General features: G+C 37.4%; 1 protein-coding gene and 6 pseudogenes across 1 annotated transcript; all 7 read right to left on the bottom strand.

The window, feature by feature from the left end:
* Nucleotides 1-1,269: 1,269 nt before the first annotated feature.
* On the bottom strand, nucleotides 1,270-2,171 carry LOC129628809 (olfactory receptor 140-like; annotated as a pseudogene).
* Nucleotides 2,172-11,072: 8,901 nt separating this feature from the next.
* Nucleotides 11,073-11,979, bottom strand: LOC129628682 (olfactory receptor 4C5-like; annotated as a pseudogene).
* A 3,866-nt stretch (nucleotides 11,980-15,845) lies between these two features.
* LOC129628022 (olfactory receptor 4A47-like) lies at nucleotides 15,846-16,763 on the bottom strand. Its single transcript, XM_055547429.1, has one exon. The coding sequence runs from the start codon at nucleotides 16,761-16,763 to the stop codon at nucleotides 15,846-15,848; it is 918 nt and encodes a 305-aa protein (XP_055403404.1).
* A 19,694-nt stretch (nucleotides 16,764-36,457) lies between these two features.
* LOC129628681 (olfactory receptor 4C13-like) lies at nucleotides 36,458-37,144 on the bottom strand (annotated as a pseudogene).
* Nucleotides 37,145-39,310: 2,166 nt separating this feature from the next.
* LOC129628829 (olfactory receptor 4C3-like) lies at nucleotides 39,311-40,237 on the bottom strand (annotated as a pseudogene).
* Nucleotides 40,238-46,542: 6,305 nt separating this feature from the next.
* Nucleotides 46,543-47,529, bottom strand: LOC129628680 (olfactory receptor 140-like; annotated as a pseudogene).
* Nucleotides 47,530-62,704: 15,175 nt separating this feature from the next.
* Nucleotides 62,705-63,622, bottom strand: LOC129628704 (olfactory receptor 4C13-like; annotated as a pseudogene).
* Nucleotides 63,623-72,089: the final 8,467 nt, after the last annotated feature.

Genomic DNA, 72,089 nt, shown 5'->3' with positions numbered 1-72,089 from the left:
TCTTTTGTAAAAGAGAAGTGGCATAAGTTGAACTTTCAAAATGAGGAAAAAAATTGCAATGCTAAAGTACATGCCTACATGTGAGATAAAGCTAGAACATATTGACATTATAGTCTTGAAAGACAAACTAAACCTTTAAGACTGCAGATAATTTTATCTGTAGTCTTACAGATACCACAGGCACTACGTCTCATTTGAAAGAAAATATGACTTATTTTTAAAGACATAGATTGAATGTTTATAGCTGAACTTTTGAAAAGAAGCTGTGTTCCAATACAATAGCTTCTCACACATTTTACAGTTGAAGAGTATTGCGAGTCAAGTAGATTAGTAAACCTCTCTTGGCTTCAATTTCCTTCTCTGTAAAGTGGGGATATTGATAATGGAACCACTAGTTTATTATATGTATATATAAACTGAGGTGAATGCACCTGGTAGTTAAAGTGTTCATTTAATGTAAATATTAATATATGTAGGAGGCCTACAGAGCAACAGCTTTGGAACCTAACTATGCTTTTATGTTGAGATTTGTAAAAGATGCTTAACCTTTTTTAAATGGTTCTTCAACTTTTAGTATAGAAAGACAAAATGTTCACTTTATATTCAAGAAACACTATGATCCATGAAGTTAAGAAAATAAGAGCATATTAAGAGTAATTTCAAAATCTCTGGTTTATTTTTCATTCCAAAGAAGAACTAGAGATAGATTATGAATTATATGTTTTTCCTTTTGTGGGTTTCTCTCTTTTTGCTTTTGGTAAATTCAAAGCATATTAAGAAAAAAATAATAAGCTGTGATTCCCACACTCAAATGTCCCTTCCCCATGTATCTATTGAAGAATTTCTATCCCCTATTTGCTTTAACACAGACTAAGCAAAAAGGGGGAAAAATTTTTTTTGAGATCAAGATTCTATAAAAAAAAAAAAAACAATTTCATCCAATTAACATATATGAAGAATTTACTAAAGCAGCAGTACGACTCTAGAGGAAAAATCTTATTCTACAGTCACCAAAGTAGGGGTATATGCTTGTTCTTTCCATTGTCTAGTCTGAATCTATGAACACGAACATTGAAGCCTTGGTAAAGTGCAGCAAAATTTATGAATGTGCCTAAAATATACCTTGTCATTAAATCATCAATAAGTATTAGATTCTAGATATTTATTTTCTGCCAGTGATCTGCAAATTCTTAGTATTCTTTCACAATTTACAACAGGTACAATCCTCCCTAGGTACACAAATGATCACTAAATTGGCTCTTGAATACTCTAAGTTATTATCTTCTTCAACAAAGTCCTCATGGCATTTTAACCTCTGCATTTCTCACTGTATAAATAATAGGATTTAGCATGGGAGTGAAGATTGCAAAGAACACAGCCACTCACTTGTCTTTAGGGTAAGTGGCTACAGGGAGCAACTGAATGAATATACAAGGGACAAAAAAGCACACCACTAGTGTAAAGTGGGGGCCACATGTAGAGAGGGCTTTGCACCTGCAGTCAGAGCCATGGGATTTCAGAGACCTTAATATGACTATGTAAGAGACCAATAACATGGAGAAAATAAGCACGCACATGCCCCCACTGTTAGTTGCCACCACCATTCCGGGTCGGTAGGTGTCGCTGCAGGCAAGTTCCATTAAGGAGAAGAAATCACACATGACCACAGAAGGTCAAGTCGACCATAAAGAGAATCTGCTCAGTGGCAAGATCCCCCTGATCCAGGCCACCACCATCAGGAGCTGGCAGAGCCCTTTTCGCATGATGACCGTGAAGTACAGAGGTTTGCAAATAGCCGCATAGTGGTCATAGGCCATGGCGATGAGAAGGATGATCTCTGATGCTCCCCGAAAGTGCTCCACAAAGAGCTGAGTCAGGCAGCCACCCCGGGAGATGGTTCTCCTCTGGTGAAACAGGTCAATGATCAATTTGGGCATGCTCACACAGGTGAAGAAGGCATCTAAAAAGGGCAAGTGAGTGAGAAAGAAGTACATGGGAGCAGAAAGCGTGGGGCTGAGGGAGATGGTGATGACAATGAGCAAGTTGCCCTGCACAGTGAATAGGAGAATGAACAGAAAGATAATGAAGAGTATTTTCTGTACGTGTGGATTCTGCGTGAGTCCCAGGAGAACAAATTCAGTCACATTATTGGGCAGTGTAAGGACGTCCATTTAGGAAATAACCATCTTTCCTGAGCCCCGAATTACCTACAACAGAAAAAAAGAAAATGAGTGATACTTTTAACCATGAAAGGATTGTGGTCTGAATTTCTGAAAATAAAAATAGTGCAGTCATTTTAACAGTGGAGCATGCCTTTAGCACTTTTGTTCTAGTACTTCTTTCAAGTCTTCCTACTTCTTACAAGATGGCTTTTTAGCTTCAGACACCTGTCCCCTGTCAACTGTAAAACATCTATCAGGCAAGACCTGATGTGCAGTTTACTGAGAACACACTGGGCTCTCTACATGAGACCTGGATTCTCATTCTGGTTGCAGAAATACTTTGTGAATTGCCATTTTCCATGGGTAAGAGTATGACTCTTCCCCAGAATGTAAGGGCTTGCCTGGTGACTCAACTGTAAAAAATCCACCTGAAATTCAGGAGACCAGGGTTCAATCCCAGGGCCAGGAAGATTGCCTGGAGAAAAAAATGGCATCCCCCTTCAGTAATTTTGCCTGGGAAATCCCATGGACAGAGGAGCCTGGCCAGCTACAGTTCATGGGCTCCCAGAAGAGTCAGACACAATTTGGCAACTAAACAACAACAATCAGACTATAAACCTAAGAGGAATTAGTGCTCTTTTTCTCTTGCTCTGTTTGTCATTTTTCTCTACTTGATGAGAAACATAAATAAACATTTGAAAGGCATTGCTTTCTAGTTTAATAACTTTTGACACCCTTTATGGGGTAAGTATGAAAATAATTCATTGCCTCTGGGAAATAATATATTATTGGATCATTTTACTTTCAAGAAAATGATGGCCTTTTTATTGATGTTTTTATTCTCTAAAATTCTGTTCCACATATAATTTAACATAATCATATTCAGTCATATTCAGGCTAGCTTCTCTAGACTTGGATTGAAAAAAAAATTGCATGAAGTTGTTCAGTACACAATAATTTTTTAAGCAAAGGAAATCCTTATTTTCAGAGTTCTAAAAATAAAATTTAATGTAGAGAACAGAACAAAATAGACTTCTAAGTAAAACAGATAATGTACTACACATATAAACATGTACACACAGACTCTACTTTCCAGGTGGCTCAGTGGTAAAGAATCTGCCTGCCAAAGCAGGAGATGTGGGTTCAATCCCTGGATCAGGAAGATCCCCTAGAGAAGGGAAAGGCAACCCACTCCATTATGCTTGCCTGGGAAATTCCATGGACAGAACTCCCCACAGTCCATGGAATCACAAAGAGTCAGACACACCTTAGTGACTAAACAACGGTAATACACAGACTAACAGAAACATATATAAAACCTTTTACCTGTGACAAGTACTTATTACAAGATCACTCATTCAATAAGGATCTATTGGAAGATCAGTGTGCATGTTAATACATATTGTTCACACAGTCATCAAGAGCGTCCCTGTTAAATACACTTAATGGTTGAAATTTCGTTACCAAAGAGCAGCAAGGCATCCTTCCATGATAAGCATGAGTCTCCCACTATTTCTGTTTCTGCTACATGCATTCTCATGCCTTCTTCTCCCGTCTTCCCGTAGTACCCAGCATTATCACTTCTGGTTACAGGACACTTCATTACTACAAGTGTAAGAGACCTGGGGGGACAACTTCTCAACAAAAAGAGATGAGGAAATATAAACATAATGAAATATATTCTACAAAAAATAAGTCATTCTTTTCCAAGATAAATGGGTATAGAGGTTTACTGTGTAATCACCTGAATTAAATTTTGTACATGTGTGGAAACAAGGTGCAGCAGTTCCACTACATTTCCTTATTCTGAGGTGGGATCCACCAGCAGATTAGAAAGTAGTGAAATGATGTAAAGCAAGATTTAGATGCAATTACTGAAAGCTTTTTGAAAATAACTAGGAAGAAGCAGAAATAACTTTTTCATATTTCTTTATCTCCACAATACTCTTTCTACTAATAAATCCTATGGAAAATATTTTTAGAGAAGAAATATAAATATTTACAAGTATGCTCAACACAGTTATTATGATCTGTGGAAAATTTAGAAATGATATGGATTGTTCAACACTGGAGAAATAGATCATTACAATATAGTGCATCTCTTTAATCAATGTGTAGTTTTAACAGGTGCTTTTAAAAATTGTGAAATATACTAACATTCTGTAAAGTCAAGAAAATTATAGATGCTCTTTTAAATTGTATAATTATTCCAACTAATTTAATTCTAACTAATTGCAATATGATTCTAACTAATTTAAAATCATATCAATACAAAGAGGCCCTGAGATATTTTACTTCTAAGTTGGTGGCATTGTACTTGAGTCTGTCATTCTCGATGTTTTGTATGATGAAAAAGGAATTTCAGTGTCAAGTGAGGATGAGGGATAGTTATATGATTTGTAGGTTATATTTAATTCTCAGAGTCCATGATTATACAATTTCCTGGAAAAAAAAAAAAAAAGGCTCACCTGTGAACGTGTCTGATATAGGTTCCAGCAACAGTTACTTCACCAAGAAAGAAGTAAAATTGTAAACTAGCAAAATACCAACTAGATCAGCTACAATAAGCATATTTTCTAATTTATAAATGGTATCTTTGGATAAGCTTTCAAAGCACTTCTATATATGCTGTTTGGGGGCAAATTCTGTAAAGTTTCTTAGCTGTGGCTAACAGGACCTCAGAGGTATTACATCATCATTAGCAGCTCTGCCAATGATTAAGTATTTCAAGTAAGTTAATACAACAGTGGAGGAAAAGTTCTATAGTACTCATTTTTAATTTTGAACTTTTCCTTGAGTCTACATAAGGTCAAATACTATAAGAGAAAAAAAAAAGAATATTTATGAAATTATGTTTCTGATAACAAATGAGCTTAATATGGAGATTGAATATTCAGTATTGTAAAGTAAAATATTTAGGCAGTCAACTATCTGAATTTTAAATGTTTACTATAATATTTTAAATTGATCTACCATCCATGCCAGTCATAATTTTTAAATATTGCCTTCAGATTTACTTTGAGTGATTGGTTCTAAGCCCTATTATAATATTGACACTTCATATCAGGTAAATTTTACAGTACTTTTCCAAAGTAGTTGTTTCTTGTGCCAATTCTGGATTTAGATCGACATGATAATGATGAAAATAATTTACTCTTCAATTGTATTCAGAGATGGTAAATGTATTTTTTTATTTAAATTTAATTGTACAACATCCATATGGAATAGAAAAATAGGCAATAATATTGACAATTATAACAAGGAAATAGAAGATGTGGGATAAGAAAGCCATTTGCCAAGGGGAAATAAGATGCCAATTCACTAGATCCTGGACCAGGATCCTTACTTTTAAATTAATATTTTACAAGTAAAGTGACATTACATGTCACCAACTGTAAAGCTCAGTATAATTATCTACTGAAAGAAATCAGTACTAACATTTGAAATAATTTTGTAAATAAATGTAATATAATTTGACTTAGGAATATTTCTGCATAGAAGCAGCCTCACTCAACACATTCAAATATGCTTTCATTAATAAAAAAATAAATTGGACATAACTGTCAACTGGATTCAGAGAATCTGGTCATTATGAGCAACATGTGTCACACAGGAAAATAATTTAGGAAAACTGAAAACTTGTGACTAAACCTAGTTTGACTACACACACACATATTATTGTGTTGTGATATTTGTGATGGCATATGCCAAAGGCAATCTAAATGAAGATTTGAAAAAAATAAATAAAGAACTAAAAGGGATATGGATTTTTTCTGAAGTGTCGTCATGCAAATGTCTTCAACTTGTCTTTCAACTCTGGAATTAAAGCAATAGTCATATGATAATTAGCATGTACTGACAAAGTCATTATTCTCAACCTCATAAAGATTGATGTGCATTCAAAATGTCCCATTGAGTGGTCATTCAACCTCTTCTTAAATATCTACAGTGTGGTTAAAGAGACAACTTTAGAACCTGTATACCTGTCTAGTCCAGCACCCCAGGGCCTAGTCAAGCATGAAAAAGAAAAAAAGAGTAGAGTTAGCTCTAAAACTGTGAAGCCTGTCCATTAAAATAGTTTTTCAAAGAAGACTTCCTGGAGTTATACCAGGAAAGTCATTTCTAGAATACAAATTCAAGAACAGAGTGGTTAAAAATCCTGGAGAGACAGAAATACAGATTCTTAAACTTGAAGGATAAACCATAAGGAAAGCAGAAGGAATAACACATACATTTTATCATCGTTGATAAGAAACTAGGTAAGGTATGTTAAGATGTTTGATATTTTCAGAGACTAATTTTACAAAACCAGGTACCTAAATTATTCTTTTGGGCAGCTTCACTCATTTAAATACACAGAAAAACATGTTCTAAAAATAAAACTTTCAAGAGCACAAATCACATTCAGTTCAGTTCAGTCATTCAGTTGTGTCCGACTCTTTCTGACCCCATGAACTGCAGCACGCCAGGCTTCCCTGTCCATCACCAACTCCCAGAGTTTATTCAAACTCATGTCCATTGAGTCAGTGATGTCATCCAACCATCTCATCCTCTGTCGTCCCCTTCTCATCCTGACCTCTATCTTTCCCAGAATCAGGGTATTTTCCAATGAGTCAGCTCTTCTCATCAGGTGGCCAAAGTATTGGAGTTTCAGCTTTAACATCAGTCCTTCCAATGAATATTCAGTACGAATTTCCTTTAGGATGGACTAAGTGGATCTCCTTGCAGTCCAAGAGACTCTCAAGAGTCTTCTCCAACACCACAGTTCAAAAGCATCAATTCTTTGGTGCTCAGCTTTCTTTATAGCCCAACTTTCATATCCATACATGACCACTGGAAAAACCATAGCCTTGACTAGATGGACCTTTGTTGGCAAAGTAATGTCTCTGCTTTTCAATATGCTGTCTAGTTTGGTCATAACTTTCCTTCCAAGGAGTAAGCTCCTTTTAATTTTATAGCTGCAATCACCATCTGCAGTGATTTTGGAGCCCAGAAAAATAAAGTCAGCCACTGTTTCCCCATCTATTTGCCATGAAGTGATGGGACTGGATGCCATGACTTAGTTTTCTGAATGTTGAGCTTTAAGCCAACTTTTTCACTCTCCTCTTTCACTTTCATTAAGAGGCTCTTTAGTTCTTCTTCACTTTCTGCCAAAAGGGTGCTGTCATCTGCATATCTGAGGTTATCGATATTTCTCCTGGCAATCTTGATTCCAGCTTGTGCTTCCTCCAGCTCAGCATTACTCATGATGTACTCTGCATATAAGTTAAATAAGCAGGGTGACAATATACAGTCTTGACGTACTCCTTTTCCTATTTGGAACCAGTCTGCTGTTCCATGTCCAGTTCTAACTGTTGCTTCCTGACCTGCATACAGGTTTCTCAAGAGGCAGGTCAGGTGGTCTGGTATTCCCATCTCTTTCGGAATTTTCCACAGTTTATTGTGATCCACACAGTCAAAGGCTTTGGCATAGTCAATAAAGCAGAAATAGATGTTTTTTCTGGAACTCTCTTGCTTTTTCAATGATCCAGCAGATGTTGGCAATCACATTAGTCTACTCCAACAGACTTTCATCCTGCAAGGACATCTCCTAAGTTGTTTACCAGGAATAGAAAATTTTCTGGAGTTGGACTGTGGTCTCAAAACTCTTCCAGATATACTTCTTATTGAAGTAGAAACAAATATAACAATTTTTGTGCCAATAATCATATTATCATGGGTAGAATCACAGAATGCTGAAACACACAATGTATCTCAGAAAACTATTTGCAGAAAGAGGAAAAACTTTTTAAAGAAGATGATGGTGTGTGTGTGTGTGTGTGTGTGTGTGTGTGTGTGTGTGTGTATGTGTTAATCACTCAGTCATGCCTGACTCTTTGAGACTTCATGGAGTGTAGCTCACCAGGCTCCTCTGTCCGTGGAAATCTGAAGGCAAGAATACTGTAGTGGGTAGCCATTACCTTCTCCAGGAGATTTTCCCATCCCGGAGATTGAACCCAGGTATCCTGCATTGCAGGTGGATTCTTTCCCATATAAACTCCCAGGGAAGCCCTGGTAAAATAAAATTCCTGTATTCTAATCTTGAAGTAGTGTGTCTATTCTCCATTACATCTTCAGAACCATAATATGCATGCTATATAATTTTGCATTATGAAGTCTAAAGATTTCTTCAATAGAGCATATGCTACTCATGTCAGTTCAGTTCATTTCAGTTGCTCAGTCATGTCTGACTCTTTGAGACCCCATGGACTTCAGCACGCCAGGCCTCCCAGTCCATCGCCAACTCCCAGAGCTTATTCAAACTCACGTCCATTTAGTTGGTGATGCAATCAAAGCATCTCAACCTTTGTTGTCCCCTTCTTTTCTAGCCTTCAACCTTTCCCAGCATCATGGTCTTTCCAAATGCATCAGTTCTTCTCGTCAAGTGGCCAAAGGATTGGAGTTTCAGCTTCAACATCAGTCCTTTCAATGAATATTCAGGACTGATTTCCCTTAGGATGGACTGGTTGGATCTCCTTGCAGTCCAATGGACTCTCAAGAGTCTTCTACAAACACCACCAAGTCAAAAGCATCAATTTTTCAGTACTCAGCTTTCTTTATAGTCCAACTCTCACATCCATACATGACTATAGGAAAAACCATAGCCTGACTGGATAGACCTTTGTTGGCAAAGTAATGTCTCTGCTTTTCAATATGCTGTCTAGGTTAATCAGCTTTTCTTCCAAGGAGCAAGTGTCTTTTAATTTCATGGCTGCAGGCACCATCTGCAGTGATTTTGGAGCCAAAAAAAGTAAAGTCTGTCAATGTTTCCACTGTTTCCCCATCTATTTGCCATGAAGTGATGGGACCAGATGCCATGATCTTAGTTTTCTGAATGTTGAGCTTTAAGCCAACTTTTTCACTCTCCTCCTTCAATTTCATGAATATGGTCTTTAGTTATTCACTGTCTGCCATAACAGTTGTGTCATCTACATATCTGAGCTTATTGATATTTCTCCTGGAAGTCTTGATTCCAGGTTGTGGTTCATCCATCCCAGTGTTTCTCATGATGTTCTCTGTATATAAGTTAAATAAGCAGGGTGACTATATACAGCCTTGATGTACTCCTTCCCTTATTTGGAACTGGTCTGTTTTTCCATGTCCAGTTCTAAGTATTGCTTCCTGACCTGCATATAGATTTCTCAAGAGGAATGTCAGGTAGTCTGGTATTCCCATCTCTTTCAGAATTTTCCGGAGTTTGTTGTGGTCCACACAGTCAAAGGCTTTGGCATAGTCAATAAAGCAGATGTTTTTCTGGAACTCCCTTGCTTTTTTGATGATCCAGCAGATGTTGGCAATTTGATCTCTGGTTCCTCTGCCTTTTCTAATTCCAGCTTGAACATCTAGAAGATCTTTTTTTTTTTTGTATAGTTCTTCTGTGTATTCTTGCCACCTGTTCTTAATATCTTCTGCTTCTTTTAGGTCCATACCATTTCTGTCCTTTATTGTGACCATCTCTGCTATTCATGTAGTGGGAGGCTGAATCTTTCTATCAAAAGAAGATACTATAAACACATCAATGACATATACACAGACTTGTATTTTAGTAGCCAACCTCATTTTGGAAAAGAGATAAAATTCATTAAGAATAAGTTTTGTTTACCTGAGTAATACTTTTTTGGGCAATTGAAAAGTAAAGATCCCCGTGTTCTTTTTATATATCTCTTATAAGTAATCTCATAAGGCAGTTTTCAAATAAGACTTCCAATTCAAGGAAATAAGTATTAAAACAACTTTCTAATAAGTGAAGTGTTTTCTATATATATTTTACTATGTGTTTTTGAAAAACACTTTCATTTGCTGGCTACAAATAATTGTTAACAAAACAGTGTAACTTTCTATGGCATATAAGCAAAGAGATTTTCAGTAAACCAAACACCAGCCTTGAAGGGATTCTGTATAATGAAAACATTAGAGGATATGGAATAAGAGTATTCAGGCTCAAAGTTGACACATATTTTATGATCTAGCTATTTTCTGAGCCTCTACTGTTGTCTATAAAGTAAGATCACTAATTTTTTTTAATTTTATTTTATTTTTAAACTTTACATAATTGTATTAGTTTTGCCAAATATCAAAATGAATCCACCACAGGTATACATGTGTTTCCCATCCTGAACCCTCCTCCCTCCTCCCTCCCCATTCCATCCCTCTGGGTCGTCCTAGTGCACCAGCCCCAAGCATCCAGTATTGTGCACCGAACCTGGACTAGCAATTTTATAATTTTTTTTTTCATTTGGAAATACTTTTTTAAATATAATACAATTCATTTTCATAATCACTGACAATTTTACCCAACAGGGCAAGAAATAAAATATAATTTAAATATTAGAATATCAAGTGTATGTCAAGAGAGTGTTGACAAGTATCTTCCTTCTATTTTATATTTCACATCATCATATATACCAGTAAGCCATACAGCTTTCTGAGTACCAACTACTTAAATCACAGGCACCTTATACAACTCTATAATGAGAAAGGAAAAATAGCATATCTATTACTATAAAAGAAGAGAGAGTCTGATGAAATACTGTTTTTGATGATGTCTTTTGAAGTGTTTGAAAGACTATCACATTTAAATTTAGGAGAATGCAGATCTAAATACTACCTTTGCCTATGTTGCAGTAGTCCTGTTAGTGTCAGATGAGGGATTTGGGAAAGTCTTCATAGTAATAAAAGATGAAAATATAAAGATCATGAAAATATAAAAATTACCTTTGCCTTCTCCAGGGGATCTTCCCAACCCAGGAACTGAACCCATGTCTCCCTCATTGCAGCAGGATTCTTTACCAACTGAGCTATCAATATCAGTAAAATATAAAAAAAATGAACATATAAAGATCATGATAGAAATAAAATCTTCATATTGGCTCACCTCTTATCTGAAGTTGTGTTCCTGTTTAATAATATTTTAATGACATTTTTGCCCTCTATATTCCTTGCTGTATAGATGACAGTATTACTGCTATAATTTTACCCATGGGAAGAGTAGTTACTGGTTGCAGATACATAAATATAGAAGTAACAGAAAACAAGACAACAATTCTTATGTGGAAGCCACAGGTAGACAGGGCTTTGTCCTCCCCATGAGTCCTTGACATGCACAGGAAAATCACACAGAACATCAATGACATTACAAAAGCATTGACAAGGAGTGCCAACATCAGCAGCAACCAAGAAACCATCAAGGAAAGTGTCAGTGCAGACATATTATACTGGGGGAAAATGTCACACATGAAATGGCCCACGATGTTGGGGCCACAGAATGGGACCCAGAAAATGACTAGGTTTTGCACAATCAATTGTTGAAAACCCATTGCCCAACATACCTCCACCAGGAGGAAGCATATATGATGGTTCATGATGGTGACATAATGCAGAGAGACTTAAGACATACACACTGCAGGTGGCCACCTATTATTCATAGACTAGAACCACAAAAGGACAATCTCTGAAGCTCCCAAGAAATGTTCAATGAAGAGCTGTGCAGTGAAGCCCCTGAAGGAGATAGCTTTTGAATCAGAAAGCAAATCAACTATCATTTTCAGTATTATGAAAGAGGGATAGCAGGCATCTATCAAGGACAGGAAGGTCAGGAAGAAATTCAACACAGAGTTCAAAGTCTAGCTGCAGATTATAGTTACCACAATAAGCAGGTTGCACACAACAGTGACAATGTAGGTGAAAAATAACATAAAAGTAGAATTCTCTGTATCTGAGGATTCTGGGTAAGTCGCATTAGAATGACTTCAGTCTCACTCATCTTGTTTTATTGCATTTCAGTGCTGTTGATGAATTCAGAAGTGGATAACTGATCTATAAAGACAAAACTTTTAATAGCAAAGAGATGAGAAATTTATATTTTGGGTTTTCAGGTAAGTCCAATACATTTTAATAATAAATAGTACTTTTTTCCTTGGTGTGTAAGCACGCTGCCTTTTCTATTTTATAGGAAGAGTAAACTTTCAAAGCCATTTAATTCAGCTTACTACAATGATGCTTAGGTTCTTCTTCCACACCTTCTGACAAGTGGTCCCTGGTTCTTTGTTGGAGGATACCCAGGCCTATGTACTCACCATGTAATAAACCTGAGAGCTTCTCAAGCAAGAAAAAAATGTTAAAAACACGTCCTTAAAACTTAAAATGAATTGTACAACTGGATGTGATCTGCATACTGTTTATACACAGTCTAATTTACTCCTTTCTTCCTTGTAAAAGTACTTAAATAAGTCTGAGATTATAGGCCTGTATTTGCCATCACCTCATCAATTATCACTTAAGTCAGAGTCGGACTCACACTGTTGTTCAATAAAATTAGCTAAATAAATTAAGTTGGAAGACTCTCCCTGTGTTTTCCTTTTTTGAGCCAACTCCAAAAATAGTGCTTACTCTCTTTCTTAAAAAGACAAAACAAACAAACAAATAAAAACAATTAAATAAACTGTTGGAAAAATGGATAGATATATTCCTTTCTTCCACTAGAACTTCTCACTTTCTCTACCCTGAGCAGCTCTTTTCCTTGGTCTGCTTCAACCATCTCCCTTACCTCCTAGCCAAGATGTAGCACTAGCTGAGTATTAGTAGGCAGGTGAGAAGAAAATAAGAAATGTCATGGGGTTTACTGTCCTTGTTCCTGTTATGGGTTGTCAGTGGCTGGGTGCCTTTAGCTGAGGCTGCTCCTTTTGGATGGACCGTCTGGGTTCCTGAGATCTCTCTCTCTCTCTCTCCTAGATCTCACAGACTTTATTGTTTTAATGGTTTCCTACTGTAGCTGGGTCCTCAATGGTACTATATTATCCCTCATTAGTTTCCCCCAATTCTATCCATAAATTAATAGGTTATCATGTTAAACTATTTTAATTTCCCATTTTAAATATCTTTTTTTTCTTGTCAGTTTTCCAATGGACGTAGGAAGTTTGTTTGCAAATGGTGACTGTAGTCATGAAATTAAAAGATGCTTGCTCCTTGGAAGAAAATCTTTCACAAACTGAGGCAGCATATTAAAAAGCTGTGACATTACTTTGCCAACAAAGGTCTGTATAGTTAAAACTACGGTTTTTCCATTAGTCATGCATGGACATGAGAGTTGGACCATAAATAAGGCTGAGCACCAAAGAATTGATGCTTTTGAACAGTGGTGTTGGATAAAACTCTTGAGGATCACTTGGACTGCAAACAGATCAAACCAGTCAATCCTAAAGGAAATTGATCCTTAATATTCATTGGAAGGACTGATGCTGAAGCTGAAGCTCCAATACTTTGGCCATCTGATGTGAAGAGCTGACTCATTTGAAAAGACCCTGATGCTGGGAAAGATTGAAGGCAGGAGGAGAAGGGGACAATAGAGGAGCAGATGGTTGGATGGCATCACCAACTTGACGGATGTGAATTTGAGCAGGCTCTAGGAGATGGTCAAGAACAGGGAAAGCTGGAATTCTGCAGTTCTTGGGGGTCTCAAAGAGTTGGACACAGCTGAGTGACTGAACAACAACAAGCTGGAATTTCATCACCTCCACTAGATTTGTTGGCAAGAATCGGGATCCTGAAATCAGTTCCTGAATTTATCTAAAGGTCTGTTCCACCAGTTCCCCTGGAGCACTGGGTGCCTCACTGAATTCCCCTTAATCCCCCTTAGGGTGTGTTGAAGGTCAGCAGCTATAGCAGCATAGGATTCAATGTCCACAGAGGCAGGCAGATGGCAAATGCTCTTTTTGTTGTTCAGTCGCTGGCAAGTACACTTGGTGAATTCAGTTGCAGTGCCAATTTATAGTTGACAGTGCTGTATAATCCCTTATTGGTTTCCCTCAACATCATCTGTATCTTGATAAACTATCATTTTAAACCCTTTTGATATCTGTATGGCAAAACCAATACAATATTGTAAAGTTAAAAAATTAAAATAAATAAATAAATTAAAAAATATGCTATGTCTTTTGTGTTTTCCAATGGAAGAAGGAAGTTTGTGTTTTGTTTCTTTGCAAAAATAAATAAAATATGTGAGAAAATATATCCCCTTTAACAAATTTATTTTATTTTTAAAGCATCTGTACATCTTTTGATAAATAACTGCTAAATAAACTTAACTTTGGTCAGGAAAACTTATTCTGAAACACTGATGCATAACATAAAGATTATTGGGTGTCTTCATGGAAATCTATGTGTTACCTCTAGTGCTGTCATGGAGTTATATGATTCTATGGAATTCATACCTTGTACTGCCTTTACCTAATTTATAAATCACTAAGTTATAGAAGAATGATAAACATTCAAATAATTCTATTCATAAAACTGCAAATTTGGGGGTGATATTTGTTTGATTTTTCTTACCACTCAAGTTAAAAACAGTTTTGCATTTATTTTAAATTCATGACACTTCCCTAAATGAACAATGTAAGAGAGGATTTTCCTTTTGACTGATTGTATGACTCTAGGCAAACCTGATAAACTTAAAAAGATAATATGATATCCCATTTGGGGAAAAGGTAAGACTTGGTTATTTTTCTGCACATGCATCTTGTTCAATCAATTTTTTTTAAAAAATTAACATCCTAAAGATGATTAATATTACACACTGAAATATTCTTCATCAATCACCTTGTACTAAGAAATAGAAACAAAATAATACGTATAAAGTATCTTTCAGATTCAAAAGTAAGTCATATAAATCAAATATTAATATGTGCTGTCTTTGTGTGAAGAGGACTAAACTGAGATGTATATAATACTTCTTACTCTATTTTTTTTTCTGAAATCTGTAATACACCTCATTAATTCTGAAAAAGATCACATTATGTAAGAGAAAATTATGAGGAAAAAACTTACACTAAATAAATAAATCGCAGTATTAACTATGACTTAACTCATCGTGTCAGTCACATTATGTAAGAGAAAAGTATGAAGAAAAAACTTACACTAAATAAATAAATCGCAGTATTAACTATGACTTAACTCATCGTGTCAGGGGAGTGTATAATTTCATTAGTTCTGCCTCACCGCGGCAAAGATTGGAAACTGCGGACCAGTGTTACAGCTTGGTTACAGCTCAGAGTTTTATTCAGCAACTAAAGGAGAGTACACCCTGGAGGTATGAGGGCAGGCGATCCCAAAGGAAAGGACTCGATCTGTCTTGGCTTCCTCTTTTTATATGTTTTGTCTTCTGCCCCCTGAGCTTGCCCTATGCAAATTGCGCTAGCCAAGAAGGGAGTGGGTTTGCTTCAGCTGAAGTTTTCACTCCAGTCGTGCAGATTTTCTTTTGATCCATTTTTGTGGGCTTCTCCCTTTCTTTGTCTTTTAGCCACTGCCATTTTGGACTCCTTTTTCTTATTCTAACTACCTAACAACCATATAGAACATAAATCTATAGTTTTAATAAAGTCATTTTACACCCAAAGCTATACATATTTTCCAAGGAAATTGTGTAAATCTTAAAAACCTATTTCAAGCAAAATATAAACTTTGAAATAGGAAGTCATTAAAATGTTAAAATTACATTTTGATCATGGGAAATATTCAGATAATAAATCTTTTCATCATCACTAAGTTAATTATCCTGGGGAGATATTTACTGCAGTTAAATAACCACAAAAGGCTTTCCTGGGAAGAGCAATTCTTCACTAAAAATTGGTCATCCATTTCCCTGTTGCCTCATGTTCTTTTTCTGATCCATAGCTTTCCCATGGCATGTTGCATCTCACTGTTTCTCAGAGTATAGATTAGACGGTTCAACATAGGGGTGATAATGGTGTAAAACACAGCCAAGTACTTATCAATGGGTAAGATGGAAGGAGGTCTCACACACAGAAATATACAGGGCACAAAGAAGAGGAGCACCACAGTGATGTGGGAGCCACAGATGGACAAGGCTTTGCGCCTCCCTTCCTGACTAATATTCTTCAGGGAATGCAGAATGGCCCCATAGGACATGAGTAAGAGCATGAAGAGGACCACACAGATTATGCCATCATTGGCAGCCGCTATGATGGCAATAATGTGGGTGTCCGTGCAGGCCAGTTTTAACAAGGGGTACATGTCACATATGAAGTGGTCAATAACATTGGGGCCACAGAAGGGAAGGTAGTAAACAAAGAGAATATTAACTATAGCATGTAACAGTCCACCAACCCAAGCCAACAGCAACAGCAGGACACACACTCGCTTATTCATGATTGTCACATAATGCAAGGGTTTGCAGATGGCCACATAGTGGTCATAGGCCATGATGACCAGGAGTAAAATCTCAGCACCACCAAATAAGTGCTCTGTAAAGAGCTGAATCATGCAAGATTGGAATGATATGGTTTTCTTCTCATAAAGTAAATCTATAAATGTGTTTGGGTTAACTGTAGTAGCATAAACAGCATCCATAAATGATAAGTAGCCAAGAAAGAAGTACATAGGGACATCCAGGGTTGGACTGAACACCACAGTCAGGACAATGAGTAGGTTGCCCACCATGGTCACAATGTAGATGAGCAAGAACAAGACAAGTAATATTTTCTGACCCTGGTTTCTCTGAGTGAGCCCCAAGAGGACAAACTCAGTCACATTGTTCCTTGTTTCCATAGTGTTCTGTGTGTTTTATTTCAGAGCTTAGGACATACTTATCTATAAAAATAATTGTTACTTATGACTTCCTGAAGTCTTGTGATAATTTGTTTATTCATTCAAAAATATGTCTTGTGATTTATTATTTTCTGGTACTTTCAGATATTATTATAATACAATGTTGTGAGAGTTCTCTGGTGGTCCATTGGTTAGGACTTGGTGCTTTCACTACAGTGGCCTGGGGTTCAATCCCTGGTTGGAGAACTAAGATCCTACAAGTCACATGGGGCAGCCAAAAAAGAAAAGAAAATATAAGGCTGATTAAAACATATTGCCTGATCACAACAATCTTATAGACCAAGGCAAGTGATAAAAGACCGTATATGAGAAAATGACATGGTACTAAATACATGAGGTAGCACAACTAGCTTACTAACTGGAAGCTAATTAAATTGTACATAAAGCTAGTACCTTACACAAAAATCAACATTTATTAAAGGCTTAAAAGAAAGTAAAGCAAGATTTACTTCATATTTAATTTCCAGTTAATGAAGGAGGTGAGTTTTTACATTCTAGGGTTGGATAGTTCTTCTTATCCAATCATTTAAATGCCACATAGATATATTTGATGATTTGAAAAATGTTTATAAAGATTTGGGAAACAATACCACAAGGCCAATTGACAAAATTAATTTGAAAAAAAAAAAAACAAAAAAAAAACAACCAACTTGACTCCAGAGGATATACACCAAGCAAATATCTAAGATAAGCAAAGATCTCTAAGACATTAACTAGTAAATGATTCAAATTTAAAATAAATACAAATATAAACAATCTATTAAAGGAAGACTATCCCTAAATGGCCAATAAACATGATAGGATGCTGAAGCTCACATATGAACAGAAAAGTAGGACTCAAAGTAATAGCTTGCTTACTACAGCATTCTTTGGGTTCTTGAAAGCCATTCAGTGAAGGTCTAAAAGTGTTACTTTACCTTTTAATATTTTAGCACATTAACAGGCTATGTTTAGAGAGCATATAATTTGAAAGTATCATCAGATTTACAAATATCTGCCCATGAAAATTCCCCAAATCCTTGTACTTGAAATTAATTTATAAGAATATCTTTGAGAAGGTAAAGTTCTTGGATCATTAAATAAGAAAATATCCAAAAAGGGTGGAATAGAATAGAAAGAATCTTCAATATTTTAGTAATCACAAAGAATTCCTAACACAGCTATTTATGAAAATCACAAAGAAGAGCTCTTAAAAGATGAATTCTTACCCCATTAACATACTCTTGCAAAATAGAAGGTCTAAAACAGAATTTTCTGTCTAAATATACTTCCTGATTACCTGCATAAGGAGAGCCTTTAAGTGCATGTTCTGGTCTTTGATGTCATCTCCCTTGGCCCTCATGCGCTGAATGCCATCTCTGGGAACACAAAGAGTAAGATACATACAACATCACTGTATCTTGAACTGGTTCCTTGTGACTAACTCTTTCCATAATTATAGGAAGTTAATTCATCTCAGTCTTTCAGAAACATTGCATTTCATTTTGTTGGGGTTTTCAAAATTAACTAATATTAATGCCCTGTTATGTAAAGGACTCTGAATATTGGTATTGAACAGAAACACAAATTTTTCATTGTTGCAAGATTTGTTCTGATGACAAATGTTAAATCAACATTTTGATTTACCATTTGATTCCCTCTCAGGGAGAGAGAAAACTAAAAATTTTCTACAAACTATTTACAATAAAAATTTTGTCATTGGTGTTTATACCAAGGAAAATGAAATAGTGAAATGATCTTTGCAATGTTTTGATTCTTAGTGTCTTACTGACCTGTCTTCATAGAGAATTATTAAATTTAGATTTATCAAAAGATAGAGAATAATTTCATATACATACTTTTATTATGATTTAAGACCATCATTACAATTCAAAAAGAATCCTGTCATGTGATTTCTGCTGCAGACAAATACAGTCTGAGGTTAAGGTAAAAATCTGCCAAAACTTTGTCTACATTTAATGGCAGCACATATTATTGAGTCATTCAGTTGGTACATCTCCAAGGGAGATTCTTATCTAATTAAATTCTCTGGAACCCTAATCATTGTTTTGAAGTAGACTGTCTCCAGAGATGCCACCAGGATTATCATCATGCAAAACAGAATTTACAGAACCTTATTTTCTGGGGAAAGTCATAGAAAACAACTTGTGGTCATATCACCAAAAGGGAAAAGTCCATTTTGCACACAAATAGAGTATGTAAATCCTTCTTGTTTAAATCATGACCTTCAAAATAGACATATCTGTTTAAGTTTTGTTTTTGAAGATGATATCTGAACTGATTTCCGGGAATAATGAACGCTAATTTTAGAAAAGGCCTTTTAAGGTCTAGTTCAAGCGCAGATAAAGTGGTCCCATTTGGTGTTGTTTTTCAGTCACTAAGTTATGTCTGACTCTTTGTGACCCCATGAACTGCAGCACACCAGGCTTCCCTGTCCTTCACTATCTCCCAGAATTTGCTTAAACTCATGTCCCTTGAGTTGGTGATGCCATCCAACCATCTCATTCAGTTGCCCCCTTCTCCTCTCATCTTCAATTTTTTCCAGCATCAGGGGCTTTCCCAGTGAGTTGACTCTTTGCCTCAGGTGGCCAAAGAACTGGAGCTTCTGCTTTCAGTATCAGTTCTTCCAGTTAATATTCAGGGTTGATTTCCATTAGGATTGACTGGCTTGATTTCCTTGTTGTCTAAGGGACTCTCAAGGGTCTTCTCGAGCACCACAGTTCAAAAGCATCAATTCTTCAGTGCTCAACCTTCTGTATGCCTCAATTCTCACATCTATACATGACTACTGGAAGAACTATAGTCCTGACTATACGGAATTTTGTCAGCAAAGTGGTGCCTCTGTTTTTTAATACTCTGTCTAGGTTTGTCATAATTTTTCCTCCAAGGAATGGCTGCAGTCACCATTCACAGTGATTTTGGAGCCCAGGCAAATAAAATCTGTCACTGTTTCCATTGTTTTCCTGCTGGGAGCCAGTGTGAGGAACCCCGCCTGTGGCAAAGGTCATGAGGAAGGAGGCTCGGCATACGCAAAGGCAGGATTGAGCCCCAGGAGTCGCCCTGGAAATTCTCAAGCATCTACCCCCAAAACCAGAGTCTGCCTACTTTCTGCTTTGTGCTCTCACCTACACCTCTGACTTTACCGGGGGCTGTCCCCCACTACCTCTCTCTGAAAAAAGAGTTAACTTACAGCTCCAGTTAATAAAGTTCCTGGATGTGACAAGAGTGTTTCAACCTACAAACTTCTTTGGAAGTCCTCTAGCCTGCCTGAATAGGTTTTTCCGGCCACATGTGATTGTTCAGAGCCTCCCAACTGTGAGAGGCATGAGATGTTCTAAACTGTCTAAATACAGATTCCTTTGAGCAGTTAAAAGATTGATTAGAAATTGTATTGATGGTTTTTCACTTATTGAGCCAATGTTTGCTGCTAAGTTTGTATATCCCTTACCTACTGTGTCCCTGGCAGTGTATTGCTTGATATAATTGGTGTATAGAAATGTAAGTGGTAGCTTTAATGTTTGTAACCTTGCACCCTTGAGTTAATTCTTTTCTTGTTATAGCCCACCCCACCTTTGCCCTATAGGAATGCAACTTTAATGCTTTTGGAGGGTGGCGCCTGACTTTAGAAGAATCACCTTTAGAGAAAAATAAGTTTTCTGAAGAAAGGATCTTAAAATGTTAACAGACCTCCTGGCCAGAACATGATGTAAATCACCTAAACTTTTGCATATGATAAGTTTGAAAGGCTGGCTTCGATTAGGATCAAGGACTGCTGTCCTTGCATGACTCTACCCCTTCCCCCATTATCCTCTATGCACAACTTAAGGTATAAAACTACTTTGGAAAATAAAGTGCGCCCTTTTGTTCACCGAAACATGGTCTCCCCATGTCGTTCTTTCTCTCACCTTCTGGCTGAATTTCTATCTGGGGCACGGAGGCTCGTCAAGCCTACTAATTTTGCCTGGGCTTCTAAGATCTGACTGGGGAGGCCTTCGTGTCTCCTCTCCTTCGGGAGAATGGGAGGATGCCTGCGGCCTACATAGATGATACAAATTCCTTATTTTGGAATTTTATTAGCTTTCCACATAAACTGAGTTATTCAGCCTCTTTTCTCTACTGAATTTCCTCACTGAGCTATCCTTATTTAACCACTCTTTATATCCTTAATTAACGTTTAATTAAGCAATTGTTTCCTGATCCTCGCCAACGCTGTCCCTGCTTCGAATTCCCTGGATCCACTGGGGCTGGACCCTGGCATTTCCCAATCTATTTGCCATGAAGTTATGGGACTGGATGCCATGATCTTCATTTTTTGAATGTTGAGTTTTAAGCCAGCTTTTTCACTTTCATCAAGAAGCTCTTTAGTTCCTCTTAATTTTCTGCCATTAAAGTGGTATATCTGCAAATCTGAGGTTGTTGGTATTTCTGGAATCTTGATTCCAGCCCGGAGTCATCCAGTCAGGAATTTTGCATGTTGTACTTTGCATATAAGTTAAATAAACAGGGTGACAATATACAGCCTTGATCTACTCCTTTCCCAAGTTTGAACCAATCTGTTGTTCCATGTCCAGTTCTAACTGTTGCTTCTTGACCTGCACACAGGATTTTCACAAAGCAAGTATGGTGGTCTCTTTAAGAATTTTTCAGTTTCTTGTGATCCATAGAGTCAAAGGCTTTAACTTAGTCAATGAAGCAGAAGTAGATGTCCTATCTTGTGTCCCATAATTTCAGGTAGACAAACTAATAGAATCTGTATTAGTATCAATGTATGGGGAAAAAAAGAAAATGAAGCATATATTGGACAATTCCTTTTACGTCAAAGTGCTCAAGGGGCATTCACCAAAATAGAAAATATCTTAGGCCACTACACAAGTTGTAATACACTTTTAAGGAATTAAATAACACATAATTCACATATATATCATTTAAGCCAGAAATTGATAAAAACTATGTGAACCATGAACTTCCTAATGTTCAAGCTGGTTTTAGAAAAGGCAGAGGAACCAGAGATCAAATTGCCAACATCCACTGGATCATCAAAAAAGCAAGAGAGTTCCAGAAAAACATCTATTTGTGCTTTATTGACTATGCCAAAGCCTTTGACTGTGTGGACTACAATAAACTGTGGAAAATTCTGAAAGAGATAGGACTACCAGATCACCTGATCTGCCTCTTGAGAAATTTGTATGCAGGTCAGGAAGCAACAGTTAGAACTGGACATGGAACAACAGACTGGTTCCAAATAGGAAAAGGAGTTCGTCAAGGCTGTATGTTGTCACCCTGCTTATTTAACTTATATGCAGAGCACATCATGAGAAACGCTGGACTGGAAGAAACACAAGCTGGAAACAAGATTGCCGGGAGAAATATCAATAACCTCAGATATGCAGATGACACCATCCTTATGGCAGAAAGTGAAGAGGAACTCAAAAGCCTCTTAATGAAAGTGAAAGAGGAGAGTGAAAAAGTTGGCTTAAAGCTCAACATTCAGAAAACGAAGATCATGGCATCCGGCCCCACCACTTTATGGGAAATAGATGGGGACAGAGTGGAAACAGTGTCAGACTTTATTTTTGGGGGCTCCAAAATCACTACAGATGGTGACTGCAGCCATGAAATTAAAAGACGCTTACTCCTTGGAAGGAAAGTTATGACCAACCTAGATAGCATATTCAAAACCAGAGACAGTACTTTGCCAACAAAGGTTCGTCTCATCAAGGCTATGGTTTTTCCTGTGGTCATGTATGGATGTGAGATTTGGACTGTGAAGAAAGCTGAGCACCGAATAATTAATGCTTTTGAACTGTGGTGTTGGAGAAGACTCTTGAGAGTCCCTTGGACTGTAAGGAGATCCAACCAGTCCATTCTGAAGGAGGTCAGCCCTGGGATTTCTTTGGAAGGAATGATGCTAAAGCTGAAACTCCAGTACTTTGGCCACCTCATGCGAAGTGTTGACTCATTGGAAAAGACTCTGATGCTGGGAGGGGTTGGGGGCAGGAGGAGAAGGTGATGACAGAGGATGAGATGGTGGATGTCATTGCTGACTCGATGGACGTGAGTCTGAGTGAACTCCGGGAGTTGGTAATGGACAGGGAGGCCTGGCGTGCTGCGATTCATGGGGTCACTAAGAGTCAAACACGACTGAGCAACTGATCTGATCTGATAGCTTTTTCAAATTATTTACAGGTTTTTCAAAGCAAGCTAAAGATACTTAAACAAGTTAAAATTGCTTTCAACATTTTCAGAGATATATTGGGGTTCATTTTTTTTTCTATTTAGATACGAGATGTTCAGAATGCATCATCCCATGGAAACACAAAAACTGCAACTGTTTAAAGATTCATTCTTGATGAAAACAACCTAAAGAATGATTCTCTATTACTAAAATTTAAAGCAGGAACTAGGACAAGACAGGACAGAAATGGTAGGCACAAGCTATAGTCAAGTCTCATACTTCAGGTAGGCAACACACAAACCAGAGTTAATCCAGTTGCAGAGGTTCTCCCAAAGGAACAAAGGGGTCTGAGCCCCACATAGTACTTCTCAATTCAGAGATCCTATACAGGGAAAATAACCCCCTTAATATACATGACTTTGAAATCAGTGAAGGTTCTTTTGAGAGAGCTGAGGGCTATAAAAAATAGACTCCAGCCTTAAGGGTCACACACAAAAATCACACAGAGTCCAAGAGAAAATAGAAACCTGAAAGGAGCCTGTGTTAGACCAAGATGTGGATATTGGGCAGTGAGCATCCCTAAGAGGTAGGAGAAATTGAGTCATATAGGGACATAGATGTTGCTTGCTAATATTGTTTCCATTTCAAACATACCTTTTAAAAGTATCTACTATTAAAAAAAAAAAGAAAGAAAGGGGTATATGTTCTTATTTAAAGTCAGACCAAACTGAAACTCTAGCTGTGCTTCAAATAATACAAATCTACATCCATATTTTCTCTCCTGTGTCATATTCTTATAAAATGATAATCATATTATTCATAACCAATTTTTTTTTTCATTTATTTCGATACTTGCTTCAGTTCAATTCAGTTCAGTCGCTCAGTCATGTCCAACTCTTTGCAACCCCATGAATCGCAGCACGCCAGGCCTCCCTGTCCATCACCAACTCCCAGAGTTCACTCAGACTTTCATCCATCGAGTCAGTGATGCCATCCAGCCATCTCATCCTCTGTCATCCCCTTCTCCTCCTGCCCCCAATCCCTCTCAGCATCAGAGTCTTTCCCAATGAGTCAACTCTTCGCCTGAGGTGGCCAAAGACTGGAGTTTCAGCTTCGTCATCATTCCCTCCAAAGAAATCCCAGGGCTGACCTCCTTCAGAATGGACTGGTTGGATCTCCTTACAGTCCAAGGGACTCTCAAGAGTCTTCTCCAACACCACCGTTCAAAAGCATCAATTCTTCGGTGCTCAGCCTTCTTCACAGCCCAACTCTCACATCCATACATGACCACTGGAAAAACCATAGCCTTGACTAGACGGACCTTTGTTGGCAAAGTACTGTCTCTGGTTTTCAATATGCTATCTAGGTTGGTCATAACTTTTCTTCCAAGGAGTAAGCGTCTTGTAATTTCATGGCTGCAATCACCTCTGCGGTGATTTTGGAGCCCCCAAAAATAAAGTCTGACACTGTTTCCACTGTTTCCCCATCTATTTCCCATGAAGTGATGGGACCAGATGCCATGATCTTTACTTGCTTACTATCTGTCTATAACCCCGTAGAATCTTATTTCCATACAAACAACAACTACAACAACAACAAAAACAAAAAAGACCTTGTTTCTCATGTTTAACTTTGCATGCATAGCTTCCATAACTCTCTGGCCTACTGTAGACAGAGAATACTATTTGGTCGATAAATTAAAAAGTCAAAATTTCCTGAAGTGAATTGATCATGGGGATTTTTTTTTTTTTTTTTTTTTTGGCCAGGAACAAATGTTAACACTATGTGATAACAATGAGGGAAAGGAAAAAAAAAAAAAAAAAAAAAAAAACCCTACGGAAACGGCACCTATTTAGTTTTTCAAGGTGTTCCCTTGTGTGTAAACATGGTATCAAACTCCTCAATGATTGAGTTGCTTGTTTATCCTCTAAATATCTTTCACCCAAGTGGCACTTCTTTTGAAATGCAACCATTTGAATTCCATTTCTTGAGCCTATTACATCCCACTTTTCATGATGTCCATGAAGGGTAAAATATCTTCAGAAAACAGATCATCAGATGACTTTCTCTGACACAAGAGCAATCAAAAGGCTGTAAGTAATCTAGGAAATGGAAATATACAGAGAGCTGAAGAGAAGAAAGTGCCCTGACCCCAATTAAAAAAAAAAAAAAAGTTCACAATGTGAACAGAATTTAAAAGAATTCCTATTCTTGCTTAACTTTAATGAGTCACATTTTCGTCTTGTGTAAAATGGAGTAAAATTCTCACTACTAATACTTGTTCCTACAATAAGAGAGTTAAAGTATGCAAATAACCTGTCAAAATGAAACTTCCTTGATGGCACAGCGACTAAGAGTCTGTCTGGCAATGCAGGGGACAGAATTTTGATCCCTGGCTCAGGAAGATCCCACATTCCACGGGGCAAATAAGCCCATGTGCCACAACTACTGAAGCCCATCGACCCTAGCACCCACACACCGAAACTACTGAACCTGTATGCTGCAACTATGGGCTTCAGCGCTTGCACCAAAGCCTATTCTCTGCAACAAGAGAAGTCACCACAATGAGAAGCTCATGCACCAAGGCTAGAGAGTAGTCCCCTCTCACCACAGCTAGAGAAAAACCTGCACACAGGAACAAAGGCCCATCTCAGTCAAAAGTAAATGAATTAATTAATAAAAATAAGAATATGTCAAAATGTTTGTCTCATAGTTGGGCTTCAGCAATAGTTATCTCACTTCCCTCACTTAATGCCTAATATTTTCAATGAATAAAAATTGTAGATTAGGCTAAAGTATCCTTATACTTTGGATAAGGTTGGTAGGTGCCCAATATTCTACTGGAGTAGAACAGAAAAATAGCTACAGAAAGAATGAAGAGGCTAAACCAAAGCAGAAATGATGCCCAGTTGAGGTTGTGAATGGTGGTGAAAGGAAAGTCTGATACTGTAAAAAACAATATTGCATAGGAACTGGAATGTTAGGTCCATGAAACAAGGCAAATTGGAAGTGGTCAAGCAGGAGATAGCAAGAGTGACATCAACATTTTAGGAATCAGTGGACTAAAATGGACAGGAAAGTGAGAATTTAATTCAGATGACTATTGTATCTACTACTGTGGGCAAGAATCCCTTAAAAGGAATGGAGTAGCTCTCATAGTCAACAATAGAGTCCAAAATACAGCACATAGTTGCAATCTCAAAATGAAGGCATAATCTCAGTTTGTTTCCAAGACAAAACATTCAATATCACTGTAATCCAAGTTTATGCCCTGACCTTTAATGCTGAAGAAGCTGAAGTCGAATGATTCTGTGAAGACCTACAAGACCTAATAGAACTAACACACACACACACACACACACACACACACACACACACACACACACAAGTCCTTTTCATTCTTAGGGGATTGGAATACAAAAGTCAGAAGCTAAGAGATGCCTGGAGTAACAGGCAAGTTTGGCCTTGGAATGCAAAATGAAGTAGAACAAAGATTAACAAGAATTTTTTTTTTCCCAAGCAAATACACTGGTCTTAGCAAACACACTCTTCCAACAACACAAAAGACTACTCTACACACAGACATCACCAGTGGTCAGTACCGAAATCATACTGATTATATTCTTTGCAGCTGAAGATGGAGAAACTCTATAGAGTCAGCAAAAATAAGATCAGGAGTTGACTGTGGCTCAGATCATCAGCTCCTTATTGCAAAATTTAGGCTCAAATAGAATAAAGTAGGGAAACCACTAGACCATTCAAGTATGGTCTAAATAAAATCCCTATGATTATACAGAGGAGGTGATGAATAGATTCAAGGGACTAGATCTAGTAGACAGGGTGCTTGAAGAACTATGGATGGAGGTTTGTAACACTGTACAGGAGGTGATGACCAAAACTATCCCCAAGAAAAAGAAATGCTAGAAGACAAAGTGCATGTCTGAGGAGGCTTTACAAAAAGTTGAGAAAAGAGTAGAAGTGAAAATAAAAAAATAAAGGGAAGGTTATACCCAACTGAATGCAGAGTTCCAGAGAATAGTAAGGAGACATAAGAAAGTCTTCTTAAGTGACCAATGAAAAGAAATAGCAGAAAACAATGGAATAGGAAAGACTAGAAATCTCTTTAAGAAAATCAGAGTTACCAAGGGAATATTTCATACAAAGATAGGGACAATAAAGGATAAAAAAGGCAGGATGCTCAGAGCTGGTGCACTGGCATGACCCAGAGGGATGGTATGGGGAGGGAGGTGGGAGGAGGGTTTGGGATGGGGAACACATGTACACCCATGGCGGATTAATGTCAATGTATGGCAAAACCAATACAATATTGTAAAGTAATTAGCCTCCAATTAAAATAAATTAATTTATATTTTTAAAAAAGTGAAAAAAAAAAAAGAAATAGATCTAAAGTGGATTTTAAAAAGCCCAAAAGACTACATATTTTCTAGAAAGAAACATTTTATAAAGAAAATCCAGTCATCCTGACAATTAGACTATTAATTTTTGATAGCATATAATAATTTGAAAAATACTTAAAGATATAATTTTATTTAATGTAGAATAAACAAACCAACTAAAATTAAAACATTAGTGTGATTAACCACACACACACACACACACACACACACACACACACACAAAGGCAAGGACCTAACAGAAGCGGAAGAGTTTAAGAAAAGGTAGCAAGAATGCACAGAAGAACTGCACAAAAAAAACTCTTACTAACCCAGTTAACCAGGCTTATGGGGTCACTCACCTAGAACCAGACACCCTGAAGTGTGAAGTCAAATGGGCCTTAGGAAATATTACTAAAAACAAAGAGAGTAGAGGTGATTGAATTCCAGTTGTGTTAATTCAAAGCTTAAAAGATGATTCTGTGAAAGTGATTTGCTGGCACTCCTTATGCCAGCAAATTTGGAAAACTCAGCAGTGCCATAGAACTGCAAAGGTCAGTTTTCATTCTGATTACAAAGAAAAGCAATGCCAAAGAGTGTTCAAATTACCATACATATGCAATCATTTCACATGCCAGTAAGATTATGCCCAAAATCCATCAAGCTAGGCCTCAGCAGTTCATGAACTGAGAACTCTCAGGTATAAAAACTAGATTTAGAAAAGGCAGAGGAACCAGAGATCAAACTGCCAACATACACGGGATCATAGAAAAGTCAAGGGAAGTTTAAAAAAAATCTATTTCTGCTTCATTGACTATGATAAAGCCTTTGTGTGGATCACAACAAACTGTGGAATATTCTTAAACAGATGAAAGATCTCTGTAAGAATATATACCAGATCATCTACCTGCCTCCTAAGAATCTTGTATGCAGGACAAGAAGCAACAGTTAAACCACACATGGAACAAAGGACTGGTTCAAAATTGGGAAAATAGTACATCAGGCTGTGTATTGTCATCCTGTTATTTAACTTATGTGCAGAGTACATCAGGCAAAATTCTGGGCTGGGTGAATCACAAAATGGAATGAGGATTGCCAGAATATCAACAATCTCAGACATGCAAATGATACCACTTTAATGGCAGAAAGTGAAGAGGATGTAAAGAACCAAGACATACAGATGCCTAACAAACACATGAAGAGATGCTCAACATCACTCATTATCAGAGAAATGCAAATCAAAACCACGATGAGGTACCATTTCACACGTGTCAGAATGGCTGCGATCCAAAAGTCTACTAGCAATAAATGCTGGAGAGGGTGTGAAGAAAAGGGAACCCTCCACTGTTGGTGGGAATGCAAACTAGTACAGCCACTATGGAGAACAGTGTGGAGATTCCTTAAAAAACTGGAAACAGAACTGCCTTATGACCCAGCAATCCAACTGCTGGGCATACACACCGAGGAAACCAGAACTGAAAGAGACACGTGTACCCAATACCATGTTCATGGATTGGAAGAATCAATGTAGTGAAAATGAGTATACTACCCAAAGCAATCTATAGATTCAATGCAATCCCTATCAAACTACCAACAGCATTCTTCACAGAGCTAGAACAAATAATTTCACAATTTGTATGGAAAAACAAAAAACCTCGAATAGCCAAAGCGATCTTGAGAAAGAAGAATGGAACTGGAGGAATCAACCTACCTGACTTCAGGCTCTACTACAAAGCCACAGTTATCAAGACAGTATGGTACTGGCACAAAGACAGAAATATAGATCAATGGAACAAAATAGAAAGTCCAGAGATAAATCCACGCACATATGGACACCTTATCTTCGACAAAGGAGGCAAGAATATACAATGGATTAAAGACAATCTCTTTAACAAGTGGTGCTGGGAACTCTGGTCAACCACTTGTAAAAGAATGAAACTAGAACACTTTCTAACACCATACACAAAAATAAACTCAAAATGGATTAAAGATCTAAACGTAAGACCAGAAACTATAAAACTCCTAGAGGAGAACATAGGCAAAACACTCTCTGACATACATCACAGCAGGATCCTCTATGACCCACCTCCCAGAATATTGGAAATAAAAGCAAAAATAAACAAATGGGACCTAATTAACCTTAAAAGCTTCTGCACATCAAAGGAAACTATTAGCAAGGTGAAAAGACAGCCTTCAGAATGGGAGAAGATAATAGCAAATGAAGCAACTGACAAACAACTAATCTCGAGAATATACAAGCAACTCCTACAGCTCAACTCCAGAAAAATAAATGACCCAATCAAAAAATGGGCCAAAGAACTAAATAGACATTTCTCCAAAGAAGACATACAGATGGCTAACAAACACATGAAAAGATGCTCAACATCACTCATTATCAGAGAAATGCAAATCAAAACCACTATGAGGTACCATTTCACACCAGTCAGAATGGCAGCAATCCAAAAGTCTACAAGTAATAAATGCTGGAGAGGGTGTGGAGAAAAGGGAACCCTCTTACACTGTTGGTGGGAATGCAAACTAGTGCAGCCACTATGGAGAACAGTGTGGAGATTCCTTAAAAAACTGGAAATAGACTTGCCTTATGATCCAGCAATCCCACTGCTGGGCATACACACTGAGAAAACCAGAAGGGAAAGAGACACGAGTACCCCAATGTTCATCGCAGCACTGTTTATAATAGCCAGGACATGGAAGCAACCTAGATGTCCATCAGCAGATGAATGGATAAGAAAGCTGTGGTACATATACACAATGGAGTATTATTCAGCCATTAAAAAGAATACATTTGAATCAGTTCTAATGAGGTGGATGAAACTGGAGCCTATTATACAGAGTGAAGTAAGCCAGAAAGAAAAACACCAATACAGTATACTAACGCATATATATGGAATTTAGAAAGATGGTAACAATAACCCTGTGTACGAGACAGCAAAAGAGACACTGATGTATAGAACAGTCTTATGGACTCTGTGGGAGAGGGAGAGGGTGGGAAGATTTGGGAGAATGGCATTGAAACATGTAAATATCATGTATGAAATGAGTTGCCAGTCCAGGTTCGATGCACGATACTGGATGCTTGGGGCTGGTGCACTGGGACGACCCAGAGGGATGGAATGGGGAGGGAGGAGGGAGGAGGGTTCAGGATGGGGAACACATGTAAACCTGTGGCGGATTCATTTTGATATTTGGCAAATCTAATACAGTTATGTAAAGTTTAAAAATAAAATAAAATTAAAAAAAAAAAAAAAGAAAAAAAAATAGCCAGGACATGGAAGCAACCTAGATGTCCATCAGCAGATGAATGGATAAGAAAGCCATGGTACATATACACAGTGGAGTATTACTCAGCCATAAAAAGAATACATTTGAATCAGTTCTAGTGAGGTGGATGAAACTGGAGCCTATTATACAGAGTGAAGAAAGCCAGAAAGAAAAACACCAATACAGTATACTAATGCATATGTATGGAATTTAGAAAGATGGCAACAATAACCCTGTATGTGTGACAGCAAAAGAGACCCAGATGTATAGAACAGTCTTTTGGACTCTGTGGGAGAGGGAGAAGGTGGGGTGACTTGGGAGAATGGCATTGAAACATGTATAATATCATATATGAAACGTGTCGCCAGTCCAGGTTCGATGCATGATACTGGATTCTTGGGGCTGGTGCACTGGGACGACCCAGAGGAATGGTACAGGGAGGGAGGAGGGAGGAGGGTTCAGGATGGAACCTGTGTTACACGTGTTCAGGGGAACATGTGTATACCTGTGGCAGATTCATGTTGATATATGGAAAAACCAATACAATATTGTAAAGTTTAAAAATTTAAAAAAAGATAAAAAAATAAATAAAAAGAACCTCTTGATGAAGGTGAAAGAGGAGAGTGAAAAAGCTGGCTTGAAACTGAACATTCAAAAAATGAAGATCATGGCATTCATTCCTATCACTTCATGGCAACTAGATGGGGGAAATATGCAAACTTTCAGATTTCATTTTCTTGGGCTCCAAAATTGATACAGATGGTGACTGCAGCCCCCAAAATAAAAGACCCTTGCTCCTTGGAAGAATAGCTATGTCAAAACTAGACAGTGTTTTAAAAGGCAGAGACATCGCTTTGCCAACAAAATTCCATATAGTCAAATCTATGATTTTTTCCAGTAGTCTTGTCTGAGTGTGAGAGCTGGACCATAAAGAAGGCTGAGTGCCAAAGTACTGATGCATTCAAACTGTGGTGCTGGAGAAGACTCTTGCGAGTCCCTTGCACTGCAAGGAGATCAAACCAGTCAGTCCTAAAGGAAATCAACCCTGAATAGTCACTGAAAGGACTGATGCTGAAGCTGAAGCTCCATTGAGTCCAGGTCTCCCCATTGAAGAATTCTTTACCAGCTGAGACACAAGGGAAGCCCAAGAATACTGGCATGTGTAGCCTTTCCCTTTTCCAGCAGATCTTCCCAAATTCAGGAATTGAACTGGGGTCTCCTGCATTGCAGGAAGGTTCTTTACCAATTGAGCTGTCAGGGAAACCCATACTTTGGCCACCTGATGCAAGGAGCTAACTCACTAGAAAAGCCCCTGATCCTGGGAAACACTGAGGGCAGGAGGAGAAGGGGGCAACAGAGGATGAGATTGTTGGATGGCATCACTAACTCAGTGGACATGAATTTGAGCAAACTAAGGGAGATAGTAATGGACAGAGAAGCCTGGTGTGCTTCATTTCACAGGGTCACAAAGAGTCGGACATGATTTAAGGAACAACAGCAACAATGCTTATACAACAGATCCACATATTGTATCTCACTGATTCTCATGAAAACATGATTTAATACTATATTTTTTGTTTGTTTAGTTGTTTGTTTTTAATGAATATGAAGTAGTCACATGGCAGTTGGTCCTCAGAAGAGATTCTTGATGAATGCAAAGGAACATCTAAACAAGCTTTAAATTTACTCATGATCAAGCAAAATATCATATAGTTTACCCTTTTAACTTCAGTTCTGACACCTTCCAAGTTTTATGTTGACAATTTATAATTTGTGCCTCAATAATCTTCTAAGCCATCCACTGAGCCCCTGGTATAGCTCCTAAGACACAATCATTGCCTAGACTCCCTCTTCAAATTCTAAGTTTAGTCTTAGATTAGACACTATTCACTTAAGACTTTTCCCATCCTTAAAACTGCATTCCAACTCAGCTGATGCTGTTAAAGTGCTGCACTCAATATGCCAGCAAATTTGGAAAACTCAGCAGTAGTCACAGGACTGGAAAAAGTCAGTTTTCATTCCAATCCCAAAGAAGGGAACTGCCAAAGAATGTTAAAACCCTGTACAATTGTGTTCATTTCACATGTTAGTAAAGTTCATATTAAGAGCTGGTTGTCCAGTAGTGTCTGATTCTTTGCAACCCCATGGACTAGAGCCTACCATGCTCCTCTGTTCATGAAATTCTACAGGCAAGAATATTGGCATGGGTTCCCATTCCCTTCTCCAGGGGATCTTCCAACCCTGGGATTAAACCCAGGTCTCCGGCATTGGCAGAAGAATTCTTTAGATCTCAGCCACTAGGAAAGTCTATGCTAACAAGGTACTGACCAAAATCCTTCCAGCTAGGCTTCAACAATTTGTGAACTCAGAACTTCCAGGCATTCAAGCTCAATTTAGAAAAGGCAGAAGAATCAGAGATCAAATCGACAACATCAGTTGAATCATAGAAAAAGTAAGCAAAAGATTGAAAAAATAAATCTACTTATGTTTCGTTGACTATGCTAAATACATGATTGTGTGGATCAAAACAAACTGGTAAATTCTGAAAGAGATGAGAATCCCAGAGTACCTTACCTATCTCCTGAGAAATCTGTATACAGGTCAAGAAGCAACAGTTAGAAGTGGAGATGGTTCTAAAGTGGGAAAAGAGCCATTCAAGGCTGTATATTGTCGTGCTGCTTATTGAACTTCTGTGCAGAGTACATTATAGGAAATGCTGGGATGGATGAATCACAAGCTGGAATCAAGATTTTCAGAGGAGATATCAACAACCACAGATCTGCAGATAATACCACTCTAATGGCAGAAAGTGAAAAGGAACTAAAGAGCCTCTTGATGAGGGTGAAAGGAAAGAGTGGAAAAAGCTGGCTTAACATTAAACATTCAAATGAGTAACAGCATGGCCTCTGGTCCCATTACTTCATGGCAAATACATGGGGGAAATGTGGAAACTGTCAGATTTTATTTTCTTGGGTTTCAAAATCACTGTAGCAGTGGTGTAGTGCAGCCATGATGACTGATAATGGTGATTGCAGCCATGGAATTAAAAGACACTTGCTCCTTGGAAGAAAAGCTATGACAAATCTAGACAGTGTATTAAAAATCAGAGACATCACATTGCTGACAAAGGTCCATATAGCGAAAGCTATGTTTTTTCCAGCAGTCACATATGGATGTGAGATTTCAACCATATAGAAAGCTGAGTGCTGAAGAATTGACACTTTTAAACTGTAGTGCTGGGGAAAACTCTTGAGAGTCCCTTGGACTGCAAAGACATCAAACCAGTCAGTCCTAAAGGGGGAAATCAAACTTGAATATTCATTGGAAGATTTGATGATGAAGCTGAAGCCCCAATAATTTGGCCATCTGATGCGAAAAGCCAACTCATTAGAAAAGACTCTGATATTGCGAAAGTTTGAGGGAAGGAGGAGACAGGGACGACAGAAGATGAGATGGTAGGATGGTATCACTGACTCAATGTACATGAGTTTGAACAAACTCTGGGAGATAGTGAAGGACAGAGAAATCTGTCATGCTGCAGCACATGGGGTCACAAAGAATCAGACATAACTTAGGAACAACATCTGAATTACTCTCATCTATTAGTCACAAGACAGAATGAATTAAGTGCTAATTATATCATTTTCTAGGCTTAGATATTGTGAGAAAAGTTCTGTTTCTAATGAATGGGAGACAACCCTGCATAACTCTGTAAACACAAGCACCCCTGTACCATGCTCAGACATTACTAAATGTCCAGATTATTGACAAAATAGTTTCAGTTAATCACTATATTTGAGAAAGTGACATTCATTGAGAAGGAATATGTGTTGGAGTGCTCTAGCCAGAGAATCTTAGACTCATAAAGACATTAATAATGTAGAATAAGGTATTCTACATTACCTTATTGCATTATACCTTTGTGCATTTTTCGTCTGCATAAAAGAGCACTGCAGGTTTCCCCAATTTTCAGAAAGTTCACCTTAGACAATTGGTTTTTACAAAGACCAACATTTGTACTTGTTTTCACTAATGGAAATAAATCTAAAGGGGATTTTTATTTTATAAAAAGAAATCCATTATCATACTAAAGTTGGTGTGTTTCTACAATATTTTTCCATCTTTTATTGAAGTATAGTTAATTTACAATGCTATGTTACTTTCAGGTGTACACTGAAGTGGTAATGTGATTCATATATATATATATATAGAATCTGAGAAAGAACACATATGTGTGTGATTGAGTATGTGTGTTCTTTATCGGATCATTTTCCATTATAAGTTACCATTACTATAGCAATGCTGGTTGTTTGTAAAAGTAATGTGGCATACCTTGAACTTTCACAAAAAGAAAAAGAAAACAAGCAAACAAACAGAAAGTTGTACTGTGGAAGTATATAATGCTACATGTGAGAGAAGCCTGAAACAAGTTGGACACCATTTTCTTGAAGGACAAAGTGAATCATTAAGACTGCAGTCAATTTTCTTATCTATAGATCCAAGTATGCTATAGACAATCATGTTTCATTTGTAAGAAACTAAGACTGAGTTTTTATGCCTTAGATTGGAAGTTTGTATGGAAGCTGTTGGCTTCCCAGTGACCCAGTGGTAAAGAATCCTCCTGCCAAGCCGAAGATGTGGGTTCAGTCCCTGGGTTGGGAAGATCCCCTGAAGAAGGATATGGCAACCCACTCCAGTATTCTAGCCTGGGAAATCCCATGGACAGAGGAGCCTGGTGGGCTGCAGTCCACAGGGCTACAAAGAGTCAGACATGACTCAGGGACCAAACAGCAGCAGCCAAGGAAGTTGAATTCCAGTGTAATAGCTCCTGACCCACTTTAAGGGGAAAAAACATGTGATGTGAGGCAAGTAAATTACTAAATCTCTCATCTTCAATTTGCTTCCTTGTTAAATGGAGATAATGATAATAATAACTATAATGATAATGGAACCACTAGTTTAGTACATGTATAAGTCAACTGAAGTGAATGTGCCTGATAGATAAGAGGTTCTTTCATGTAAATATGTGTATCAGACCTAAAAGAGCTACAACTTTGGAACTAAACCATAAACTTGTCTTGATATTAGTGAAAGATGCTTAACCTTTTTAAAAATGGTTCTTCAAGTCTTGATCTGGAAAATGGAAATATTTTCTTTATATTCAAGAAAATCTGTGAACCATAGGCTTATTGAAGAAAATAGAATAAATTAAGAGTAACTTCAATATTTCTTCTGCACTTTTTGTTTTAATAATTTTAGACTATGAATTATTATTTCTTCCTTTTGCGGTTGTCACTCATTTTGCTTTGGGTAAATTCATTGCGCAAATAAAAATTCAGGTGTTATTCCTCCACTCAACTGTCTCTCCACTGTGTATCTACCTAAGAATTTTTATCCCTTGTTTTTGTTACCACAGGCTAAGCAACAATAGGAGTTCTGCCATCATAGTCCTATGAAAATGCGCATTTCATCCAAAGACGTATATGAAGAACTTGGTAAAGTACCAGTGAGGCTTTGGAGAAAAACATATTCTACAGTCACCAAACTGGGTGTTTATAGCTATTCTTTCCATTGCCGATTCTGAAGGTATGAACATGAACACTGAAACACTGGGAAAGTACATTAAAGATATCAATATTAAATAAACAACAATTGCTAGTTTCTGGGTCTTTTTTCTTTATTGTTTTTGTTAATGACATGGAAATTTTCTTAGATGGCATTCAAACTTTACAACAGGTATAACCCTTCCTAAGTATCATCACTTTCTAGGCACTATAAACAGCCTAAGTTACTCTCCTTGTCAACAAAACTTTCACTGCATTTTTAACCTCTGCATTTCTAACTGTGTAAATGATAGGATTTAACATAGGAGTGAGGATTGCAAAGAACACAGACACCCACTTGTCCACAGGGTAAGTGGTCACAGGACGCATGTAGGTGAATGTACAAGGGGCAAAAGAGAGCACCACTACTGTAAAGTGGGAGCCACATGTAGAGAGGGCCTTGTGATGTCCTTCAGAGCCATGGGATTTCAGGGAGCTCAGGATGACTGTGTAGGAGATGAGGAGCAGGAAAAAATGAGCAAGCACATGGCCCCAGTGTTAGCTGCTACCACGATTCCAAGCGTGTAGGTGTGGCTGACTGATAGTTTTAACAGTGAGAAGAAATTACACATAAAGTGGTCAATAAGATTTGAAGCACATAAGGTCAAGTCCATGGTGAAAAGAACCTGCACAGTGGCATGCAGGATCCCCCCAGTCCAGGCCACCACCACCAGGAGCTGGCAAAGCCCCTGTCGAATAATGGTTGTGTAGTGCAGAGGCTTGCAGATGGCCATGTAGCAGTCATAGGACATGACAGTGAGGATGATGGGTCTCTGATGCTCTCAGAAAGTGCTCCATAAACAGCTGAGTCAGGCAGCCATCCCAGGAGATGGTTCTTCTCCAGTGCAGCAGGTCATAAGGGTGGTGTCATCTACATGTCTGATGTTTATGATATTTCTCCCAGAAATCTTGATTCCAGCTTGTGCTTCATCCAGTTCAGCATTTGGCATGATGTACTCTGCATATAAGTTAAATAAGCAGGGTGACAATATACAGCCTTGACCTACTTCTTTCCCAATTTGGAACCATTTCTTTGTTCCATTTCCAATTCTAACTGTTGCTTCTTACCTGCATACAGATTTCTCAGGATGCAGGTAAGGTGGTTTGGTATTTCTATTTCTTTAAGAATTTTCCAGTTTATTGTGATCCACATAGTCAAAGGCTTTAGTGTAGTCAATGAAGCAAGAGTAGATGTTTTTTCTGAAATTCTTTGGAAACTAACCATATGCTTTTTTTGTTGCAATTTATAAAAGGTGTTTTCTTTTCTTGTTTCAAATGGTTCCTCAAACCTTGCTATAGAGATGAAAACATTTCTATTATATTCAAGAAAAATGTGAACCCTGAGGATATTTAAGAAAATAAAAGACAATTAAGGTTAATTTAAAAATCCCTGTATAATGTTTGTGCCAAAAAAAAAACAATTGTAGATAGATTGTGAATTATTCATTCCTCCTACTGTGAGTGTCTCTCTTTTGATTTTGATGATTTCATAGTGCAGAAAAAAATTCATCTGTGATTCCCTCATTCAATTGCTCCTTCCCTTGGTATTTATCAAACAATTTTTATCCCTTATTTGTTTTACCACAAGCTAAACAAAACTAGAAAAAGTTCAGAGATCAATGGTCTATAGAAAAGTCAATTTTATCCAAGTAAGATATATGGAAAATTTAGTAAAGTAATAGTAACAGTGGAGAATAATAAACTCTACAAACATAAAACTAATGGTTTACATTTTCTTTATTATTTATCTTGTGGCTATGAACATTAATATTGAAGTCTATGTGTTGTGTGTGTTAGTCTCTAGAAAGTATATTAAAATTTACAAAAATGCCTAAGATATGTCTGCAGTTGCTGCTAAGTCAAGTCAGTCATGTCTGATTCTGTGCAACCCCATAGACGCCAGACCACCAGGCTCCTCCATCCCAGGGATTCTCCAGGCAAGAACACTGGAGTGGGTTACCATTTCCTTCTCCAATGCATGAAAGTGAGAAGGGAAAGTGAAGTCACTCAGTCGTGTCTGACTCTTAGTGATCACATGGACTGCAGCCTACCAGGCTCCTCCTTCCATGGGAGTTTCCAGGCAAGAGTACTGGAGTGGGTCGCCAGTGCCTTCTCCAAAAATATGTCTCAGTTCAGTTCAGTTCAGTTCAGTCTCTCAGTCATGTCCGACTCTTTGCGACCCCATGAATCGCAGCACACCAGGCCTCCCTGGCCATCACCAACTCCCGGAGTTCATTCAGACTCACATCCATCGACTCAGTGATGCCATCCAGCCATCTCATCCTCTGTCGTCCCCTTCTCTTCCTGCCCCCAATCCCTCCCAGCGTCAAAGTCTTTTCCAACGAGTCAAGTTTTCGCATGAGGTGGCCAAAGTACTGGAATTTCAGCTTTAGCATCGTTCCTTCCAAAGAAATCCCAGGGCTGATCTCCTTCAGAATGAACTGGTTGCATCTCCTTGCAGTCCAAGGGACTCTCAAGAGTCTTCTCCAACACCACAGTTCAAAGGCATTAATTCTTTGGCGCTCAGCTTTCTTCACAGTCCAACTCTCACATCCATACATGACCACTGGAAAACCAAAGCCTTGACTTTGTTGGCAAAGTAATGTCTCTGCTTTTCAATATGCTATCTAGGTTGATCATAGCTTTTCTTCCAAGGAGTAAGTGTCTTAATTTTATGGCTGCAGTCACCTTCTGCAGTGATTTTGGAGCCCCCAAAAATAAAGTCTGACTCTGTTTCCACTGTTTCCCCATCTATTTCCCATGAAGTGATGGGACCAGATGCCATGATCTTCGTTTTCTGAATGTTGGGTTTTAATCCAACTTTTTCACTCTCCTCTTTCATTTTCATCAAGAGGCTTTTTAGTTCCTCTTCACTTTCTGCATCTAGACAATACTAAATTATCAACAAATGTTAGTTTCAGAGCCTTTTTTTCTGTCAGTGTTCTGCAAAGTATTTTAGTTTCTATCACAATTTACAATAGGTTCAAGGTTATCAATGCATATAAATCATCCTCTAATTGGCATCATGAACAGCTACATTACTCTCCTCTTCAACCAAGGCCTCACAGCATTTTTCACCTCTGTGTTTCTCACTGTGTAAATGATAGGATTTAACATGGGGGTGAGGATTGCAAAGAACACACTCACCAACTTGTCTTCAGGGTAACTGATCACTGGATGGGTATAGATGAAAATACAAGGGATAAAATAGAGCACCACTATGGTAAAGTGGGAGCCACATGTACGGAGGGCCTTGTGCCATCCATCAGATCCTTGGGATTTCAGGGAGCTCAGGATGACTATGTAGGAGATGAGCAGCATTAAAAACATAAGTAAGCACATGCCCCCACTGTTAGTGGCCACCACCATTCCCAGCCTGTAAGTGTTGCTGCAGGCAATTTCCAACAGTGAAAAGAAATCACATATGAAGTGATTAATGATATTGGGGCCACAGAAGGTCAAGTACACAGTGAATAACATCTGCACAGTGGCATGCAGGATCCCCCCAATCCAGGCCACCACCACTAGGAGCTGGCAGAGCCTCTATCTCATGATGGCCGTGTAGTGCAGAGGCTTGCAGATGTCCACGTAGCAGTCAGAGGCCATGGACATGATGAGGATGATGACCTCTGATGCTGCTAGAAAGTGCTCCAGAAAGAGTTGAGTCAGGCAGCCAGCCCAGGAGATGGTTCTCCTCTGGTACAGCAGGTCAATGATCATTTTGGGGGTGGTGACAGAGCTGAAGATGCCATCTATGAAGGACAAGTGAGTGAGAAAGAAGTACATGGGGGCAGAAAGTGTGGGGCTGAGGGAGATGGTGATGACAATGAACAGATTGGCGAGCACAGTGAACACTAAAATGAACAAAAAGACAACAAAGAGTATTTTCTGCAAGGGTGGATTCTATGTGAGTCCCAAGAGAACAAATTCAGTCACATTGTTGGGAGCCATGAGATTCATTTATGAACTCCCACCTTCCTGGGGCCTGAATTGCCTACAAAGATATAAAGAATGATACTTGTTAATTAGGAAAGAGTTGTCTGAATGTCTTAGAACAAAAACAGAGCAGTTACGGTGAATATGGAGCATGTCCTTGATACTTCTGCCCGTAGTTGCTTTAATGTTATTATTTTTTTAATTCTTCCTTCATGATGCTTTTTACCTCTTCAGACATCTAGTCTCTCTCGCCTGTAAACACCTATCAGTCAACTTTTAATTTACCGAGAAAACATTGGGCTATGGGATCTGGATTCTTCTCCTGACTCCAATTCCACATGAGTCTGACTAGTCATCTTAGTGCTCCATACTTCTGAGCCTTCCTTTTAGTCAATTTACAAATTGCATTTCTCAGATTCATCCTGTAAGCCTACGGTTACCCCTCAGATGTAAGAGTTACTCCCTCTTCCATTAGAATTTGCATCTGAACCCTCAGCTCTTACTGTGGAAAGACATCATCAATAAATAACTATCATAAGCAGGCATGTTAAAGATTATATATATATATATATATACACATACACACACACACACACACACCTATATATATATATATAATCTTTACACATCTTTGGCAACACATCCTCTCTGGTACCTATCAGAACATATATAGCATTCAACTGTGTTTCCTCACTTATCATAGTACCTGGCATAATATCTGTAATGCTTGAAACCTATTAGATGATGATTAAATGCTTGGTGAATTGCCATTTCCATGGATAAGTATACAACTGCTTTTCCTACCCATAAACTTGGGAGAAATTTAAGTGTTCTCATTCTCCTGCTCTGTTTATCGTTACTTGAGAAACAAGCTTTTGAAAGGAAGCTGCATTCCAATTTAGTAATTTCTGATACTCTTTCTGGGGTGAATGTGAAAATATTCTTGCCTCTGAGAAAGATAATTTTACTGAGTCATTTTACTTTCAAGATGCTTATGGCATTTATTAATTGATTTTTTTATTCTTTAAAACTTTGATCCACATACAATTTAACATTTTTATATTGTTGTAAAAATATAAAGTAAATTACAGATTCAGTAGACACGGATAAAAAAAAAACTCTTTCATAGGTGTTCAATACATAAGGATCTGTTAGGGAAAAGAAATCCTTATTTTCAAAGTTTTAAAATGAAAATTTCAATGTGGAGAACTAACTGAAATAGCTTGCCAGGTAAGATAAAGAGGTAGATAATGCACTATACATATATACACAGACTAACACAAGTATATCAAATCTGTTGCATACTGATAAATACTTATTACAAGTTAATTCATTCAACAAATACCCTCTGAGCCACTAGGGAAGCCCCCAACAATATTTATTGGATACTTAATCTGTATTTTAATGTATGTATGTTTACACAGAGTGATAAAAAGAATCCTTGTTAATTGCTCTTAATGCCTGATATTTTATTACCAAACAACAGCAGCTCATCCCACCATGATAGGAATGCTCGTCCCACTCCTTTATGTTTTTGCCAAATACATTCCTATGCTTTCCTCTCCAGTCTTTCCATACTAGCTATCATTCCTTTTTCCAGGATACTGCATTACTAATAGAATGAAAAATTGGGGATATACATTTCCCAAAAAAAGAGAAGAGAAACCGTAAACATAATACAATGTATTCTGAAAAAAATATTTCCCTTTCAAGGATAAAGAATCTTGTTTTTAAATTATCCAAAATAAAAATTTATACTTATGTGGAAGCAAACTGCTGCAGCTTCATTATATTCTCTTATTTTGAATTGGGATCCCAGAAATGATCAGAAAAGATAATAGTGTATCAATACATAAAGCAGAATTAGACATAGTTATGTCTAATTAAGTGTTTTAGAAATAACTCTGAAGAAATAGAAATTACATTTTCATTTTTCTTTGGCTCCACAATATTCTTCCTAGGAATAAATTCTAATGGAAAATATTTTAGAAAAGGAAAATTCATTATTTACAACTATTAAGAGCTGTGAAAAATTTAGCCGTATTAATGGAATGATTATCATTGGGTGTTTTAAAAAGTTGTGCAATATCTTAGGAAAATTCTAATGTTGTATAATTAAGTGGGAAAATTTTGGATGCGAAGTTCAAATACAAAATTATTCTAAATAATTATTTTTTTAACTAATATAAATATGTATCACTGAGAAAAATACACATTTTTACTTCTAAGTTGGTAGCATTGTAGTTGAGTCTAACATTCTGGATGCTTACTGAAGAAAGGATTTAAATCTCATATCAGTGAGGATGAGGGATGATTATATAATTTGTAAGATCATTTAAACTTGAGGGTCTATGATTATATGATTTCATTAAAAAAAAAAAATCTTACCTATGAACATGTCTGACATAGGTCCATCACCAGGGCTTCAGGCAACTGTTAGTTCACCAAAAATGAGATAAGTTGTAAAGTTAAAAATGTCAACTAGCTCAGCTACAGAAAGTGTCTTTGTTGATTTATAAATGGTATATTTGCATAAGATCTTCCTCTTGAGTCTTAAAGGTGTCATACACATCCTGTTTGTAGGCAAAATTTGTAGTTTCTTAACTGTGGCTAATTGGACCCCAAGGGTATTTCATCATCATTAACAAATCTAGCCAGCAACTCAATTATTTCACTTAACTGAACTTTAGAAGATAACTTTTATAGCACTCATCTTTAATTTTAATCTCTTCCTTAGGTTTCCGTTCAGTTCAGTTCAGTCACTCAGTCGTGTTTGATTCTTTGCAACCCCATGAATCGCAGCATGCCAGGCCTCCCTGGCCATCACCAACTCCCAAAGTTCACTCAGACTCACATCCATCGAGTCAGTGATGCCATCCAGCCATCTCATCCTCTGTCATCCTCTTCTCCTCCTGCCCCCAATCCCTCCCAGCATCAGAGTTTTTTCCAATGAGTTAACTCTTCGCATGAGGTGGCCAAAGTATTGGAGTTTCAGCTTTAGCATCATTCCTTCCAAAGAAATCCCAGGGCTGATCTCCTTCAGAATGGACTGGTTGGATCTCCTTGCAATCCAAGGGACTCTCAAGAGTCTTCTCCAACACCACAGTTCAAAAGCATCAATTCTTCGGTGCTCAGCCTTCTTCACAGTCCAACGCTCACATCCATACATGACCACTGGAAAAACCAAACCCTTAACTAGACAGACCTTTGTTGGCAAAGTAATGTCTGTGCTTTTGAATATGCTATCTAGGTGAGTCATAACTTTTCTTCCAAGGAGTAAGAGTCTTTTAATTTCATGGCTGCAAGTCACCATCTGCAGTGATTTTGGAGCCCAGAAAACTAAAGTCTGACACTGTTTCCACTGTTTCTCCATCTATTTCCCATGAAATGATGGGACCAGATGCCATGATCTTCGTTTTCTGAATATTGAGTTTTAAACTAACTTTTTCACTCTCCTCTTTCACCTTCATCAAGAGGCTTTTTAGTTCCTCTTCACTTTCTGCCAAAAGGGTGCTATCATCTGCATATCTGACGTTATTGATATTTCTCCCAGCAATCTTGATTCCAGCTTGTGTTTCTTCCAGCGCAGCATTTCTCATGATGTACTCTGCATATAAGTTAAATAAGCAGGGTGACAATATACAGCCTTGACATACTCCTTTTCCTATTTGAAACCAGTCTGTTGTTCCATGTCCAGTTCTAACTGTTGCTTCCTGACCTGCATACAAATTTCTCAAGAGGCAAGTCAGGTGATCTGGTATTCCCATCTCTTTCAGAATTTTCCACAATTTATTGTGATCCACACAGTCAAAAGCTTTGGCATAGTCAATACAGCAGAAATAGATGTTTTTCTGGAACTCTTTTGCTTTTTTTATCATCCAGTGGATGTTGGCAATTTGGTCTCTGGTTCCTATGCCTTTTCTAAAACCAGCTTGAACAACTGGAAATTCACGGTTCACATATTGCTGAAGCCTGGCTTAGAGAATTCTGAGCATTACTTTACTAGCATGTGAGATGAGTGCAACTGTGCAGTAGTTTGAGCATTCTTTGATATTGCCTTTCTTTGGCGTTGGAATAAAAACTGACCTTTTCCAGTCCTGTGGCCACTGCTGAGTTTTCCAGATTTGCTGGCATACTGAGTGCAGCACTTTCACAGCATCATCTTTCAGGATTTGAAATAGCTCAACTGGAATTCCGTCACCTCCACTAGCTTTGTTCGTAGTGATACTTTCTAAGGCCCACTTGACTTCACACTCCAGGATGTCTGGCTCTAGGTCAGTGATCACACCACGGTGATTATTTGGGTTGTGAAGATCTTTTTTGTACAGTTCTTCTGTGTATTCTTGCCATCTCTTCTTAATATCTTCTGCTTCTGTTAGGTCCATACCATTTCTGTCCTTTATCAAGCCCATCTTTGCATGAAATGTTCCCTTGGTATCTCTAATTTTCTTGAAGAGATCTCTAGTCTTTCCCTTTCTGTTGTTTTCCTCTATGTCTTTGCATTGACCACTGAAGAAGGCTTTCTTATCTCTTCTTGCTATTCTTTGAAACTCTGCATTCAGATGCTTATATCTTTTCTTTTCTCCTTTGCTTTTCGCTTCTCTTCTTTTCACAGCTATGTGTAAGGCCTCCCCAGACAGCCATTTTGCTTTTATGCATTTCTTTTCCATGGAGATGGTCTTGATCCCTGTCTCCTGTACAATGTCACCAACCTCAGTCCATAGTTCATCAGGCACTCTATCTATCAGATCTAGGCCTTAAATCTATTTCTCACTTCCACTGTATAATCATAAGGGATTTGATTTAGGTCATACCTGAATGATCTAGTGGTTTTCCCTACTTTCTTCAATTTCAGTCTGAATTTGGCAATAATGAGTTCATGATCTGAGCCACAGTCAGCTCCTGGTCTTGTTTTTGTTGACTGTATAGAGCTTCTCCATCTTTGGCTGCAAAGAAAATAATCAATCTGATTTTGGTGTTGACCATCTGGTGATGTCCATGTGTAGAGTCTTCTCTTGTGTTGTTGGAAGAGGGTTTTTGCTATGACCAGTGCATATTCTTGTCAAAACTCTATTAGTCTTTGCCCTGCTTCATTCCATAGTCCAAGGCCAAATTTGATTGTTACTAAAGGTGTTTCTTGACTTCCTACTTTTGCATTCCAGTCCCCTATAATGAAAACGACATCTTTTTTTGGGTGTTAGTTCTAAAAGGTCTTGTCTATGACATATAGACACATTTGTATTTTGATAGAATGCTTCATTTTTGAAAAGATCCAAAATTAATTGACAGCAGTCTTACAAGTGAGGTAAGTTTCTTAGGTGAGAAATACTTTGATCAACTATGAAATAATGACTTTGGTTTTGTTTCTATATATCCCTTATGAATGATCTACTAAACCAGTTTTCAAAGAGGATTCCAGATTCAAGGAACCTAAGTATAAAGCCAACTCTGTAGTAGTGAAATTGTTCTACAAATATGTTTTATTGTGTGCTTTTGAAAAAAAAACACCTGCATTTAACTGTTACTAATAATTGTTAACATAATAATGTTTCATTTCCTATGGCATATAATTACAACTATTTTTATATCATACAGTAATGAAATATTAGCCCTAAGGAATTCTGTGTAAAGATCACAGGATGTGGAGTAAAAGTATTTGGATTAAGAGCTGATATATATTCTATGACCTAAAGATTTAAGCTTTCAGATCCCCAGTTTTTTTCCCTTCAAATGAAAGCACTAAATTTCAATTTATAATTCTGTTGAGAATCATTTGAGAACAGTTTAAAATTTTCACATTAGTTTAAATACTAAATTAAATTTGTATAATAACTGAAAACTTTTATCAAAAGAACAAGAAATCAAATATAATTTTAAATATTAGATATATTAAGTATGTGTCAAAGGAGGGTTGGGACGTATCATCTTTCTGTTTTATATTCCATATCATTCTAGATACCAGTAGGCCAAACAGTTTTATGAGTACCAATTGCTTTTACATCCATGTAGATCATATCTGAGTGTAATTAGAAAGGTAAATTTTCAATCACTAAAAATCAAGAGACTTGGTTCTGATGAAATTCTGTCTTTTCTTTGATATCTTTTTAAATACTTGAAATACTATCAAATTTGAATTTACAAGTATTGAGGTCTGAATACTAGTTCTGTCTCTGATATTGGTTGGTTTATTTAACTTTCTTGAAGTTCATTGTTCTCCATCTGTGAAATGGGAATAATTGTAATAATACCTTGCACAAGTGTATGTCAGGTTAGAGGTATAAGAAGGGCTTTTGTAAAAGTCAAGATAGAAATAAAATATTCATGTCAAGTCATTTATTTTCTGAAGTTGTATTCCTGTTTAATAGCATTCTAATGGCATTTTTGACCTCTGTATTCCTTGCTGTGTAGATAACAGGGTTTAACATGGGGGTAATAAGAGTATAGAATACTGCTATAGCTTTATCCATGGGAAAGGTAGCTACTGGTCGCAGATACATAAATTTACAGGGCACAAAGAAGAAGACAAGAACTGTGATGTGGGAGCTACAGGTAGATAGGGCTGTTTTCCTCCCTGCAGAGCTGTGAGTCCTCATGGAGCAAAGGATGAACACATAGGATACCAACAACATTACAAAAGTAATCACAGGGATTACCCCACCATTGACAGCAACCAAGAGACCAGCAAGGAAAGTGTCAGTGCAGGCAAGTTGTATCAAGGGGAATATATCACACGTGAAGTGATCCATTATGTTGGGACCACAGAACGGGAGCCTGAAAGTGACTAGGATCTGTCCAATTGAGTGGAGAAAACCCGCTGTCCAACAAACCCCCACCAGGAGGCAGCATGTGCGGTGATCCATTATGGTCACATAGTGCAGGGGTCTGCAGATGGCCACATAGCGGTCAAAGGCCATGACCACAAGAAGGACAATCTCTGAAGCTCCCAAGAAATGTTCAATGAAGAGCTGTATCATGCAGGCATTGAAGGAGACAGATTTTGATTCAGAGAGCAAATCGGCTAGCATTTTAGGGATTATGGACGAGGAATAGCAGGCATCTATGAAGGACAAGAAGGCCAGGAAGAAATACATTGGGGAGTCCAAAGTATGGCTGCAGATTATAGTAACCACAATGAACAGGTTGCCAGTGACTACAGTCACAATGTAAGTGATAAGTAACACCAAAAATAGAATTCTCTGCATCTGAGGATTCTGTGTAAGTCCCATTAGAATGAATTCAGTTACATTCGTCGTTTTCTTTTATTGTAATTCTGAAGATGAATTTAGAAGTGGAGAATTAACCTGCAAAAACAACATTATCCATAGCAATGTGATGAAAAGTTAACATTTTAGGCTTTCAGGTAAGTCCAAAGTGCTTTAATAATAGAAGCTATTTTTTTTCCCATAGTGCAGGAGAAGAAACATGTTACATTTTCTGTTTTATAATGAAAGTAACATTTTGAAGCTGTTTAATTCACTTTATTACAAGGATGCTAAAAACCTTCTTGTACACCTTCTGACAAGTGGTCCTTGAGTTTTTGTTGGAGGACATCCAGGCAGAGGGAGCTACCAGGCATTAAATATTATTGCTTCTCAGTCAATAAGGAAAGTTAAAAATATTATTAAATGTTAAAAATATACTGGTACAATTATTGGTTCTGGTTCTGTACACTGATGATACATAGATTAAATCTAATATACCCCCTCTTTCATTTAAAACCACTTCCATTAATCTAAAATAAAGTGTCTGCATTTGTCTCTTCACCTCTTCACCGCCATTACTTGGTTCAGTGTCTGATACACTGGTGTTCCACAAAAGTAAATGAATAAATGCATTGGAAGACTCTCATCTGGCTTTTGTTTTGTGTTTTCTTTTGTTCAAACCAACTGCAAAAATAGTACTTACTCTCTTAACAACAACAACAACAAAACTGAAAAACGGTTGGAATGATAAACTCCTTTCACCCAGTGAGATCTCTCACTCTCTCCACCCTGAGCAGTTTTTTTCCCTCGTCTGCACCAATCATCTCCCCTACCTTCTGGCCAAGGAGTTCAGGGGAGAATAAAAGAAGAAATGCATGGTGCTCACTGTCCAGGTCCCCAATTGTGGTTTGTCAATGCTGGGTGACTTTAACCGAGGCTGCATACATTTGGATGGACCTTCTGGGCTCCTGAGATCTCTGTCTTCCATGCTCTCCAGGTCCTATTATAGTGATGCTTCCTGCTATTACTAGTCCAGGTGGTACTTTATCATCTTATTAATTTTCCTCAACTCCCTCCATACCTTGAAAAGTCAATATGTTCAACTTGTTTTAATCTCCCATTTTATGTATGTTGTTTCTTGTTAAACTCCAAAGGATGTGGAAATTTTATGTTTTTTTAAGTGCAAAAATATAAGTGTGAAAACACTTTTCTCTGTTTAAATCTGTTTTATTCATAAGGCATCAGTCCCTGTTTTATATAAAGCTGATAAATAAATTTAACTTTTTCAGAAAATACATTGTGAAAGACTGCTTCTACTGCTGCTAAGTTGCTTCAGTCATGTCTGACTCTGTGCGACCCCATAGACGGCAGCCCACCAGGCTCCCCCGTCCCTGGGATTCTCCAGGCAAGAACACTGGAGTGGGTTGCCATTTCCTTTTCCAACGCATGAAAGTGAAAAGTGAAAGTGAAGTGTGAAAGACTATTATGTAACAAAAATAAAAATATGTGTGTTATCAGTAGCATTCTCTTTGGAGTCATAATTATATGGGATTATATCTTTTACTGACTGTAAGTTATTTTACAGTTATTAAGGTAACAGACAACTGACAAGAATGGAAGTAATTATTTTCTATAGATATACAAATATTGTCAGATGCAAGTTTTATTGATTTCCCTGATCATTAGTGATCAAACAAATCTTGCATTTATTTATAAAGTCGTTACATATCTCTGATTGAACAATGTTCAAAATGGTATGCTGAATTTTCCTTTTGACTGTGATTATATCCTACTAATTCTCTCATTAATCAATGAGCTAAATACAATTTCTGTTATGTGTTCTTTTTGTGTTTTATGAAACACTGATTTCACTTTTCAAAAAAGTCTTTTTCCTCTGGATATTATAATGAGAAATGGAAAATTTTCTGCCATATCAGGAAACAAGGGTGTCACAGCCCTCAGCAATTGCAGCCCTCCAATGTGAGACAGAGAAGGTCAGTTTTCATTCCAATTCCAAAGAAAAGTAATGGCAAATAGTGCTCAAGGTACCATACAGTTGTCCTCATTTCACATGCTAGCAAGGTAACACTCAAAATCCTTCAGGATGGCTTCGGAAGTACGTGAACCAAGAAATTCCAGATATACAAGCTGGATTTAGAAAAGACAGAGAAACTGGAGATCAAATTGCCAACATCTGTTGGATCATAGAGAAAGCAAGGGAATTTCAGAAAAGCATCTACTTCTGTTTTATGGATTACATGAAAGCCTTTAACTGTGTGGATCACAACAACCTGTGGGAAATTCTAGAAGAGATGGGAATACCAGACCATGTGACCTGCCTCCTTAGAAACTTGTATGCAGGTCAAAAAGCAACAGTTAGAACCAGATATGGAAAAATGGACTGGTTCAAAATTGGGAAAGGAATATGAAAAGGCTGTATATTGTCACCCTGCTTATTTAAATTCTATGCAAAGTACATTATATGAAATGCCAGACTGGATGAATCATAAGCTGAAATCAAGATTGCCAGGAGAAATATCAACAACCTCAGATATGCAGATAATAACACTCTAATGGGAGAAAGCAAAGTGAAGAGGAACTAAAAAGCCTCTTGATGAAGGTGAAAAAGGAGAGTGATAAAGCTGGCTTAAAACTCAGCATTCCAAAAACTAAGATCATGGCATCCAGTCCCTTCACTTCATGGCAGATAGATGGGGAGAACTGGAAACAGTGGCAGACTTTATTTTCTTTGGCTCCAAAATCACTGTAGTCATTAACTACAGCCACAAAATTAAAAGATGATTTCTCCTGGAAGAAAAGCTGAGACAAACCTAGACAGTGTATTAAAAAACAGAGATATCACTTTATGGACAATGATCCATATAGTCAAAGCCATGGTTTTTCCAGTAGTCACGTACAGATGTGAGAGTTGGACCATTAAGAAGGCTAAGCAGTGAAAAACTAATGCTTTTTCACAGTGGTGTTGGAGAAGACTCTTGGGAATTTCTTGGACTGCAAGGAGATCAACCTATCAACCCTAAAGGAAGTCAACCCTTAATATTCATCATAAAGACTGATGCTTAAGCTGAAGCTCTAATACTTTGGCCACCTGATGTGAAGATCTGACTCAATGGAAAAGCCCCTGATGCTGGGAAAGACTGAGGGCAGAAGGAGAAGGGGACGACAGAATGAGATGGTTGGATGGCATCACCAACTCAGTGGATATGAGTCTGAGCAAACACCAGAAGATAGTGAAGGACAGGTAGGCTGGGCATACTGCAGTCCATGGGGTCACAAAGAGTCAGACAGGACTGAGAGGCTGAATAACAAGCATGTGAGTGCGAGAGCCCTGATGAAATTCTGGAAGAAAATAATGCCTACCATTTTAGGACCCTCAGAGGACAGCCACTCCCTAAGGTAAAAGAAGCTCCTGATGTGAAAACACAGATAACTGGACCCAGATAGCTGAGGTGTGTATCACAGGAGTAATTTCAGTGAATCCAGACTCTTGCACCTTCCCATACATAGGACAGAGCTAAATTCCTTAACATATCTTGTTTCTTTAGTTAACAGTAATCTTTTGATGATCCCAACTACCTGCCCCTTGTTGCAAAGCTCCTAGAGAACCTAGCTCCTCCCCTTGCTTCCTCAGAGCAGTTTCTCAGGTCTCTCTGAAACATTGTCTCCTGGGCTGCAGTCCTCATTTAGCCCCAAGTAAAACCTTACTTGGAGAAGGAAATGGCAACCCACTCCAGTGTTCTTGCCTGGAGAATCCCAGGGACAGGGGAGCCTGGTGGGCTGCCATCTATGGGGTCGCACAGAGTCAGACACAACTGAAGAGACTTAGCAGCAAAACCTTACTAGCAACACTTACATGCAAATTTTTTCAGCAATAATAATGACATTTTAGAGAAATAAACTAAAATACTCATAAAAGTCTATGTATTTTTACCTTGTGGTAAAATATATATATACCATAAAAATATATATATAATATATATTTCATCATATATTTTCTGGTTTATTTTCTTTTTCATTCATTTCTATATAGCCAGTTTGTAGAGATCTCCTTCAAAGCTTGCTTTGAAATAAAATGGTCCAACAACTCTTTCTCATCTCTGTGTATATTTCCATGGTATCCAAAATATTACAAGCTCTGAGATGATAAAGGACTAAGGAAATGAAGCCTATTTTCCTCTTTAGAGATGTTATTATTGGGTAAATTACAAAGTTCTTCCTGAATGTTAGCAATTATTAATATAAGTAATGATCAAAACCTAATATTGCTTCATATATGCTAGGCACTGTGTGAATAATTTTATAAATTATCCTATTTAAGATTTTTTTGAGAACATTATATGTGGTTGGAAGATAGAAAAACTGAAACATGGAGAAGTTCAGCCTTGTACTCTAGGACATGTAATTACTGAGGAGCAACCCTGAAAATACATTTCAAAACTCTCTGATCTCAAGTCTTGATCTTGATCTTGATCTTGAGCCCACATTACCTCCCATGTAAGAACTCACCAAATATTTAGCAGAAGACTTCTTTAACATTCATCTTTCAACAAACGCTTTCAGAAGACTATTTCTCAGCCTAATTTGTGGAAACATTAACAAATGAATTCAAAAAACCCTTGGGAATTTCAAAGATGTCAACTTCTTCCACTGAGAATTGTCCATCTTCTCTCTCAGGAAACTTTCTAATTATACATGTATTATTATATTTATTTATTTAGTCAGTTAAATAACATGTAATCAACCCTGCCCATAAATCATCTGCCTTAAATATCTTTTTTTTAGAAAATTGTCCTACATTGAGCATTTATTTTTTGTAATCATCACTCATACTTAATTTGAAAATAACTCAGAGATAAATGCATAATTCCTAACTCATAGATAGAAAAGCTGAGAATTAGAATATTTATTTCACTTGTCCAGGATGAGGTAATCAGTAAGTAATAGAATTAAAAGCATGCTTCTGCTGTTTCAGTTCCAAGCTGAATTTAAGAGCTCTCCAAAATCAGAAGCTTCTGGGAAATGTTGGACATGTTTCACCATAAACTGAATAATTATCTTGGATTTCATATTATATTATAAATAAGGATTTTGAGAATTCAAGTGTATAGAGACCAGCATTAGGTCCACAAATAAATAAGCAATTAATGAAATATTAGTCATTGAGAATTAGGAGTTTATTAGAAAGTATCTAATTCACTTTTTTCATGTGCTTACAAAGAATCTGAAACCCAGGGCAGGAAAGGGTCATATCTAAAAGTGCATATTTGGATACTATCAGATTAAAGATAAGAATCCAGGTTTTCTAAATGCCAACTTGCTTTATCTTTTCCCTATGGGATTAGCCACTATTCTCACTTGAAATAAGATAGTTTCAACAAAAGACATGGTTTTCTTTGTGTAATTCTCCATGTAATTATTTCAATGAGCTTCATTGTTTCCCAAGTGAGAACTGCCTAGGGAAATAAGAATGTTGAGAGCTCATAACCAAATACATCCTTTGACTCAGTACTGTAAGATTTTCTCATGTAAATAGAAACCACACAAAGTAAAGACCTATTATACAGTATTATTTTAAGCGTCCCTTTTCCACACCGGTTTAGCCTGTGTCTTCACTTTATTCTTAACCCACAAAAGTAAACTAAGTTGTAATAGTAAGACTAGAGAACTTCCTGCATCTGTTAAATATCCTTGGTAGCACAAAAATGTGGTGCTTTTTGCTCTTTATTTTGGAAAGATAGATTCATTTCAAATACTTCTATTCAGTTCTCTATACCATCAGGGAATGGATATGAAAGTGCTTGCCCTCTGTAGAATACACATAGCTCACTAGATATGTAGAACTGGCCCACTAGGAGAGCATTGAGTATTCTCTCGCCTTGCAGAAATTAATAAACAGAAAGCCAGTGAAATAGAGTTGGCAGACCAGAAGGCATAGCAGCATAGCAGAGCTCAACAGGAAGAAGAAAGACTCTTTTTCTTCCTGGCAATGTCTCAGCCAATGAAACGTCATGTGTTCTTTATTTACTAGTGCCCCCTCTACTTTGTTTTCCCTTCTATAAAAGCATTTACTTTTCCTTGCCTGTGGGGAAATTGCACATGGGTACAGGCCCTAAACTGCCATTCTTGCTGACCCCAAATTAACTCACGCTTGCTGGAGAAATATTTGGCATCCTATATGTTTCAGGTCAACAACTATCAATCAGCTTTCTGACCAGTGAAGGATGTGGCAATATGCCACCCAGGACTGAGGGTTAGAATCTATTTCAGGTAATCTCCAGAAAGATTTGAGCATTTCTATTTGCTAGAGTATAGTTACCTTAGTAAATGGTCACAGATCTCTCAAAGAAAGATTAGGTTGAAGATTTGTACCACCTATTTGTGCTGACAGGTATAACTCAAAAATATCTGATAGCTTATATAGTCAAAGAATATCTGGATTTGGAAATTATCTATTTCTGGCAATTGGATGAGGAAATATGTTTTTTCTTTTCTAAAATAAAACTTGGTCATTCAATTCAGACCTCTATTGAGTAAAGTCAACCTGTATTTTATCATCATCACCATCCATTATCAATACCACCATATATTAATTGACTTGGGCTTCCATAACAAAATAATGCAGATTGCATAGCTTAAATACAAGTCATTTATTTTTTTTTCACAGTTCTTGAGGCTGGATGTCCAAGATTAACATAACAGCAGGGTGGGTTTCTGGTAAGACCTCTCTTCCCACTTACAGACAGCCTCCTTCTCACTCCATTCTCTCAGGGCCTTTCCTCTGAGCAAACATGTGACTCTGGTTTACGTTCCATATCTCACTAGGACACCAGTTCTATTGGATGAGTCTTCACCCTATGATCTCATGGAGTCCTGCCTGTTTCAATCGCCACTGTTCAAGGCTTCCCAGCCTGTATAGGTATATGAGTGAGGAAACTGATTACATGACTGCAGCCTCAGCCAGTTTCTGACTGCAAGCTTATGAGAGATGTTGAACTTAAAGTACCCAGCTGAACTAATAAAATTCTTGATCTATTATAATTACCTGAAATAGTAAAGTGATAGTCAGTTTTTTAAAACCACTAAATTTGGGAGTGATTTTTATTTTTATATGGCAATGGTATCTGAAACATTGGTTCATGGATAAATATGTTAATTGAACAAAATAAACAGCTAAGAAATAAAATAGTAGATAAATAGATTTTATATATTAACATCATCATAGTGATATAGAAGGGTAGTCAGAAACAGAATATCGTTCCTAAGTCAGATCAAGCTGTTTGTCACTTAAAAAAAAAATCAATACACATAAAACTTGGTAAATAGGAGAGCTGCCTTAAACCACAATGCCAGCAATCTACAGAAATGATGGATTTTGTGTTGGCAAAAACCACCTCCAAAGATTCTGCTGAACCATGAACATTTTGAATGGAAGAAGGGAAGAAATCTCAGTTAATCATTGAGATAGAGAGTCAGATTCCTTGACACCCCCCACTGCATGCAGGCTTGTTGACTTCTTGTAGGTGTTACCTTGTTCACAGTTTGGTCACACAGTTTGAATATGAAATTATTGAAAAGGAACTTAGGAAAGAAATCTGATAATCTGTTACTTATTTTTCATTTCTAACTTTTTTGATCTACAGAAAGAACCAACCAGTTAGCCAAGCTGTTGTTATAAGCTAAAATATTTGAAATGTATGCTTGGGCAGAAAATGAGTAGAGCATGGGGTGTCTGGTTAAAGGTTACTTATGCTATAACTTTGATATAGTGACAAGGAAAAGGCTTCCTGCTAAGAAGAGTTTCCTGTAAACAGCTGCTTAAAATAGCAAATAAATATAATTAAATATCTGCACTCACAATAAGGAAGACATATGTGCATTTGTAATGGAAAATAAATAATCAGAGTTCATAGTTGTTGCCTCAACATTCAAGAGATAATGTCCAGTATAAAGAGTTCAACCTTTTGATCTGTTGACCACTTACAACACTTAGGTGTTTATAGCTGGCTTTGCACCATTTTCATTGCTATCTTTTGGGTCTGTCCGAATAATAGATATATTTAATAATAATTATTGTAACTTTTGAAATTCCCTTTGTAAAAAGGAGATGTTAGTTAAATATAAGTATACTCTTGGTATTTTATACACAGAAGAATAGAAGCAGAGATCTCTAACAGATATTTATATACCAGGGTTGCTGCTGCTGCTGCTAAGTTACTTCAGCCGTGTCCGACTCTGCGACCCCAGGGACAGCAGCCCACCAGGCTCCCCCATCCCAGGGATTCTCCAGGCAAGAACACTGGAGTGGGTTGCCGTTTCCTTCTCCAATGCATGCAAGTGAAAAGTGAAAGTGAAGTTGCTCAGTCGTGTCCGACTCCTAGCGACCCCACGGACTGCAGCCTACCAGGCTCCTCCGTCCATGGGATTTTCCAGGCAAGAGTACTGCAGTGGGGTGCCATTGCCTTCTTTGATACCAGGGTTAATAACAGCATTACTCACAACAGCCAACAGGTGAAAACAACTCAAATTTCTTTCACATGTTTGGAAAGATTGTTGTTATTCTCTCTCCAAACATTTTCTCAGGTCCTCTTCTTCTGAGACTCTTATAATGCAAATGTTGGTGCATTTAATGTTGTCCCAGATGTTTCTTAGACTGTCTTGATTTCTTTTCAGTTTTTTTCCTTTATTTTATGGCCCTAATTTCCATTATTCTGTCTTCCAGGTTATTTATCTATTCTTCTGCCTCAATTATTCTGGTATTGATTCCTTCTAAGATATTTGCCATTTCAATTATTGTTCATCTCTGTTTCTTTGTTCTTTAGTTCTTGTATGTCTTTATTAAATATTTCTTGCAGCTTCTCAATTCATGCCTCCATTCTTTTTCTGAGATGTAGGATCACTTTACCTACCATTGCTATGATTTATTTTTTCAATAAATTGCCTATTTCCACTGCACTTAGTGGCAAAATGGCTGTCTGAGGAGGCCTTACAAATAGCCATGAAAAGAAGAGAAGTGAAAAGCAAAGGAGAAAAGGAAACATATACCCATTTGAATGCAGAGTTCCAAAAAATAGCAAGGAGAGATAAGAAAGATTTTCTCAGTGATCAATGCAAAGAAATAGAGGAAAACAAGAGAATGGGAAAGACTAGAGATCTCTTCAAGAAAATTAGAGATACAAAGGGAATATTTCATACAAAGATGGGCTCAATAAAGGACAGAAATGGTATGAACCTAACAGAAGCAGAAGATATTAAGAAGAGGTGGCACAGAAGAACTGTGCAGATATCTGCACAACCCAGATAATCTCGGTGGTGTGATCACTCATCTAGAGCCAGACATCCTGGAAAGTGAAGTCAAGTGGGCCTTAGAAAGCATCACTATGAACAAAGTCAGTAGAGGTGATGGAATTCTAGTTGAGCTATTTAAAATCCTAAAAGATGATATTGTGAAAGTGCTGCAGTCAATATGCCAGCAAATCTGGAAAACTCAGCAGTGACCACAGGACTGGAAAAGGTCGGTTTTCATTCCAATCCCAAAGAGAGGCAATGGCAAAGAATGCTCAAACTACTGCACAATTGCACTCATCACACATGCTAGTAAAGTAATGCTCAAAATTCTCCAAGTCAGGCTTCAACAATACATGAATCATGAATTTCCAGATGTTCAAGCTGATTTTAGAAAAGGCAGAGGAACCAGAGACCAAATTGCCAACATCTGCTGGATCATCAAAAAGCAAGAGAATTCCAGAAAAACATCTATTTCTGCTTTATTGACTATGCCAAAGCCTTTGACTGTGTGGATCACAATAAACTGTGGAAAATTCTTAAAGAGATGGGAATACCGGACCATCTGATCTGCCTCTTGAGAAACCTGTATGCAGGTCAGGAAGCAACAGTTAGAACTGGACGTGGAACAACAGACTGGTTTCAAATAGGAAAAGGAGTACGTCAAAGCTGTATATTGTCACCCTGCTTATTTAACTTATATGCACAGTACATCATGAGAAACACTGGGCTGGAAGAAGCACAAGCTAGAATCAAGATTGCCCAGAGAAATATCAATAACCTCAGATATGCAGATGACACCACCCTTATGGCTGAAAGTGAGGAGAAGCCAAAAAGCCTCTTGATGAAAATGAAAGAGGAGAATGAAAAAGTTGGCTTAAAGCTCAACATTCAGAAAACTAAGATCATGGCATCCGGTCCCATCACTTCATGGTAGATAGATGGGGAAACAGTGGCTGACTTTATTTTTTTGGGCTCCAAAATCATTGCAGATGGTGACTGCAGCCATGAAATTAAGACACTTACTCCTTGGAAGGAAAGTTATGACCAAGATAGATAGCATATTAAAAAGCAGAGACATTACTTTGTCAACAAAGGTCCATCTAGTAAAGGCTATGTTTTTTCCAGTGGTCATGTATGGATGTGAGAGTTGGACTATAAAGAAAGCTGAGCACCGAAGAAGTGATGCTTTTGAACTGTGGTGTTGCAGAAGATCTTTGAGAGTTCCTTGGTCTGCAAGGCGATCCAACCAGTCCATCCTAATGGAGATCAGTCCTGGGTGTTCCTTGGAAGGACTGATGTTGAAGCTGAAACTGCAATACTTTGGCCACCTGATGTGAAGAGCTGGCTCATTTGAAAAGATCCTGATGCTGGGAAAGCTTGAAGGCAGAAGGAGAAGAGGACAGCAGAGGATGAGATGGTTCAATGGCATCACCAACTCATTGGGCATGGATTTGGGTGGACTCTGGGAGTTGGTGATAGGGAGGCCTGGCATGCTGCATTTCATGGGGTCGCATAGGGTCAGACATAACTAAGCAACTGAACTGAATTAGTTGTTATTTTGGGGTTTCATCTTGTCCTTTCATCTGGGCCATGTGATATCATGCTCTCTAACTTTCTGTGAATTTTGTTTCAGTTCCACAGGCTGCAGTATGTAGTTCTTATTTCTGCCCCTTTGCCTTTGGGTGGATGAGTCTGTCTTAAGTGGCTTATGTAGGCTTCCTGATGGGAGGGACTGGTTCTTGTATACTTATGGGTGAACTGGGTCTTTTCACTCTGGTGGGTAGGGTTGTGCTCTGGACTTCTATGAGAAGCCTGTCTGATATTGGGTGGATCTGTATTCCCATCCTGTTGGTTGCTTTCTTGAGGTATCCAGCAAAGGAGTCTATAGGTGGAGAGTGGGTCTAATAGTGGCTTCCAGAAAGGCTCATACCAATGAGTGGTCTCCAGATCTGCCACTGCCATCATCTTTGTCCCTACCATGAGCTGAAGACATACTCTACTTCTTCAGTTTTCAATACTAGAAAGTAGGTCTGGCCCCGTCTCTTGGAATGTCACTGTTTCTTTTTCTTCCCAAATCCTAATATGTACACAACCGTGTGTGTACCCTCCAAGAGTGTGGTTTCTGCTACCTTAGTCATTGTGGAATTTCTGTGATTAAACACTGCTTGCCTTCAAAGACAGATCCTCTAGGGGCTCCTACTCTTGTGCTGGACATCCAGCCTGGTGAGCCTGACAGAGGGCTCAAGACTTTCACTCCTTGTGGCAGAAATTCTGTAGTAAAATTGCTTTCTAATTTGTAGGTTGCCCACCAGGTGGGTATAGAATTTGATTTAATCATCACTGTGCTTCTCCTACAATCTTATAGAGGCTTCTTCTTTGCCTTTGGATGTCGGGTATCTATTTTGGTAGGTTCCAGCATTTTTTTTTTTTTTTTTGGGTATATGGTTGTTCAGCTGCTGACTGTGATTTTAGTGTTTACATGAGAAGGGGTGAACTCACTTCCTCTGTTCCACAATCTTGAGCTAATCTCTGTTCTGTAGACTAAATTATGACTCATTGATAGAGAACTAAAATGCTTATAGGTAAAAGTCTCTATTACCCTTCCACCTGAATGCAAGGAACAACTCATTTTTTCTGCTTATCTGAATGAAGTAAAATAAGTCACTAGATTTGTGGTATCTTCAAAAGCCCAGGAACAAAATTTATATGTTCAATATGTTTTCAATACATAGCTGACATAGGGCCTAAAAATATGTAATAATTCATAGTAATTCCATATAAGCCACGACTATTCTCAAACTTGAAATTAAGTGATAGTATTTGTGACCTAGAGAAGTGGTGGTTTTGCAATAAGTGTTTCAATGTGATCTACCAGAAGAGCAAAGAAGATATAAAATGTATGTGTTTTAAAGCATTAGAGAAATACCAAATGCTCAGTGTTTTGTGGAACCAATATTTTGAAAAGCCAGAAACTAAACCCTGAATTTTAGGTGCTCTTTTCACTAAAGATATGGGCCAATTCTAAAAACTACACAGAAAAGACTGAAAAGACTTAGTGGAAATTCCTACAAATGCTTTTCTTTTGGGACAATAAATGGGATTCAAATCCTGCCAAAAAAGAAGAGAAATTTGGAAACAACCAGGCTCTAATTTGAGATTACAAAAAGCTTTCTACTCTTTATAGCCATAAAACAAAGTCACATTTAAGAGATGGTTCCAAAAAAGTGTTGCTGCTGTTTGTGTCAGAGTATTCTACCTGAGTTTTCCTCCAGGAGTTTTACAGTATCCACTGTTACATTTAGGTCTTTAATCCATTTAGAGTTTATTTTTGTATATGGCATAAGAGATGCTGTTTAAGAGACACTCTTTTCTTCATGGTATATTCTCGCCTCGTGAAGACAGCCTTGCATGATTTAGTAAACACGGTCAGACTAGTACCATGCTTGGACATTTCTGTGTGGTCAAATTATGAAAGAAAGAGCTCCAGTTGACCACTGAGCTTGAGAAGGTGACATTTGTGAGAAGAAACCTAGAGTTGGAGTATCTTATTCAGAGAAGCTCTAATTTATCAACAGTGTTGTAGTAAGTAGGATGACCTGGTATTTTCCATGGGTATAGATAATCATTACAGGTGTCCCCCCATTTTTGAAAATTCACCTTAGACTCTTTGCTTTTGTGAAGACCAATGTTAGTATTTGTTTTCATTAATAGAAAAGAAATGTGATATTATACATATTTCAATGCCATTCTCCCAAATCATCCCACCCTCTTCCTCTCTCACAGAGTCCAAAAGACTGTTCTATACATCAGTGTCTCTTTTGCTGTCTCGTATACAGGGTTATCATTACCATCTTTCTAAATTCCATATATATGTGCTAGTATACTGTATTGGTGTTTTTCTTTCTGGCTTACTTCACTCTGTTTAATAGGCTCCAGTTTCATCCACCTCATTAGAACTGAGTCAAATGTATTCTTTTTAATGGCTGAGTAATACTCCATGGGACAACCCAGAGGGATGGTATGGGGAGGGAGGAGGAAGGAGGGTTCAGGATGGGGAACACATGTATACCTGTGGCAGATTCATTTTGATATATGGCAAAACCAATACAATATTGTAAAGTTAAATAAAATAAAATTTTAAAAATCTTATAAAAAAGAAACAAAAAAGAAAAGAAATGTGAAGATTTTTGCTTAAAAAAAAAAAATTCCATTACCGTAGTAATGTTGGACATTTTTTTTTATTATTTTATTTTATTTTTTAACTTTACAATATTTTATTGGTTTTGCCATATATAAAAATGAATCCACCACAGGTATACACGTGTTCCCCATCCTGAACCCTCCTACCTCCTCCCTCCCTGTACCATCCCTCTGGGTCGTCCCAGTGCACCAGCCCCAAGCATCCAGTATCATGCATAGAACCTGGACTGGCGACTCATTTCATATATGATATTATACATTTTTAAAATTGAAGTAAATTGAACTTTCAAAAAAAATAAGAATCTTGTAGTGCTGAAATGTATTCCTACATTTGAGACAAGGCTATAGCATTTGACACCATCTTCTTGAAGGATAAAGTTAATCATTTAGAGAGCAGATGATTTTCTCATTAGTAGACCTAAACATACCACAGACAACTCTGTTTACTTGAAAGAAAGTAAAACTGAGTTTTAAGACTTGAATGGGAAGTTTCTAGCTGAAATTTTTTAAAGAGAGCTGAATTTCAGTAATAGATCCTGACACACTAATGGGGGAAACATGTATCAGGCCAGGCAAGTAAATTAGTAATCCATTTTGGCTTTAATTTGCTTCTTTGTAAAACTAGTATTGCCTCCCTGGTGAATTAAAAACAAACAAACAAACAAACAAAAAACACTTGCCAATGCTGGAGACATGGGCTCAATTTCTGGATAGGGAAGATCACCTGAAGAAAGAAATGGCAACCCATTCCAGTATTTTTGCCTAAAAATCCCATGGACAGATGATTTGCAAAGAGCCTGACACAAATTAGGGACTAAACAATGACAATAAAATCTGTATAACTGTTAGTGAAGCTAACAGTTTAGTAAATGGATAAATCAACTGAAGTGAATATGCTGCAGATAATGAAGTGCTAATTTAATGTAAATTTATGGAACAGCTTCAGAGACCTGGGTTAAAAATAAAAACAAAAACACACAAACTTTTTACACAGGTTTTCAGTACACAAGGATATTTAAAGTAGATGAATTCCTTATTTTCAAGGTTCTCCAGAGCAATAACTTTGAAACATAATCATGTTTTTTGTTGAGACATAATAAAATATGGCAACCCTTGTATCAAATGACTCTCAATTCTTGCTATCGAAGATTTTTCATATATTAAAAAAAAGTAGATGAGCCATAAGGATATTTAGAAAATGAAGGAAATGAAGAATAATTTCAAAACCTCTGGCTTATTCCTTGTGCCAAGAAAACGTTCAGATTGTGAATTATTCTTTCTTCTCTATGCAGTTGACTCTTGCTTTTATTATTATTCATAGTACAAAAAAAATAGCTCTGATTCTTTCACTTAACTATTACTTCCCAGTGTTTCTGGCAAAGAATTTCTATTCCTAATTTACTTTAAACAAAAATAGACAAAGTTCTTAGATCAATATCCTAAAGAAAAGCCAATTTCATCCAAAAGACATATATGAAGAATTTAGTGAAGCAGATGTAGGACAGTGAAGAAAAACATACTCTACAATAATCAAACCTGGGGTTTATAGTTGTTTCCTTTGCCTAATCTGAAGTTATAAACATGAACATTGAAGTTTTCAAATAGTACATTAAAAGTTAACAAAATGCCTAAAATGTGCCTCACTAGGGTGCCTCAACATATACTTTCTGGGCCTTTTTATCTGTCAATAATCAGCAAAATTTCATATTTTCTATAATAATTCACAACTGGTACAACCCTCCCTAAGTATACAAATCATTTCTTTCTTGGCTTCACAAACAGCCTAAGTTACTCTTCTCTTCAGCAAATTTCTCATGGCAATTTTCACCTCTGTGTTTCTCACTGTGTAAATTATAGGATTTAGCATGGGAGTGAGGACTGCAAAGAATACAGCCACCCACTTGTCCACAGGATAGGTGGCCACAGGAAGCATCTAGGTGAATATACAAGGGGCAAAAAGAGAACCACTACTGTAAAGTGGGAGCCACATGTAGAGAGGGCCTTGTGCTGTCCTTCAGAGCCATGGGATTTCAGGAAGCTCAGGATGACTGTGTAGGAGATGAGGAGCAGGAAAAAATGAGCAAGCACATGGCCCCAGTGTTAGCTGCCACCATGATTCCAAGCATGTAGGTGTGGGTACAGGCAAGTTTTAATAATGAGATGAAATCACACATAAAGTGATCAATGACATTTGAGCCACAAAAGGTCACGTCTACTATGAAAAGAACCTGCACGGTGGCATGCAGGATCCCCCCAGTCCAGGCCACCACCACCAGAAGCTGGCAGAGCCCCTGCCACATGATGGTGGTATAGTGCAGAGGCTTGCAGATGGCCACATAGCGGTCATAAGCCATGACACTGAGGACAATAACCTCTACTCCTCCCAGGAAGTGCTCTAGAAAGAAATGAGTCAGGGAGCCACCCCTGAAGATGGTTCTCCTCTGGTACAGCAGGTCAGTGATTAATTTCGGGGTGCTGACAGAGGTGAAGATGGCATCTATGAAGGACGAGTGAGAAAGAAGTACGTGGGAACTGAAAGTGTGGGGCTGAGGGAGATGGTGATGACGAGCAGGTTGGCGAGCACAGTGAATAGGAACATGGGCAAAAGGACAACAAAGAGTATTTTCTGCAGTTGTAGATTCTGTGTGAGTCCCAAGAGAAGAAATTTAGTCATGTTGTTGGGAGATGCGAGAAGCTCCATTTAAGAAGCAATATGTTCTTGGGTCCTGAATTACCTACAAAGGAATTGAGAATTGTACCTATTAATCATGATAGCATGATAGTCTGAATTTCTTAGAACACAGACAGAGCAGTCACTGTAGCTGTGGAAAATGTCTTTGGCACTTTGCCCCAGTACTTGTTTTATGTCTTTCTTATTTTCTCCGTGATGCTGTCCATCTCTTCAGACACCTTGTACTTGTAACCTGTAAATTACCTATAGGGCAACACATGATCTGTAGTTTACTGTGAAAACACTGGGCTATCTCCATGAGACCTGGATTCTCATTCTGGTTCCAGCTCCATGTGCCTCTACTTAGTATCTCAGTGCCCCGTGTTTCTAAGCCCTCCTCTGTCAGGTTACAACTTGTATTTAATTCTTAGGTGTGCATCTTGTATCTTGTAAGGTGACAGGTGCCACACACAGGTAAGAGTTACTTCTTTTTTCATGATAATTTACATTTGAACCCTCAGCTCTAACTGGAAAGAAAGACGTGGTCAATAAAATTTATTGCAAGCAGAGGGTTTTGGGAAATATGCAGAATTCACTGATGACACACTCCACCTGGTAGCAACCAAAATACATAAACTATTCAACTGTGTTTTCTCACTAACCATGGTGCCTGACATGATGTCTGCAGTGTCTGAAATCTATTAGATGATGAGTGAAAGCTTGGTAAATTGTCATTCAATATGGGTAAGAATATGCCTGATTCCCCAAACCATAAACCTAGGAGAAATTCATGTGTTCTTTTCTTCTGCTCTGTTTATTATTGCTCTCTACTTTATAAGAGACAAAATAAAGATTTGAAAGGGAAGTTGAAAAGTTTAACAGTTTCTGATGGACCTTATCAGGTAAATATGAAAATATTTAATTGCCTTTAGGAAAAAGTATGTTACTGGGTGTTTTTACTTTCAAGATAATTATAGTGTTTGTTAATTGATATTTATTATTCTTCAAAACTATGTTTCACATTGAATTCAACATAGATGTATTCAATTAATATACAGCTTCCAGAAAATTGGATAAAACATAACTATTGCACAGGTTTTCAGGAAACAAAGATATTTCAAGTACAGGAAATCCTTATTTTCAAAGTTCCAAAAATGGAAATTTAATGTGGAGAACAGAGAGTCTTTAAGGTAATGTACAGAGATAGGTAACTATACGTTTAATATGTACACAGGCAAACACAAGCACAGATAAAATCTGTTGTTAAGTTAGTTACCTATTACAATTTTAGTCATTCAAAAATATTTATTGGACACTTACCTGATATATGAATGTGCATCTGTGCACACAAGTCAGGAAGACTGCCCCTATTAAATACACTTAAGAATGGAAACTTCATTCCCAAACAGCAGCGAGGCACCCATCCACAAAGGAATCTTTCTACTCTTTCATGTGTCTGCTGCATGCATTCTCAAGCCTTCTCCAATTTCACCATAGCATCCATCTTTCATAATTCCTGGTTACAGGCGATTGGATTACTAAGACAATGAGAAATTTGGGGACATAAATTTCCCAAAGAAAATGGAAGACTAAGCAGAAATATAATAAAATATATTCTGCCAAAATATTTGTTTCCTTTAAAAAATTGAAAATAGAACTACCATATGACCTGGAAATCTCACTGCTGGGCATACACACTGAGGAAACCAGAATTGAAAGAGACACATGTACCCCAATGTTCATTGCAGCAGTATTTATAATAGCCAGGGCATGGAAGCAACCTAGATGTCCATCAGCAGACAAATGGATAAGAAAGCTGTGGTACATATACACAATGGAGTATTACTCAGCCATTAAAAAGAATACATTTGAATTAGTTCTAGTAAGGTGGATGAAACTGGAGTCTATTATACAGAATGAAGTAAGCTAGAAAGAAAAACTCTAATACAGCATACTAATGCATATGTATATGGAATTTAGAAAGATGGTAACGATAACCCTGTATGCGAGACAACAAAAGAGACCTAGATGTATAGAACAGTCTTTTGGACTCTGTGGGAGAGGGTGAGGGTGGGAAGATATGGGAGAATGGCATTGAAACGTGTAAATTATCATGTGTGAAATGAATCACCAGACCAGGTTCGATGTATGAGACAGGGTTCTTGGGGCTGGTACACTGGGATGACCCAGAGGGATGGGATGAGGAGGGAGGTGGGAGGGGGGTTCAGGATGGGGAACACATGTACACCCATAGCAGATTCATACTGATGTATGGCAAAACCAATACAATGTTTTAAAGTAAAAAGAAGAATAATAATGAATAAAAACATTTTAAAAAGATAAATGGATAAAGAGCTTAGTTTTTAGTTACACAAAATAACCACAACATTGTAAGTCAACTATACTCCAATAAAAATTGATTTCAAAACTGGAAATTGCAGTTATGAGGAAACAAAATGCAACAGCTTTATTGCATTTTCTTATTCTGAGACATGATATACCAACAGATCAGACAAGTGTATGGTGTACATAAGGTAAGAGTTGGACATAAGTTATATAATAACATTATTTTAGAAATAACTGTGAAGAAATAGAAATTCCTTTTTTCATTTTTCTTTGGTTCCATACTACTGTTTCTAGAAATAAGGTCTAATGGAAAATATTTTTAAAGGAGAAAAATTGTTATTTACAAATATGTCCAACATAATTATTAAGAGCTGTGAAAAATTTAGAAACAATATGGAATGTTGAACACTAAAGAAATTTATCATTGGAATACAGGCATCTCCTTAAGTAATGTGTAATTTTTAACAGAGATATTTTTAACAATTGTGCAATATCAAAGAACCTTCTTAGGCTGTACTATAAATTGAAGCAAATTTGGATGAAACTTTGAATTCTTTAATTATTATGATATAATTCTAACTAATATTATTTTTTTTCTCAGTAATTTAAATATATATAAAAAAGGAAAAAAAGTCTCCAAAATATTTCTACTTCTAAATTGATGATATTTACTTGAATCCATCTTTCTTAAATGTTATATATGCTGAAAAAGATACAAATTAATATAGGAAAGATAAGGATGAAGGATGATGATATGATTTGTAAGATCCATTGAAAGCTGAGAGTCTATGATTATATGATTTCAATCTCACCTATGAACATACCTGACATAGGTCCATGGCCAAGGCCTCAGGCAGCTGTTAGTTCACCAAGAAAGAGGCAACAACGTAAGATTTAGACCTGCCGTCTAGCTCAGTTACAGTGAATGTCTTTGTTGACTTCTAAGTGGTACCTTTGGAGGAACCTTAAAATAACCACATGTCCTGTTTGTTGGCACAGTCTCTAAAGTGTCTCAATTGCGGCTAATAAAACCTCAGGGGTATTTCAACACATTAGCAGACTTTGCCAGCAAATCAGTTGTTTCCTGAAATTACCTGAACAGCAGAGGAGAACTTTTTTATCATGCATCTTTAATTTTGAAATTTTGACTTCCTTCTTGAGTTTACATGAAGACCAACACTATGAAAAGAGGGAGAAAAAAATAAAGAAATATTGATTTTTTATGAATTTAGGTATTTGAAAATACATGAATTTATTATGATGTCTGAGTATTTAGTATTGTGCAAACTAAATATTTAGGTGGATAACAAATTGATATTTAAACTTTATTATAGTTATTTGTGGTTTAACTTACATATGCAAATCATGATTTTAACATATTGCTTTCATAAACATTAAGTGGTAACTATGAGTCTTATTATAATAATGGCACTTCAAACAAGATGAAATTCACAGTACTTCTTAAAGTAGTTGTTTATTATGAAAGTTCTAGAATTAGATAAACATGATAATTATGAAACCAATTACATTATTTGCCTGTACATAGAGATGGTAAATGCACTTAGTTCAGCCACGTTCATTGAATAATATTCATATGGAATTTAAAAAAAAAGACAATATTATTCACAATTTATAACAAGAAAATTAAAAAAAATGGAATCAGAATGTCATTTGCTAAGGAGAAGAAGCCAGGTCACTATATCCTAGGCCAGGAACTGATCTTTAAGTTATTGTTTTGCAACTAAAGAAGAATGACACATATATTGTCACCAACTGTAAAGACCATTACAATTATCTACTAAAATAAATAAATATCAATATTGAAAGTATTTGATAAATAAATGTAATTCAATTCAACTCAGAAATATTCCTATATAGAACCACACTCACACACCATGTTCAGATAGTCTGAATTAAAAATTAAAACTATGAAAGTGAAAGAGGAAAGTGAAAAAGTTGGCTTAAAGCTCAACATTCAGAAAACGAAGATCATGGCATCTGGTCCCATCACTTCATAAGAAATACATGGGGAAACAGTGGAAACAGTGTCAGACTTTAGTTTTTTGGACTCCAAAATCACTGCAGATGGTGACTTGCAGCCATGAAATTAAAAGATGCTTACTCCTTGGAAGGAAAGTTGTGACCAACTTAGATATCATATTCAAAAGCAGAGACATTACTTTGCCAACAAAGGTTCGTCTAGTCAAGGCTATGGTTTTTCCAGTGGTCATGTATGGATGTGAGAGTTGGACTGTGAAGAAGACTGAGAGCCTAAGAATTGATGCTTTTGAACTGTGTTGTTGGAGAAGACTCTTGAGAGTCCCTTGGACTGCAAGGAGATCCAACCAGTCCATTCTGAAGGAGATCAGCCCTGGGATTTCTTTGGAAGGAATGATGCTAAAGCTGAAACTCCAGTACTTTGGCCACCTCATGAGAAGTGTTGACTCATTGGAAATGACTGTGATGCTGGGAGAGATTGGGGGCAGGAGGAGAAGGGGATGACAGAGGATGAGATGGCTGGATGGCATCACTGACTCAATGGACGTGAGTCTGAGTGAACTCCGGAAGTTGGTGATGGACAGGGAGGCCTGGCGTGCTGTGATTCATGGAGTTGCAAAGAGTCGGACGTGACTGAGCGACTGGACTGAACTGAACTGAAGGCTTCCCAGGTGTCTCAGTCATAAAGAATCTTCCTGCAATGCAGGAACTGCAGGAGACAGCAGAGCTTTTCTATCCCTGAGTCAGGAAGATGCCCTGGAGGAGGAAATGCCTACCCACTCCAGTATTTCTGCCGGGATAATCCCATGGACAGAGAAGCCTGGCAGGCTATAGTCTATGAAGTCTCAAAACTGTAGACACAACTGAGCAACTGAGCACACACACAAAGATTTATAACAGATACAAATTTTGTTGAAGTATCATTACAAAAATGTCTTGAACTCTTTTCTGTCAACTCTGGATTGAAAGCTAGTGTCAGATCAGAGAATTAGTGTGGACTGACAAATTTATCATTCTCAACTTCATAAAAGATAGAAATCCATTTACAATGACTCATTGAGTGGTCATCCAATATCTATCTAATTAACTACAGTGCTGAGTAGAGAGGTTGCTTTATTTATTTATTTATTTATTTTTGCAACCTTGGATACTTTTTATTATCTGCAAATTGTCATGAAATTTTTTATTAAGCTAGAGAATAAAATTAAATTAAACAATGATTGTTTTTCTTTTTTAAATATAAATTTATTTATTTTAATTGGAGGTTAATTACTTTAAAATATTGTATTGGTTTTGCCATACATCAACATGAATCCACCACAGGTATACATGTGTTCCCCATCCCGAACCCCCCTCCCTCCTCCCTCCCCGTACCATCCCTCTGGGTCATCCCAGTGCACCAGCCCCAAGCAACCAGTATCATGCATCGAACTTGGACTGGCGATTTGTTTCATATATGATATTATACATGTTTCAATGTCATTCTCCCAAGTCACCCCACCCTTTCCCTCTACCACAGAGTCCAAAACACTGTTCTATACATCTACGTCTCTTTTGTTGTCTTGCATACAGGGCTATTGTTACCATCTTCTAAATTCCATATATATGCATTAGTATACTGTATTGGTCTTTTTCTTTCTGGCTTACTTCACTCTGTATAATAGGCTCCAGTTTCATCCACCTCATTAGAACTGATTCAAATGTATTCTTTTTAATGGCTGAGTAATACTCCATTGTGTATATGTACCACAGCTTTCTTAGCCATTCATCTGCTGATGGACATCTAGGTTGCTTCCATGTCCTGGCTATTATAAACAATGCTGCGATGAACATTGGGGTACACGTGTCTCTTTCCCTTCTGGTTTCCTCAGTGTGTATGCCCAGCAGTGGGATTGCTGGATCATAAGGCAGTTCTATTTCCAGTTTTTTAAGGAATCTCCACACTGTTCTGCATAGTGGCTGTACTAGTTTGCATTCCCACCAACAGTGTAAGAGGGTTCCCTTTTCTCCACACCCTCTCCAGCATTTATTGCTTGTAGACTTTTGGATCACAGCCATTCTGACTGGCATTAAATGGTACCTCATAGTGGTTTTGATTTGCATTTCTCTGATAATGAGTGATGTTGAGCATCTTTTCATGTGTTTGTTAGCCGTCTGTATGTCTTCTTTGGAGAAATGTCTATTTAGTTCTTTGACCCATTTTTTGATTGGGTCCTTTATTTTTCTGGAATTGAGCTGCAGAAGTTGCTTGTATATTTTTGAGATTAGTTGTTTGTCAGTTGCTTCATTTGCCGTTATTTTCTGACATTCTGAAAGCTGTCTTTTCACCTTGCTTAGAGTCTCCTTTGTTATGCAGAAGCTTTTAAGTTTAATTAGGTCCCATTTGTTTATTTTTGCTTTTATTTCCAATATTCTGGGAGGTAGGTCATAGAAGATCCTGCTGTGATTTATGTTGGAGAGTGTTTTGCGTATGTTCTCCTCTAGGAGTTTTATAGTTTCTGGTCTTATGTTTAGATCTTTAATCCATTTTGAGTTTATTTTTGTGTATGGTGTTAGACAGTGTTCTAGTTTCATTCTTTTACAAGTGGTTGACCAGTTTTCCCAGCACCATTTTTAAAGAGATTGTCCTTAATCCATTGTATATTCTTACCTCCTTTGTCAAAAATAAGGTGTCCGTAGGTGCATGGATTTATCTCTGGGCTTTCTATTTTGTTCCATTGATCTATATTTCTGTGTGTGTGTGGTTTTTTTTTTTTTTTTTTTTTTTTTTGGTGCCAGTACCATACTGTTTTGATGACTGAGGCTTTGTAGTAGAGCCTGATGGCAGGCAGGATGATTCCTCCAGTTCCACTCATCTTTCTCAAGATTGCTTTGCCTATTTGCGGTTTTTTGTATTTCCATACAAATTGTGAAATTATTAGTTGTAGCTCTGTGAAAAATACGGTTGGTAGCTTGAATGGGATTGCATTCAATCTATAGATTGCTTTGGGTAGTATACTCATTTTCACTATATTGATTCTTCCAATCCATGATCATGGTATATTTCTCCATCTATTAGTGTCCTCTTTGATTTCTTTCACCAGTGTTTTATAGTTTTCTATATATAGGTCTTTAGTTTCTTTAGGTAGATATATTCCTAAGGATTTTATTCTTTTCGTTGCAATGGTGAATGGAATTGTTTCCTTAATTTCTCTTTCTATTTTCTCATTATTAGTGTATAGGAATGCAAGAGATTTCTGTGTGTTGATTTTATATCCTGAAACTTTACTATATTCATTGATTAGCTCTAGTAATTTTCTGGTAGAATCTTTAGGGTTTTCTATGTAAAGGATGATGTCATCTGCAAACAGTGAGAGTTTTACTTCTTCTTTTCCAATTTGGATTCCTTTAATTTCTTTTTCTGCTCTGATTGCTGTGGCCAAAACTTCCAAAACTATGTTGAATAGTAATGGTGGAAGTGGGCACCCTTGTATTGTTCCTGACTTTAGGGGAAATGCTTTGAATTTTTCACCATTGAGGATAATGTTTGCTGTGGGTTTGTCATATATAGTTTTTATTATGTTGAGGTATGTTCCTTCTATTCCTACTTTCTGGAGAGTTTTTATCACACATGGATGTTGAATTTTGTCAAAGGCTTTCTCTGCATCTATTTAGATAATCATATGGCTTTTATTTTTCAATTTGTTAATGTGGTGTATTGCATTGATTGATTTGCGGATATTGAAGAATCCTTGCATCCCTGGGATAAAGCCCACTTGGTCATGGTGTATGATCTTTTTAATGTGTTGTTGGATTCCGATTGCTAGAATTTTGTTAAGGATTTTTGCATCTATGTTCATCAGTGATATTGGCATGTAGTTTTGTTTTTTTGTGTGGCATTTTTGTCAGGTTTTGGTATTAGGGTGATGGTGGCCTCATAGAATGAGTTTGGAAGTTTGCCTTCCTCTGCAATTTTCTGGAAGAGTTTGAGTAGGATAGGTGTTAGGTCTTCTCTAAATTTTTGGTAGAATTCAGCTGTGAAGCCATCTGGACCTGGGCTTTTGTTTTCTGGAAGGTTTCTGATTACAGTTTCAATATCTGTGCTTGTGATGGGTCTGTTAAGATTTTCTATTTCTTCCTGGTTCAGTTTTGGAAAGTTGTACTTTTCTAAGAA

This window comes from Bubalus kerabau, chromosome 15 (genome assembly GCF_029407905.1).
Source record: "Bubalus kerabau isolate K-KA32 ecotype Philippines breed swamp buffalo chromosome 15, PCC_UOA_SB_1v2, whole genome shotgun sequence".
Lineage (NCBI taxonomy): Eukaryota > Metazoa > Chordata > Mammalia > Artiodactyla > Bovidae > Bubalus > Bubalus kerabau.
This window is presented reverse-complemented; position numbering and strand designations above follow the sequence as displayed.

Excerpts from the sequence above, each read along its gene's own strand:
- LOC129628022 (XM_055547429.1), bottom strand. The coding sequence starts at position 16,763 with ATGGAAACAAGGAACAATGTGACTGAGTTTGTCCTCTTGGGGCTCACT.